We start from the raw sequence: 55321 nt of genomic DNA, 5'->3' as shown, positions 1-55321 counted from the left end.
TTTTCTGTTTTCTACCAACATGGTAAACCTCAACTTTCCCCAAAATAGTGTACTTCCAAATGGTTGCCACTGGCTTAACCTATCTATCTTGTGTTGTCAGCAGATATCCTTGTATCATCTGCAAATTTGGCTATCCAATACTCTAATCTTTCATCTTGGCCATTAATAATAGTAAACAGTTAATGCCTGACACTGGTCCACTGGCACCCTGATAGTTACAGACTGCCAAGATAAAAATGAGCTATTTATTCTGACTCTTCTGCTGAGTATTCCAGGGATTTGGAAAATTAAGTAGTTCGGTGACAGAAACCAAAGTGAAGTCAACAGTACTTGGACTAAACAACCAAAGACTTCAGCCAGAGACTCACTCCAAATTGGGTCCCATTTTTATAAGAGTGCTGCACCTCTAGGCTCCACATTAAAGTAAGTAATTTATTGTTTTTAGTGCACACAACACTTGGTTTCTTAATTAAAAAAGTGTAAGCTCCTTCAAGCATGTAAAAGTAATGAAAATAAACACAGATCTCAAAGGCAGAGGTAGGCAAAATTCAAATTAAGTGAATGGTTGAGAGAGTAAACATTGAATTTATCATTGTAGAAGCCACAATAATATCACAAATAGTGCAAAACCAAATATTTTCTTAACTACAGTATATTAAGGGACTAAGAGTTTACAAATACCCTTGACTGGCTGTCCTACTTTATAGGGATAAAGAGTTGGCTTCAGAAATAGTTGATGCAGTAGAGGTGATCTTCCAAAGCTCAGTTTGTTAGGAGATAGGAAAGGTAACTACTTTTTAAAGAGAAAGGGGAAGAAAATAGGGAAATAAGACTAATTACCCCGACATCAGTGGTTGGGAATCTGCTGAAATAATTTTAAGGACATAGTAACAAGACCATGATGAAATCAGAGAGAAGAGATAAATTGTCTGTACTGACCAAAATGGCTTTAACAGCTGAGGAGACCCTCCCCAGATTCACTAGCTGTTAAATTATTAAATGTGTGTTATATCAAATATTCAAAATCATTCTGCTTCTGTTTAAAATCAAAAGACAAGAAATATTACTTGTTTATATACAAAAGAAATGAAAATTGCAAATGCTGAAATCTGAAACAAATTACTGGAAACACTGAGCAGGTCAGGCTGCTTTTGTGGGAAGAGAAGTCACTGTTTTAGGTTGAAGACTTTTCAGACTTGGTTTTGAAATTGGTTCTAATAAAGGGCCTTTGGCCCAAAACATTGACTCTGGGCATTTTCTGCTTTTATGATCTCTTGCCTTTCTCCTGTTCACTTTAATTGCATTGCTGCACTTGTTCCAGGTTGAACCCGATGCAAGCTTCCCAGCTGCAAAATTTTTAGTTGACAGCGCAGGTGTACTGCAGTTGGTGCTCTAGTGAGCAAAAAGTTGTGTTTCAGCATCTGCTGCTGGCAGATTTAAGTGGATCTCAGTGAGAGACTTGCCCTACTATGCTTTGACCACATTTTTTTTTTGAGGTAAGAGAAAACCAGTGATTGTAGTACTTAAGTTCCTTTTAAAAAGGTCCCACACAAAAGATAATTATACAAAATAACAGCTCACAAGGTTGGCAGTTTGCACATGTGCTGACAGTCATGTGCAGCTATTGCTTTGCCCAGAAGCAAAGCCTATCCTTCAGTGCCAGTGTACGTGCATTGCTTTGATTAGCAACAGGCCAACATGAGCCAGAAACAAGTTGACAAAATTCAGAATTGAAGTCTAAGGAAGAGCAACTTTGCTAAGCTAGAACAGTGAGAATTTACGACCAGTTCCTGGACCTCCCAGCTAAAATGTGAGTGGCAATAATGTTCCAACGCTCACCTTCACTGCCTAGATGATAGACATGATGCAGCAGATTAACATTAGGGACTTAAACAGAGACATCTGGCCTCTCCCTATTGTAGCTTTCATGCCTGGTTAATTACACAATCAACCAGTACATAGTGTTTTACAATTCAAGTAATGCTTATGTCTAGTATGGCACAGACTATGGCGCCTGATGCTATACCACAACCCCTTGTATTACAGTGCAGGTATGGCCATTAATCTGGTAGCCTCTGTATAAATCAAGTCTCTCCTTGAGCTCCTGGCACTGATTGTGACTTTGGAATGACAGGTTAAGAGATGATATTTAACATGGCTGTATGGGGCAAAATATCTTTAGTTAGAAGAGGCACAGATAAATAGACCCAGAGGTGGCTAATTCCCTGAAAATATAGGTAGAAAAAATTCAAAGAATGCATTTGTAAGCTTTATTCATTTTTATTCCACACTGCATTCCCCCAGGTGAAAGCCTGAGCCAATTTACAATGCAATGTTCATTGCCTCACTTGTGCATCAGACAATGCTTGAAATTTCCAAGTTACATTTGTAGCATTGAATACAGTCCACAAATAATCAGCAGTACAGCTAAACTTTTGCTATTGTTCATACCATTGTTGCTATAGATGAGTTGTACATTAATGTTGCGATTAATGTAATATTCTGCATGTTTCAGCACTGGATTCATATTTAAAATGCAGATAACTCTGAAACATCAAGCACTGTGGAGCTGATGAAATCAACTCTTTAGCTTTGTGAAACACTAACTGGGTAATTGTTAAAACAATAAAATCTTAATACAGCGAAGGGTTTCAGTCAGAAAAAGCAAGACCTCAAACATCACTAAAATGGTACAGTAAATATCATCAGGGGTTAGAAATTTGCAACAACCTCACAGCATAGATTCTACAGTGTGCAAACTGGGGGTAGGGTGGAGGGTGGGAATACTCAAAACTCCTACTGCACCATGATTTGTTACACATAAGACACTAACCCTGACAAGTGCAATGTACAGCTTCTCAAATCTTTAATACAAACCAGTGTTCTCTGTACCAAATCAGATAAATAAACTGAATTCAAATTTCTTACGTTAGTATGTGTGATATAATAGATCATGACTGCAGTTAAACACAGTTTCAGTTACTACCAAATGTAGATTTGCAAATTGCACTGCAGTTCCAAGGCTATTTTGTTCTTCCCAACCCTCCCTGCAGACAACATGCCATGAAACACAGTACAGGATACTACTCAGTTTTCTTCTTCAGTCCAGGAACTTTAGCTTGAATCCTAAAATGAGAAAAAAATTGTTTAATTTAAAAATTGAAACATGGGAACATTGTGAAAGAATGAAAATGTTTGTTATAAATGCTGGCCTCTTAAGGCATAGATATGGTGTTTTAACTTGATAATGTAGTAACAGCTACCAAAGCAGCAAAAAAAATTGCCAAAAATCAATTATGATCAATACCAGTTTAGACAGACTAAACTGAATGCACATTATGCATTGTTTTAATTACCAGATTCATAAATAGGAAAATAAAACATTGCTCCATAATACATTCAATTTGTTTCCATGTCTAATATAGGAGCAGCACACTTCTACATTCAATGCATCTTGTAAACAAAAACTTGTAATTCCCACCATTGAATTTACACTTTGTTCAAGCTTAGGTGGTCAGATTGGTGTGTCAATGACTGCCAGAGCAAATTATGTATAATAAATCAACACACAAAATAACACAGCTGAAAGATCACCTACTGCCTGATTTAACAGTGAATTAATCTAATCCAAACATTAGGGTGACTTTTAAACTAATAATAGATACCAAAGGCAGCCCAAATCTTCACAAGGAAACAATATGGAGTGGGAGGAAATAAATGATTGGTCCAGCCACAAGATTCTAATTTGTTTGGGCACATTTGACAAACTATGTTTAAGCTAATTGGCTGTATGATCTTGGACAACAAAGGATAGTTGAATACAGAAAATGAGTGTTTGGTTATATGTAAATGATGTATTTATGCTACAAAGTAAAATTTCTTTCATAATGTATCACAACTAATGTCATTTCTTTTGCAAGGTCTCGTTCAGCTGACTATAAGAAAAAGGAACTTTCCAAATTCACATGGCTAGCTGTTTGACATATCTTAGTCTCTAAATATTATACTGATGTAGACACAAGTCATATAATAAAATGCTTTTCATAATCAACCACAAAGGAACACTGAGAAAGCTTCCAATGAGACAGATGCTCAAAAACCAAATATCCCTTGTGGAGAATTTTGCAAAGTTGTTTGTCAGATGCCAGGAATTTCAAACTAGTTAACTTCATGTTCACATATCTTAAGGTGTTCCAAGTCAAGGAGCAGATGCTCTAAGTGCGCAACTGTTCAACTTTGTAAACAGTTGGTTACATGACTGACATAATTTCTCCAAGTCCAAGGAAAATTTAAATATTAAGGACACTGGTGCTATATTCACATTTAGCATTTCAACTTCAAGTCATGCTCCATGTAAACACCTTGAAAGAAATGATGGGCAGGAAGGAAACAGCATTGTTAGCCACAGAAAAAGCAACACAGTTTCAAGTAATTACTATTTCCAAATTTCCACATACTTACTTAGCAGTGACATCTTTAATTTGTTTGCTTACTATCCCTATGTAATGATCAATTTGAGCCTAAAAAGAAATAAATTCATATTAATATCATTTAAGTGCATCCCTCAGAACTCAACTATATGGTTCCAGTTAATCAGTCTTCCTGTACAGATTACCTTGAGACAGCAGGAAGCTTTATTTTGGTGGGGGGTGGTGATGATATGGAAGAGGAACAAACCACCAGAAAAAGTCATTAATTCTTATTCCATGTAGCCAAGAGTGAATACGAAAACAGATAAAGGCAACAAGTTAAATCAGACTGAATGACATGGCTGCGTGAAAAGCAAATCAACAAATCGAATTATTTCTGAGAACACAAGGACAGGGTAGGACTGTAAAACAGTACATGGGGAATATGTTCAAGAACTACTCAGCTTCCACAGCCATTTTTAAAAATACAAAAACAACCAAATTCAACACCAAAGATGCTATTTCACTTTCTTTTGCTGCAATCCCTGGAATAATAATGATGTAATAATCCTTTCAGAAGTGCAAGTTCTTTTTTGGCAAAAACTCTGTCTTTTAGAAAAAAAACAACCAATCCAGCAGTAGCAGCACGATTGACTTGCAGCCAATTATCTCATCAGTTAACATATCAGACATGATCTGTCTGTCTGAATCTTGCTGCTTACACCTTATGTATGCTGCCTTCTTCTTCCTAACTAGTTTTTCCACCTCTCGTCACCCATGGTTCCTTCACCCTGCCATTCCTTCTCTGCCTCACCGGGACAAATTTATCCCTAACATCCTGCAAGAGATCCCTTGCAGACATGACAGATCAGACAGACAGAGTGGTTTGGGAGGGTTTAAACTAGTTTGTGAGGGGAATGGGAACCGGAGTAGGTCAGAGGAAGAAGGGGATGGGGAAAGGTCAGATCTAACAGGTAGAGAGGCTTTGAGGAAGGAGAAGCAGAGTACAGGCTTTAAAAGTAGTAAGGCGGATGGGCTAAAGTGCGTTTACTTAAATGCAAGCAGCATCAGGAATAAGGGAGACAAACTGAGGACTTGGATAGGTACATGGGACTACAATATTGTGGCTATTACAGAGACATGGCTGACATCAGGGCAGGGATGGATATTGAATATTCCTGGTTTTCAGTGTTTTAAAAAGGATAGGGAGGGGGGCAGAAAAGGAGGAGGGGTGGCGATACTGGTCAGGGACAATATTACAGCTGCAGAAAGGGTGGATAATGTAGAAGGATCCTCTCTAGAGTCAATATGGGTGGAAGTTAGGAACAAGAAAGGAGCAGTTACTCTACTAGGAGTATACTATAGGCTCCCCCAGTAGCAGTAGGGATACAGAGGAGCAGATTGGGAGGCAGATTTTGGAAAGACGCAAAAATAACAGGGTTATTATAGTGGGAGACTTCAACTTCCCAAATATCGATTGGCACCTACTTGGTGCCAAAGGTTTAGACAGGGCAGAGTTTGTTAAGTGTGTCCAGGATGGATTCCTGTCATAGTATGTTGACAGGCCCACTAGAGGAAATGCCATATTAGATCTAGTTTTAGGTAATGAACCAGGTCAGGTGACAGATCAATCGGTGGGTGAGCATTTGGGGGACAGCGACCACTGCTCCATAACCTTTAGCATTGTCATGGACAGGGTAGGAGTAAAGAGGACAGGAAGATATTTAATTGGGGAAAGGTGAATTATGAGGCTATAAGGCAAGAACATGAGAGTGTGAATTGGGATGACATTTTTGAAGGGAAAGGTACTATGGAGATGTGGTCGATGTTCAGGGATCTCTTGCAGGATGTTAGGGATAAATTTGTCCCGGTGAGGCAGAGGAGGAGTGGCAGGGTGAAGGAACTGTGGGTGACAAGAGAGGTGGAAACACTAATTAGAAAGAAGGTGGCAGCATACATAAGGTGTAGGCAGCAAGGATCAGACAGAGCTCGTGAGGAATATAGAGTAGCAAGGAGGAAACTTAAGAAGGGGCTGAGGAGAGCGAGAAGGGGACATGAAAAGGCTTTGGTGAGTAGGGTGAAGGAGAATCCCAAGGCTTTTTACTCATACATGAAGAACAGAAGGATGGCTAGAGTAAAGGTAGGTCCGATTAAAGACAAAGGTGGGAAGCTGTGCAAGTGGGCAAGGTTCTCAATGAATACTTCTCTTCAGTATTCACCAAGGAGAGGGGGTCTTGATGATGTGGAGGACAGTGCTGTTAAGGGTAATGTTCTAGAGATGTCAAGAGAGAGGATGTGTTGGAGCTGTTAGAAAATATTAGGACAGGTAAGTCCCCAGGGCCTGACGGAATATTCCCCAGGCTGCTTCGTGAGGCTAGGGAGGAGACTGCTGAACCATTGGCTAGGATCTTTGAGTCCTCGTTGTCCACGGGGATAGTACTGGAGGATTGGAGGGTGGCGAATGTTGTCCCCTTATTCAAAAAAGGTAGTAGGGATAGTCCAGGGAATTACAGACCACTGAGCCTTACGTCTGTGGTGGGTAAGCTACTAGAAAGGATTCTAAGAGATAGGATCTATAAGCATTTAGAGAATCATGGACTGATTAGGGACAGCCAGCATGGCTTTGTGAAGGGAAGATCTTGCCTCTCAAGCCTGATAGGGTTTTTTTTTGAGGAGGTGACCAGGAAGATTGATGAGGGTAGTGCAGTGGATGTGGTCAACGTGGATTTTAGTAAGGCATTTGACAAGGTTCTGCAATGGTAGGCTCCTTCAGAAGGTCAGAGGCCAAGGGATTCAGGGAGGCTAGGCCAAGGGATTCAGGGAGGCTTGGCCATGTGGATTCAGAATTGGCTTGCCTGTAGAAAGCAAAGGGTTGTGGTGGAGGGAGTGCACTCGGATTGGAGGGCTGTGACTAGTGGTGTCCCACAAGGATCGGTTCTGGGACCTCTACTTTTTGTGATATTTATTAATGACTTAGATAAGGGGGTGGAAGGGTGGGTTAGCAAGTTTGCAGATGACACAAGGTCAGTGGTGTTGTGGATAGTGTGGAGGGCTGTCGAAGCTTACAGAGGGATATTGATAGGATGCAGAGCTGGGCTGACAAGTGGCAGATGGAGTTCAATCCGGAGAAGTGTGAAGTGGTACACTTTGGAAGAACAAACTCCAAGGTGCAATACAAGGTAAATGGCAGGATTCTGGGCAGTGTAGATGAGCAGAGGAATCTGGGGGTTCATATCCACAGATCACAAAGTTGCCTCACAGGTGGATAGGGTAGTTAAGAAAGCTTATGAGATGTTAGCTTTCATAAGTCATGGGATCGAGTTTAAGAGCCGCGAAGTAATGACGCAGCTTTACAAAACTCTGGTTAGACCACACTTAGAGTGCTGTGTCCAGTTCTGGTCGCCTCATTATAGGAAGAATGTGGAGACGTCGGAGAGGGTGCAGAGGAGATTTACCAGGATGCTGCCTGGATTAGGGAGTATGGATTATGAGGACAGACTAAAGGAGCTAGGGCTTTACTCATTGGAGAGGAGGAGGAGGAGGATGAGGTATACATGATAGAGGTATATAAAATATTAAGAGGAACAGATAGAGTGGACAGCCAGCACCTCTTTCCCAGGGCACCAATGCTCAATACAAGGCGGCATGGCTTTAAGGTAATATTGGGGGGGAGTTCAAGGGAGATGTCAGAGGGAGGTTTTTCACCCAGAGAGTGGTTGGTGCATAGAATGCACTGCCTGGGGTGGTGGTGGAGGCTGATACGTTGGTCAAGTTCAAGAGATTGTTAGATAAGCATATGGAGGAATTTAAGATGGAGGGATATGTGGGAGGAAGGGGTTAAATAGTCTTAGGAATGGTTTGAAGGTTGGCACAACATGGTGGGCCGAAGGGCCTGTATTGTGCTATGGTTCTATGATTAACTTTCAAGCTCTTCGATTTCAATTCAGTGTAATCACTGTGCAAAAACTGAACAACTCAGGTCAGGCTGTTAGCTGTAAAATATTAAACACTGACATTTTCATAAACAAACCATTTGAAATGAATACTCCATAAAGCAACAGCTATTTTTCCCCACTACCTTAACTTAATTGTGTCCTGGATTACTCCTGCAGTGAACAATTTATTTTCTGTATTCTAATTGTCTTAACATTTAATACTGACTACTGCAAGATTCTAAGAGATTCATCGTAATACCTCCTGAAAGAAATATCCAAATCCAGAGTTACCACAAATAACACCTCTGATTAAGCATCAGAGCTTAATTCAGTAACAATGTTCTGATTCTGCAGGTACGTTTAAAAAAAATCAGACTTTTTTTGCAGCATTCTTTTACTTCTTATACTGAAAAGTTTACTTACATGTATTCTAGCTTTGAGGTAAATAAAGCAAAGCCACAGAAGACTATGCTACATGCTTAAATCAATGTTAGGACCATTAAAAACTGAATATACTAATTTTATCCCTTGGGAACTCCCCAAAAAATTGAACCCATATCTTTTTCACTAGGCTGCCCAAATTCAGAAGCAGGGATGTACATCAGGTTTTAACTGATAAATGTGTATCACATCTTGTCTCATATCACAATATTTGAAACAATCTAACTGCTGCTAGTATAAACCAGACAATCATAGCAGTAATTCTATACCACGAACAGTTACTTTGAGATTATTTGCCTTTGGCAATGCTGTGAAGGTGGGGATAGAAACAGCACAAAAATGTTACAAAAGCACCACAAGAACACCCTGCTCTTATCTATATCACTGGAATGGGAATGAGACCACTCCAAAGTGAGATATTATGCAATCTCCTTCAAATAAATCTGCTTGAGATCTAGAAGCAAGAATCCTAACAATTGAGGCAATCCAACACAAGGGAATGAGGCAGATCACTTGAGTATGACTAACAAAAGCCCACAGGGACCGCACAGAGCTTGCTCAGAGACAAGTTTTTAAAAAAATCTTGCCATTTACTGTATCCAGTGATGTATTTTGCAATTAAATTAAACCAAATTTTATATCAGCTGGTTAGCTGAAATCAATAAAACTAACCAGTGGCAGCCATGCCAATAGCAGAGATTAGGTGCAAGACAGCATATCCATAAATTGCTGTACATCAAAGCCAGTTAACACTCAAAATACAAGACCCAATTTATCCTCATCTATGCAACCTTTTCTGAATGCAAATTCTGTCAGTGCCAGGATGACATTATCACATCCATTTTGTAAATGTTAATACCCATTCTGCAGGTGAAAAGCAAATTTTAGACACTTACCTGGTGCCTTTCATAAACAACCGGAATGCTGAAAACTGCTACCAGAGCTAGAGGGATAACAAAAGTTTATTCCTTTAGTATCCAAAACTTTACACAGCATTTTAAAAACCTAAAAGGAGATTTTTCATATTAAAAAGCCTTTATACAAATATATCCAAAGCAGACTTTTTCCTTTAACATAAGGCAATCACTGCTTTAATCCTCAGCAGTTTCTGTACTAATTTTGTATCTTCAGAGTGGATTCAGACACTGCTTTTCTAGCAGATGAAGAAGACATGCTCAAACAATATGAACAAGATCCTTCCCTGCTAAATTGATATGACCTAGAGATTAGATTCAAGTCACAACACAAGCCTCAGATTGTAAGATATTAAGCTGAGCTGGCAAATTTAATGCCAATACTTTTCAACTTAAAGCACAACTGAAAACTCAAAAATGCTTACAGCTAATATTAATAACCATGTCCAGAGGTGGCAAAAACATAGCAAGGCTTGACCAAGTTCCTAAGCAGAGGCAATCTTCGCATGTGTTAAGGGCAACCAAGTAAATGAAAAATTTAGGAATACATTATTTCACAAATGAAATTCACACCTAGAAAACACTAACGTTTTGAGTTTCAAGAAAGATAAAAGGGCAGGGTGTTCAGCTAATGTATTTTAATTGTATGTTTCTAATTAACTGTTCACACTTAAATCTAATACAAAAGTTAATAGAATGCCTCTAGTGAGTGCAAATGGAAGAACAGAAATATATTCAGAGTAAAAGGTAAAGCTTACCTATTATCAGCAGAGTCAACCCATTAAACAAGGCACCAACATACGTAAGCAGCCACATCAGCACTGTAAACTAAAATAAATATATTTATAGCCTTGAAGTTCACAAAGCAATACCAACACCAGACAAAATACAACTGCCCAATTGTCAAAAGGAGGAAATTTCAGGTAAGCCATATATTACAATCAGCAAGCATAGGGAATCAAAGTCCTACTTCATAATACAAAAAGCTACTCTTAATGTAATGTTTTCAATTTAAATACCTAAAGAAAATCATTAATTCAAAATTCAGAAATGTATCACATTTAACACATCTCACATTTACCAAAGAATTGATGGGTGTAGCATGTTGCCCAAGAGGTCCAACATAATTAACCTCCTGATATTAGTCTAAACATCAAAGGAAGCAGTAGTCATTATGAGGTGGTTCAAGCTCTGATAAGGGAGGTAGTTCCAGAGAACAGCCACCTATCTGTCTGTCTTCCAATGTTCAGAAAATCTATGACCTTGAAGTCTGTGCACTCACTGCATCATACAGGTCAAGAACTCACTGAAGGTCAGATGCTCACATCTGACCCTAGGAGCTTTGCTGATGAACAAGCATTTGACTCTTCAGCTTTTCACCAGTTCAGACCTTTATTAAATAGAAAAGTTCAGGCTAAGATTTTTGTTTTTTTTTATATTATGTTTTTAAATTCAAAACAGATGTAGTTTTAACTAAATTTGAAATTTAAAATTTATATCCATTTAAATTGTTTTCAAATATGAGACATTCAGAAACAGTGAAAATGCCTTTGACATCAGGCCTGCATGGGAACATCTCAATGGATAACAAACTTGGCTAATGTAAGACAAAAAAAATTAAGACATGTGGACATCAGAAGCATTGTATACAAAAGCAATCTTTTGAAACATAACCTGGAATATTGAGCACCTGGTCCTGGTCACCTTGCAACCATGTCTCCATAATAGCTATTAGATCATACTCATTTGTTATCTGTGCCGTCACATCATCTGTCTTATTGCAAATGTACATTCATTCAAATAAAAACTAAGTTTTTTTATATACGTTTCTTTTTAACTAACTCTGGATTTGCTCTGTGCTGCATACTTTTGGTTACATTTACTGCCCCAGCCTGTTGCACTGTTTTGTGTCAATTTCCCCTCAATATACTGTGCTCTCATTTACTTGATTTATTAAAAATCTTGTTCATATTTAAAACCCTGTCTATAACCGTATTTGAGAGATTCACCAGGACACTGGTCACAGCACAATTCAGGTGAAGCTGATCCCAATGGAACAACTCTTTCCCTCCCCAGCACTGGTACCAGTGTCCCATGAATTGGTCATTAGTGCTGACATGGACCGCCACAACTGGATCCTCCCACTGCAAATTCTTCTGCAGATCAGAAGTCCTTAACCAAGCAGGCAACCTTCAGGACTGTCAAGTCTTTGCCACAAAGAAGTGTCTGTTCCCCTAACTATACTATCCTTTACGACTACTACATTTCCCTTTTCTTCTCCTACTACCTTTTATGACAGTGCTACGGACAATTTGCACATCCTCCGTGTCCCCACCCTGATCCACACAGAAATCAAGAACCTCATACCCGATGGACAAGGGGAGAGGTTCCTCTGGAACCATCCCCTCGATCCTACCTGCCTCTTCTGCAATCACAGTCCTGTCTCTGACAATTTGCCAATTTAGAGACAGTTGATCTAGGAGATGCGATTGCCTCCTGGAATAACCTGTCCAGGTAATTTTCCCACTCCAGCTCATCAACCCCAAGATGAAGTTCAAATAAGCAACGCTTGCTGCAGCTATGGTCACTGTTTACCAGAATGGGGTGCACCAATTCCCACATATTGCAACTACAACAAATCCCATAAAGAGGAGAGAGTTTTGAAAGGCCATATGAGGACCATGGGCAGTTTTGATCTCCTTACCTGAAGGATATTCTTGCTATGGAGGGAGTTTAGTGAAGATTTACCAAACTGATTCCTGGAATGGCAGGACTGACACAAGAGGATGGTGTGACTCGGTTTATAGTTACAGTGGGTTTATAGTTGCAGTAGTTTCAAAGAACGAAGAGACCTTATTGAAACCTATAATTCTGATATGATCATACACATTATATGCAGGACAAATGTTCCCAATGTCGTGGAAGTGCAGAACCAGGAGTAATGGTGCAAGGATATGGGTTGGCAATTTAGGAATGAAAATGAGAAATTTCTTCACTAAAAGAATAGTGAACTTTTGGAATTTTCTACCACAGAAGGTGCAGGGACCAAATCATCAAATGCATTTCAGAAGGAATTAGATACAGTATAAGTTGCTAAATAGACTAAAGGATAAAGAAGAAAGCAGAGACTTGGTTCTGAATTTGGGTGATCAGCCATGGTCCTATCAAATGGCAGAGTGGTCTTGTAGAGCCAAATCATCTACCCCTGCTCCTAATTTGTGTTTCTAAGTAATAGCAAATAAAAGTCCAGATGAATCTTATAAAACACTGGTTTGACCATATCTACAGTACCATGACCAGTTCTGGGACCAAACTTGAGGAAAGATGTAGCTGCTTTAGAGAGGATACAGAAAAGATTTACTGAAATGATTCCAAGGATGAGGGACAGTTCACTGCGATTGGTATCGTTGGTGCAGAGGAGGTTGCAAGGAGATCTGATAGAGGTGTTTGAAATAGAGAGTACAGAAAGGTTAGATAAAAGAAATTACCACTGGCAGAAAGGTCAATCAGGGGAAGTGGAATGGAGATGACAGACAAAAGAACCAAATTAGACATAAGGAAAGAACAGAAGTTTGTCTTGAATGCACTGTGGGGGTAATAGTGGGGCATGTACCTGAAAGGAAAGATTTGTAAGGGTGGAGCATGTTGGATTAATATTATATACCCAGTATAGAGTGGAAAGGGCCAAGTGACTGCATCCTTTTCTATAGCCAACGTGATTTTGTCAACTGTCGAAGGTTAAAACAGTTCAGAGTAACCTGAAGCCAGATTTTCTCATGGTATACAAACCTTTGAAAACTCACATTGTTAACCCACAAGCCAATAAGTCAGATACTAAATTGGGAGTTGGCAGTTTGACTCAAACTGTATTCCCAAGGTTATAAGAAAGATTGGGCTTGACATGATCCAACTCACTCAAATGGAAATTCTAACCTCCTGCTTTAACACCAAATTTCATATTGTACCATCAGCATGAAGCTGCTACCCTACTTAGATTTTGAATCCATATTGGTGTCCAATGACAATCACTTCAATAAATCTACAACTTGCATTTATATAGCATCTTGATACAAAACATGGCTTCTGTCAATATATTCCTATCCCATTCTGCCAAACAAAATGCTATACTCCCACCAGTGTGCCAGGAGGAGAACTTTGGCCCTTAATTCCTACTATTTGTAAAATACCACCCTAATTCACAAATTCAAAAGGGCAAATGCAAGAAAAACAGGAGTAGGCCATTTTAACCTACATGTCTGCTTCACCATTCAGTAAGATCCTGGATGATCTTTTGCCTCCATGCCACCTTCCTATGTTAAACCCATATACCTCAATTCTCTTCATATCCAGGTTGTCAAATCTCTACTTTAATGTACTCAATAGCTTGGCGTCCAGTGCCCACTTGTGTTGAGAATTCTACAGGTCTGGGTGAAGAAATTTCTCACCCTGGTCCCGAATGTTCAATCCATTATTTTGAATCTGTGATCTTAGTTCCGGATGCCTCAGTCAAGGGAAGCATCATCCCTAAATTTACTGTCAAATGCCATCAGAAATTTGTGTGTCAACGAAATCACCTTTTCCTAAAATTCACAGTGGGACTAATCCAGTTTTCAAAGAAAGTAGACTTTTACCAGCCATGAATTGAATGCATACCAAGGCATCTCTACCAATGAAACAGAAATGATTCCAATTAAATCTAACAAGGGCCAATTTCAGATGCAGCAAAAAACTTGCTTAAAATTTTAGATATTCACTTCATAAAACAAGTTCACAATTTATTTTTAAAATAGTTTTTTTTTATATATTCTGAGGAAAACAAAAGAGAAAATGAGCTTTTAAAATATATTTTAACTCCCATTTACTCCGGAGGTACACAAGATAAGATTTTGTTGGAGATCCGTTGATGCCATAAATGGCAACCTTCAAAGTATTTAAGGTCAGTTATTTCAAAATCTTAGCTGCCACCCTATAAAAAGTTTGTATAACATCAGTAAGACAGGACTTTGCACAAATCAATGTTTAATATCTAATGGAACTTAACCTCTCATCATGCAGTCAATTAGTGCCATCTTCAACTATTTCAAAATACTATTTCCCCCATTCTCCAAATTGGTCTAATTGACCATGTTTTAGTTTTAATAACATTCAGAATTTCTGGATCAAGATATTCAAAGTACTGTAAAAACTACTGCAAGTTGGAGACAGTAATTCAAATGAGTCATTGAAGCTACAGAATCCTATCCCAAGAAAGTCAGCTCGAAAGAGTGACATATTTGGTAGGGCTATAAAAAAATATTGTTGTAGTTTTCTCACTTATGTGCCAATGATCCCAGACAGTTTCTCCATTTACTGACACTGATTCCTCTGTGTTGCTGATTAAAGTCAAAGAAAACTCAAGGGGGAAATCATATTTCCATGGATTGGTGCAAGAGATGAGAGTTTCAATTCGTAGGACATTGGCACCTGCACTGGGGCTAAGAGGGAGCTGCACCATTGCAATGGACTTCGTTTGAATCAAGCAGGTAATAATGTCCTGATAAATTGAAGGACTGCACATAAGGCCATGTTCTAGCAAGGTGAAATTTAGAAAATTAAAGGACAAGGTGACAGTGCAGAACAGTGAAGTCAGTAATGATAACAGGAATCTGGAAGAATGGGAAAAGTACTTCATACTCATGTTTGAATGCTATCTCCTGTTAGAGCAAGAACCAGGAAGATCTAGTATTGAACAAATGAGAAAGCTGATTATCAATTGGGTAATTAAGGATTCTTTAGGAAAAAGTGTTAGAAAAATAATTCCTTATATCAACATTAATCTTCTGCACTGAACATTCAACTGGTGCGTACCCCCATATATTTTTTAAAAAAGACATCAAGATGAGCTGCACACTGCTATGTCAGAAACCCGACATGAACATTACCCTGATATCCCACATTGTGGAGGATGCCTGCGAGGTGGGTGGGCTAGGTCTGTTGCTCAGCTCTGAGATGTGGAGCTCAGTGCTGTACCCTGGCCAGTACAGCGAATGCAAGACATTGCTGGGCACCAACTTGGATACAATGGAAGCATTGTCTCCCCATCTTTGTTTAGTGACGTGGTCCTGCCCAGACTACAGAATTTTCTAAGGGAACAAGCTCAATTAGGGTCACTGCACCCTGGTGTATATGACAAGTAACTAATCAACTAATTATTCAGAAAGTAAAAGGAATGCACACAATTAGATATAAATGGCAGGTATCAAGTTAGAGGTGCCAGGCAATGACCAACTCCAAGAGGAAATTTAGCCAGCTCTCCCTAACATTCAATTATATTGCTGCCCCCAAGTTCCTCACTATTGTCATTCTTTTGAGGAGGAGGGGTATACAGAAAAGAGTACCGCAATTGACCAGAAACTTAACTGGACCAGCCACTACAACTGGACATCAAAAACTGGGTATCTAAAATCTTTCTATCATCTACAAGGCATGGATGAGGAGTACAGTGGAATACTCTCCATTTGGCTGGATGAACAAAATTTTAAACACTCCAAGCAGCTCAACACCATCCAGAAGAGATATTATCCCATTCACCAACCTAACCTTTCACTCCCTGCACCATCTTCAAAATATACTAGCACCAATGCTTCTTTGACAGCACCTTTCCAACCTGCAGATTCTTACTACTTGATGGAAGAGCAGAGGTGTAGGAATACACCCAGCTGCAGGTTTTCCTCCAAATTTCTATCACAAGTTGGAAGTGTATCCACTTCATCATTGCAAAGTCCAGGAACTTCACTTCCACTCACAGCAGTACGGGAGGACCTTCAGCACAAGCTCGTTGCAGTTGATTAGGGATAAGCAATAAATGCCAGCCTATCCAACAACAAAAACAACATCCCGCTGTAAGGAAAACCTTGAGTACTGATTGCCCTGCCAATAAGTGAAGCAAGGTGCAACTTTCTATTTTTATTTTATTAATCTGCCAAGCAATGTAAAATTGTCAACCACATACATACTAAGTCATACTGACAGCAAAAAAAAACTGGAAGTCTTCTTGCAAAATGTCAAAATGACTAGAAGGTCAATTTTCCAGACATGAACATTTCTTAAAGGACAGAAAAATCTGAACCTTAAATGTAAATCACTATTCTAGTCATGGCTTAATACAAAATATTAAGTGGCTAATATCTATATTCCTAAACAGAAAAAAGTTCACACAAAATCTATGGCCACCATTTTGCCCTATATTACAGGAATTTATTAAGAGTTTGTGTACATTTTAGAAGCTTTCAATGTACAGATATGATACGTTGGTATGCCAGCGTAAGACTGGAAAATAAATCAGTCTTAAATTTTAAGCTGTTGAAACAGCATTGCCTTTGAAAGATGACCTTGTGGCATAACTCCAATTTTTCTACTGTAATGTCTGCTTGATAAACATTTGCAAGTACTTACAGAATGCAAATAGAACATTAATCATTTTTTAATGAAGGATTATAAAATATTCCTCGAGAAAACAGAGGCATGTGTTCCACAGCTTGAAGGCCTTAATGAATAACATATATAGAAATAGACTTAACACTACAATATCTACTTAACTGTAGAGTGAAAGGTGAAATGTTTTTACACCACGAGCTACATTGGCAGGCAGAAAAACAAAGATAGTGTTATTCAGCCACAAATTTACTTTGAGTCAACTATTTCACAGCCAATGAAAATGATCCTTTAGAAGTATGCATACAACGAAAGGGTCACAACCAATGCAGAACCAAGTTTTTCTGGATGTCAGTGTTTCATTTCCCTCGAGGTGATCCAGGAAAAATTTTGGATATGGGGCTTACCCATCCACATTTGCTCAGGAATGAATTGATTTCCTTGTTTTGCTGAAGCATCATGTGGTCAGTTTATAGGTTCCAATTCCCCAGTCTTGCACAACTAAAAATCTTCAATGTACTTGAGGAAATAGCTCACTCAATGAACAATGGGAAGACTATACCCTGCATATGATACTGACAAAAGGAAATCAATTGCACTACCAATAGCACAGAACTTAAAATTATACCATTTTGATTATATAGTGGAGGAAAACAGTATCACCTCCTTTAACTTCCTTAAAAGCCCATCATAATCAATCTTTGTCATGCCTCTTCATCTCAAATCAGCATCCAATTTTATTTTTACATTAATTTTTGATGAAACACTAACACTTTCTTTACACAAGGTGTTTATGATGAGGCCTATTATTACTTCATCCACAACTGAATTATAATTCATAACCTGAACAATGAACTCATTTAACTTTTAGATGCTGCCTGACCAGCAGGATTGGTCCAATCATTTACTTAAGTTATATTTACTTGGATGAGCATCCATCATTAGACTCTGGCACTGCTTGCAGAATACTTCTGTACATCCTGAAACTAATGATAACTGAAAGCAATGCCAGGCCAAGGTACACAATTTACAGCATGTTCTATCTTTAGATTTTCAACATCTGCAGTAATTTGCTTTTGAACCATTATGGGCAATTTGAAATCCTGGACCAAAGAAAAATAAATGGGAAATGATTACATACAAAATAGTTAACTACTTGCCTTCAGAGAATCCACCAAGTCTTGAACAAGAAACAGCCGTCTTAATTCAGTAATCACATGGTTGATGTGGCCTAGTCCAATATCACTATACTTGTGTACCAGTTCATCAGAAACAGCAACATCTTTCTCCAAGTAGGTCCTGATATGGGAGGAGGGGTGGGGGTTGCATGGAAAAAGGATAAAAATTAAACACTGCTTTGCCTACAAATTGTAATTTTATTTCTATTCCAAATTTTAGTACATTAAAAATCATCTGCATATGTTTAATGCTCAATTTACTAATTATGATATTCACAAAGCAGCCTAGCAGTGGGCCTTAAATAGTTTTATTTTTCCTTGTGGTATTAAATGTGATACATTTTTATTCAAATTACAGTATATGAAAAGCTAAAGAAACAGAAATTTGAAGTGTCTGTTTTTAAACAGTAGGATAAACTACACCATCCTGAAGAGAGAAAACAAAGAAAATCATACTGCACATACTAATAGTCACTATTACAAAGTATTGAGTCACATGCATACATCTTAAAAACATTTAGACATAACTACCACATTGAAGATGCACTCACAATGTTCCCAATAATATTGCACAAATCCAAATCTACAGTTCTTACTTAATGTGCTAATACAACTTACAGGATGGGTAATCCATTTATTTACTTGAATTTACTTACTTGAAAGGGTGTCCATCATCAGACTTCTGCACTGCCTGCAGAATACCTCTGTATATCCTGAAACTAATAGTAACTGAAAGCACTGCCAGGCCAAGGTACGCAATTACACTGACAATGCTGAAAATTGTCATTGACAGCAATAAGAACAGGCTCGCACCAAACACTAGTCCAGTCTTCTTAATATCACGCCAATAGATTAAGTCCACAACTGCCAGAATAAAAAAAAGCGAAAAATAATTAGCACAATGCAGAACTGCTTCCACAGCATAAGTAGCAACATGAACTGATACAAAATGTCACGCAACTATCAAGCTATTGGTTAGATCAGGAACCACACTGAAACCGGTTGCAAGAGGGGCCTTCTAAATTTCCAATGCTTTCCATCATTTCAGATTGTAATGGATGGGTGTCCAAGAAACCCACTCACCAACCTTTTGATCCTTTCAACAGTAAACAGCTTTGGATTGCTCTGCCAGTTAGTTGGATCATAGCTGATCTGACTATAACCTCAACTCCAAATCCCTGTCTACTATGGCAAACTTTCATTCTTAGCTCACCAAGTATCTACCTATAAACTGGCAGGCTATGACAGTGGGGTGTGGCAGGGATCAAGGATTCTGCCCAGTTCACAATGCAGATGGAAGATTTAGCAGAGCAGAACCAATGTTGTATTGGTTCTGTGGGGTGGGAAGAGGGGGAAGAGAGAGAATGGGGAACATTGGATTGGGGGGGGGGGGGGGGAGAGGAAGGCAAGAATGGCAGATGAGGTGTGGTGTGAAATTGTCCACTTTGGTGCACAAAAGGAGGGCAGGAGAGATGTTGATATTCCTGGACGATTGAGAGCGTGTTGGCTTTTATTGCAAGGGGAATTTGAGTACAGTAACAGAGTGGCCTTCCTGCAATTGTGTGGAGTCTTGGTGTGGTCACACCTGCGGTATTTTAACGTTTTGGGCTCGAGTTCAAAAATAATGTATTTTTTCCACATGAATGATAGAAAATAGGGGGCTATGTGGGAGGGAAGGGTTAGATAGATCTTAGAGCAGGATAAAATGTCAGCACAGCACTGTGGGCCAAAGGGCCTGTACTGCGCTGTAGTGTTCTATGTATTTGCCAAGGTAGCGGGGGCAGTCTGCAGTGGTGGCTAGCTTATGGAGTGAGAAGATACTTTAATGAGCATTTGAAATGCTGTCAGCTGGATGTGGGGAGGATTTTTCCTTGCCTTTGTAGGTGGTGTCTGTGGGTGGGGGGCATCTGGGACTGAGACGGAAGAGATTTCTTTACAGCCCACTGGCATACCCCATGTGGAAGCATAGTCATTGAAATAATTCAAAGCAAAAATAAATAGATTTTTGGGAATCAGTGGAATCAAAGGGTATGTGGCAATGCAGGAAAGTGACACTGATGAAGATTAGCCATTAACTGACGAATAGTGGAACCAGACCCAATTTCTTAAATTGTTATACACACACACAATTTGCAGACTTGTTTTTTTCCACCCAGAGACAAAGTGAGAGAAATGGTCAAGGTCGAAGACTACACACTTATTTACTGTTGCTATTTCATTACAAATAGTTTGTCCAAATACCCGATTCAAATTATAGAAATTTCCGTAATTTTCTAAAAAAAACACTGCACCCTTGCAATTCTTTGTAATTTCTTATCCTATTCTATATCCCATTTAAGTTTCCAATACACATCTTGTCCAGAACAAAAGACACCGCAACATCAACATATCTGGAATGTCTTGCTGAGAGAAATGCAAGTTATTCCAGCTGATATTAATTGCTACATAGAATTACAGCACAATTTCAAATGCTAAAGATCCCTCTGCCTCAAACTCTGGAAAAAAAAGTTCCCAATTATGAAAGTATATTACATGTTCCTGCCACATTAATAATTATCTAATTTTAAACAGGCTAATGTCACACTGAAGACCTTCAGAATAGCCAATATGCCATTACAAAGGATTCACACGAAACAAAGCCAAAATAAACCCAAGTATGAGCAAAGTATTTCATCGTTGGATAGGAATATCCTGTTGGCTTGGATATATCCAGGAATTTTAAATTATTCCAAGACTGACATAGTAACTGCAATTAGAAATATTTTGCTGTCAAAGTGCTCAAAAAAAACACTAGGTTATCGGTTGATGAACTAATGTAACAAAGTGCAAATCAGAGTCTTTAATTTTGTTTTATAAAAAATTTAAGCTATACATCAACTACATCTGTATAACATCAAGTCTGAGAGAAACAGGCAGTCCCCGTGTCATGCAAGGGTTCCATTCGTGAGAACTGCCTTAAGCCGATTTCTCCACAAGCCAGAAATGCCTATTTCCTTTAAACTACCTTGTATTTTGCTATAATCCTTTCATTTGATTCAATAATCACCCTTACACTACCCATAATTAAACTAATGGAATACATACCTGTAAAGCAGCCATTAATAAATACTATGAAACATTATTACTAGCTTGAAAAATGCATTAAAGCATGTATGGGAGAATTTGCATAAATTTTCCTAAATCAAGTCATTCATAATCTGGGGAGCCCATAGTAGATTCAATCCCACAAGTTCTTTGCCCAGTATGGAATGTTCAGTAAATTAGCAATAAATTTTAAACTAATTAGAATGCTGAAGACTGTTATCTTAAATACATTATAAATTACTTGCTAATTTCGCCATATTGTAGGTTTCCAATTTCACAGTGTAAAGACAAAACCTTCCACAAAAGCTAATAATACCAGGGCCATTATATACAATATAACTACAGAAAGCAAAACATAGCTGTTGAAACCAAAGGTTATACTAATAGCTATGAATGCTTAACTAGTGTCCGGAGGAGGAAAAAAAAATCAGAAAATCTTGAGCAATTTTAAACCTTTAACATACTTGGTAGGCAGTTTATACTACTTGTTTTAACACGTGTGGATGTCTGACCAGTACTATCCATTAAGATTGACATTATGTAACATTGCACAATTGAAATGACTTCCTAAAAACGGCTGCATACTTGCAGCCAGGAAATCAAACCATTCTCAGCATTACTTTTGTTAATGAGTTATGTGAGAATCTGTATGGCAAGGCTCAACAATTAACTGCAGGGTGTTACAAAATAAAATGTCACATCTAGACAATACCTTTAGCATTGGACGACTGAGACCTTAAATATTATTCCTTTTCAGCTCAGAAGCAGAGGACAGTTATAAAACTCCCATCTCAGAGATCAACTTCCTCAGTAAAACCTTACCCTGGGGGTCTTCCTAGCTTGCACACACCAATGTATTTGCCCTCTAACCTATCAGCACTCACCAAAATGGAATGCAGATTTTCAATTATTAGTTCCTTTCCTTTAAGTGATGTTGCCACTTGCATTTGACTAGTTGTTTAATGCTCCCGTTACTGTTCAAATGAAAAGACCAGCTGTTGGTCTCTATTCATTTAATCAAAAGATCAGATTCTAGAATTTTAACCAGAGCTTTTCATTTCTTGCTCCAAATGACAAGAATTTCTCAGAGGTTAAATATTAAGTTTTTGAAATGTAGAAAATATAGTTATTTATACAAGATCTACAGTAGGCTTTTTGGGAAATCACCAGCTGATAACAACCTTTTAAAAGACCGCTTTAAGACATTAATTAAGCCAGTTATTAACTAGTTCTTGGTGTTACCTACTTGCAAATAAAGCTACAATCATTAATCCCACAGGTTAGAATGGGTGAGTTTTGGGGCCAAAGGCAAAAAACCTTCAACTGATATGCAATTTTAGTTCTGCTCAGAAGCAGATTAAGATCTTATCATATTGCCAAATGACTCATTTTCACCACTTCGTTGTCAGTAACTTAATCACAATACAAAATAAAATTTGATAATATTTGCAAATAAAATCAGTTCAAAACAGTGCAAATCATGACCCGACACCATACAAAATACTGCAGGCAATATTTGGTATGCATTTGCTGGCATCTGCTCCACCTAAAAATAGCATCAATACAAGCTGCAATGAGCATGCTGATCTCATCCAATTACCAGCTCTCTTTTAACCAATCTCAAACTTCACTGCCATTTTTAACAAATAAAGCATGCCTAATACTGCAGTTCCCCTGTAGGGTAAAGCACTAATTTCCTTTTACATCAACCTTTCTGTATTTACAATCTGATCTCAGCATATCTTCTGTCTAAAGCAATGATCTTCAATTAAGACAGCCATTTTTAAACACGAAAACCAAACTGGGATGAGACATATTGCCGAGAATCAAACAAGGGCAAGATTTTAAACTCAATCTGAAATTAATTAAAAAGACAAACCCATTTTGGCATCCATCTTGAGGCTGCTCACATGCACTGAGCTCCTGTACAGCTGCTTACACCCTTCTACTTCCTGCTAGGTCACTTAGAGGTTAACATATATACGTAGCTGTATGCTGTGTCACTGCACAAATAGCAGCTTCAGTTTGTATGCAGTATCCAACTGCGCAACTCTAACCCAATGACAACTGTTCAAAGCTAGCTGAAACCTAACAAGAAAAATAACTGCTTAATCTATAAATCTTAAACCATTTAGAATCGCCTTCACAAATCAATTGCTCTCATTAATACTTGGAGATTTTTTTAAAAAATAAAGACTTGCTAGCAACCACAGTAGAATATTTCAGCCTTCCTCCATCACAAATTACAAAAGAACCAAATGTTTGAGAAGTCTGTAGATTTTAAAAACAGTTGATTGAAGTATCATTACAGAAGATTCAAAATCATACATTTGTGTGATTATACTTCAGGGTTATTTTATTCATACATTCAAGCAAAAGGGTCAGCTTCCATTTTAAGTATCATCTAAATTCCATTCAACTGAACAGCTGAAAATACATACCAAACCACTTAACGGATTTTTCTCAAGAACAAGATCAACAATTCTTTGATAATGCCATTGCTAGACCCTAAGCAGCATTACCAAGCTTGAATAAATGTTGCATCATAAATAACTTCAAAAACAAAAATTAAATGAATGACAACTACCAAGCAGAATTCCACACAAAAAAAAAGCTATTCACTTCAAACTGATATAATGCTGTATCAGAAATAGTGCGTGGAGAAAACTCCAATTAATAAGTCATTTATGAAAATCATTGTTGGGACAACTTGAGAAAGGGGAAAAAAGTCACCAGCAGTCAAACAGAAGCTCAAGTGAAAAGGACGCAAATTTTAAACTGCCAGTTGCTCCTCCAGCACACCATCTCATCACAAAAGCAATTCAAACCACAGCTGCAGTTATCAATTACAAAACTGGAATTGGAGATCTTTAAAATACACAGTCACTTGGAGATTTAAAGGTCTGAAATACAACAGATTCTCGAAATCAAACAAGTTAACTCTAACCATGATCCACAGTAAATCTTTGCAGCATTAAAATTGTGAGTAACCAAATTTCCTCTCATACAAATTTTAAACACTGTAAAAATAATGCATGATATCTTTAAAAAAAATTCAATTAATCCAAAAGAAACAAATCATGCCTGAAACACTTCCATATCCCAGTTCCAATTAAGTTCATATTTGTATAATATTTACGTCTCCAAAACAAAAAGGGTACTTTCAAAATCACAAAAGAAATTGGCCAATCAGCCCAACTAATGTCTGCTGGTATTTATGCTCCACACCAGTGGCCACCATTCTTTTCCTGATGTTCACATCTAGTCAAGTTTTGGGAATATCCAGGCTGAGAGAGTCAGTTTCTCAGAATGGTCTCATTTCATCTTCCAATCACCAAGTTATATTGGTACTATCTTGTTATATTTCTGGGTGAATCTAATTCTATAGGCCATAAGAATAAAAATTCTATACAACCCATTACATAATTACTCAGATCTCTATTATATATCCTCAAAGTTTGCTCGGTACTGAAAAATAGCTCAGTTTTTTTTTTACATCCTCAAATTTTCTGCCATTTGTTTAGAGCTTCTGCCTTTTTAATACAATTAAGACCAAAACTGTGCCGAGTACTCAAATGCCGCCAGACCAGCCGTATACAAGTTTACCATTAACATTTGAGCTTTGTACTTCTGGAAATAAATCAGAGCTCAGAAGCATTTATAATTGATTGGCTGGTCTGCAATATTACTTTTCATAATTGCTTTACCAGGGACCCCTATCCCTTTTTTGCTAAAGGTGTTGATGATATTTCTACATTGTGAATCAGCTCAGTTACCTGAAGACCATTTACCACTGCCTAGTCTGCCACTTTTCCAACTTGTTCATGTAGTGTTACCTTTTTCCCCATGTTAGCTGTACTCTTTGATTCGGTAACATCTTCAAATTGTTATAACACGGGTGATCCCCATGTCATAGAGGGGCTGCGTTCCTAGAAAGCCATCTGTATCACAATTTCCTGCAATGCAAAACCCCATTTCCCAATGAATCCCATGTTATAAGTGGAGATGTACTCCTACAAAAATCTCTCTCAATGGTGATGATAGTACTGCAGCTGCCAGTTAACAGCGAGTGGTCACTTAAGAGATTGCCCTGTCAGTTTCCTAAGCAAATCTCTGAAATGGCCAGCAGCTGCATTTGCAGACAATCTACTATAGATGCTGTAATCTCAAGCAATAAACAAACTGAAGGCTGGGAGATGATAGTGATAGATGGGGGGGGGGGGGGGAAAGAGTTATAAAGGCAAAGGGATATGGGTTCCTGATAAACCAATTATGAAAAGAAATATTGCAGTTGTCGTCTCGCAAAAACAGGAGTACAAAGCTCAAAAAGGACAGAGGGAGCCAGGTGGGTGGGCAGGGTGGAGATTAAGGAGCAACCTCTTGTGTCTCCACTTATCACCTTCTAGCCTTCAGTTTGAATGGAGACATACACCTTTAATTGCATACCAAATGGAAGATAATTATTGTGAATTATATCAATTAAACTAAGTTTTCTCCAGCATCAAACCTTTGTAAAATATCAAGTTTTACATCCAGTGAAATGCCTTTACATCATTGTTTAGGTTTTCACTTTGCATTGTTTCAGACATCCTGAGGGTAAATAATACGGAAACTCCATGACATGGGGGGGGGGGGGGGGGGGGGGGTGGGAAGAAACTGCTTGATGGCAAAATGAACCTACCATGCTATAAAATTACCTGTCATATTATCTACATGTGTCAAGAAATGAGTTGAAAAAAGACAAAATTTGTTCTTTCACATTGTGTTTAATTCCACCCCCTCCATTCCCCACAAATTCCGTGTCTCTTTTTTATTCCGTGTCTCATATTTTTGGATAGTGATGTGAATTCCGTAAGGGCCAATTTTTTGTAATCTAAACAGCTGTAATGTAGGGTTTGACTTACAAGGTTACCCTTCTCGTAAGTACAAACCATTATGAACAACGTTGTGGAATGCACTTTATCTGACCCATTTTTAAATACTTACCACTTACCTCCATTTTGTTATCCCTTCACTATTTGCCTCATGGTTTTACATCTCCTAGCTTTCATATATTTGGTGCAGTATCCTTAAGAATTTTTTTGAAAAATATAGGACTACCTTTACTGCAGGTGCCCTTAACAAAATATTTCGGCCTCTTCATGTTCTGATCACTTTTTAGGATTGACAGCAGAATCTACACTATATTTGAACAGTCAGTCATTAGACAAGTTTGCAGAAAATAAAATGCTTAACTAATGGACTATTCAGACTTGTGTCACAATTCAATAAATAATTGACAAAGTAACAAGGAAAATTGTTTATTTGGAGCCCAATAATAGTCTTTCATCTCGAATCTTCCAAATAAGGTACAAGGAATTAAACAAAGTTGCATGTGGTATAAGGGTATTAATAGCTTGAAAATGACATAACTGTCAGAAAACAGGAAAGACAAATGGATAATTTTCAGATTGTGACCAATTGGGTTCGACGAGGGTCCAGCTGTTCAATCTATACTAATGATTTGAATATACTACAGTTGATTTCCTCACCCAAATTCTCTAATTATACAAAGACAGTGGCAATATGGGCTACAATGAGGATATTGGGGGGGGGGGGGGGGGGGGGGTGCTTCGGGTTAAAGAAATGGGCAAGGAAATGACAGATGAAATATAATAGGAGAAAAAATTCAGATCCTCCAATTTGATAGAAATAATAGAAAGGCAGAGCATTTACTAAATAGTGACAGACTGAAAGCTATTAGTGTTCAGAAGTGCCTGTACACAAGTTAATGCAAATGCAACATGCAATTAGAAGGCAAACAAACTGTACAGTGGACTACTGTAAAAGGACCTGCATATCAACAGAGCCATCTTGCTCCCTGGTGAAACCACATCTGGAATATTCTGTACAATCATCCTTTCTTAGTAAGACATTTGCAATATTGGGAGAGCAAAGGTTCATCTGATTCATTCATGGGATTGTGGATTGTCATGAGGGAATAACAAACAGACTGGGCTGATACTGGAGTTTGGATGAATGAGAACAGAGGTCAAAAGGGAAGCAGGCACAAGTCACATGGCCAGCTCCTATTTCTTATGGGGTCCATCAACTTTAACAGTTAAAATCTGGGGGTAAACTTTTAATTTGTTCAATGAGTTTTAAGTCAGTCTCAGTCTGTATATGTTCTTTCAAGTCCCTCTAGATGCAGGTCAAGCTTACTTTAAGTATAAATAGTTTTTTTAAAAAGTGATCTCAATTAGTGATACTGAAATCCATGTCATATTTTAACTCATTTCCTAAATTTTATGATACCTACTTGCTATTTTCTTAGAGTTTACTAAACCTCTGACTTGGGATGATCTCCAAATTTCAACTCCTTCCTCTCGGCCCATTGTTCCCAGCCTTATTCACACCCAACGTGACATATTATAATACCCATCATGTACATCTTCATCATTCTGGGAATCATCTAAAACTTTCACTGTTTAAAATGGAGTAATGCTGAACAAAGTTCAAAGCCACTGCTCTTGACCAAATTACAGATACCCAGCAAACCAAAATAGCATCAGAATTGAATGAAGGACATTACACACCACTTCTCACCACAAATCCTAACATCTACTCACCATTTGAGATTTTTAAATTGCATTTTGCTATACTTCACCTTACACCCACCAGAGTCAAATCCCAATTTTAAGCTATTAAACAGCTTTCTATAAAAACACACAATTTTGCCTCTGCATTTGCTAGCCTGGAAATTTAATTGTTTAGTATTTACTCACATATCCTAATCACTATATTTATATAGGATGATTAAATCTTGTGGTGCAATGTGTTATTCTTACTCATCTGTAATCTGATTGCAGACTTCCTCCCTCAAACTAGGATCTGTAATGCATAAAAGTAGAGTCTCTCTTTTAAAAAAGAGAAATCTCTAAGTCCAGCCATATTGATTGTCTACATAAACTGTCTCCGGCTGATATATTCCTTCTAACCAATGTTGCCATCCCACCTCAATTCTGCTCTTTGTTCAAATAAATCCTCCTAAATATATCTCAATGTTTACTTTACATTGTTCTGCTGTTCATACCTTGGATCTTCTTTCTAAACAAAACCAAATTTACTGTTACAACTTTTCCTGTCCATTTCTCACTCTGCTTTACAATATATATTTCATAATCAAGTATTGTGGATTCTGATAAAAGATAATTAACTAGAAATTACAACTACTTCTCTCTCAACAGCTCCTGCCTGACACAAGAGTGTTTCCAGCATTTGTTTCCATTACAATATAGTCAAACTCAGTGATGTGGCTCCTTGGGTAATGCAAATTTGCCCTTACAGAACTCACAAATCACTATCCAAAAATATGATCTATGAAATAAAAATTCACTTACAGAATTTATGGAGGAGGGAAATAATAAACAAAATGACAAAAAAAAAATCACTTTTTATTTTCAGTCACTAGTGGGGCAACAAGATTTGTATTTGACATCACTGCATCGATTGGGATGGCAGTCATAGCCAAGTCCCTCCTTCACCACTCCCTCTCCAATCAGAGGACACATGAACAGTCATCTCAGAATTGAGCATTACCACTCTTCATCTGCAGGCATTTCCTCCAACATGCTGCATTGTGGTGAGCTGCAGCAGCCATGGCCAGCTCCTTGTGTAATCATTCTGCCTTTACTCCACTTCCACCAAGTCACCTGAAGTTTAACCTATTACCCCTGTAAACTCTTTCGACATGACCTTTCTCCCACAAACTTCATTCCCTTTCCTTATCGATAAGCCTTGCACATGAGAGAAAATGCCTCAAATGAAGAGTGCAGCCAAGACATCTGTTCACGTGTCCCTCGGACTGGAGAGGGAGTGACAAAGGAGGGACTTGGCTGTAACTGCCAACATAATTGACACGGTGATGTCACATCTAAGTCTTATTACCCCACCATATTGAGTGACTAAAAATAAAAATTGACAAATTGTGTTGTTTCTTTCGCATGAGCCTTGTCCATCCCAAATCAAATGCTCGCCTTGGCTGTTAAACAACAATGGTGGATCATTTTGTCATAGGACCACAGTTCTCCTTATAACATGGGATTCAGTGGTTGCGGGGGGGGGGTGCGCGTAGTGTTACAAGAAATCACGATATAGACAGTTTTCCAGGAACACAACCCCTCCGTAACATGGGGACTGCTTATTTTCTAACCTCTCCCCTGCTGTATCTAATTTGATTTTTAACCCCTACTTTACATCCTTACCCATAATTATCTGCATTGGCCCACTATGATGATCAAACCCACCATGATGATCAAGGACATTTGATATATTTTCCAGCACCAGTACCCAAATTTAAAAGCATTTTTCAAGTTCATTTATTCCCTTATCCATTTAGTAGATATCAATCTTGCCAAATACATCCCAGTGTTTAAAGTGGAATTGAATTGATTTGAATATTCAGGTACTGAATTCCAGGTCCAGGTAACAAACACACTATTACTTCAGCTCAAATCTACATCAAGACATTAACACATGACTAATTGAAAGAAATGTTATCTTTTAAATGCTTAATCACACTTCCAATAAACAAGGTGGGTACTCAAATGCAACAGTTCTCCCACTCCTCAATCCAGGTATTCCTTCGATCAACAGCTTCTACTTCCAAAAAAACAGATTAACAGGACATTTATCCCATTATCTATTTGATAATCTAGTTTGTATAATCTGTTGTTTTAGCAAAAAAAAATGCTCCTTGAAGTTGAGAAGGGCAGGGGAGGTGGAATACAAAACAAAAAATATGGAATTCACACTCCAACAACTCAATATTTGAACTTAAGCAATCGGAGACCACGGTGGTAGAATCTCAATTGGGGTACTGGCAAGTGTGCCATATTTGGCTTAAAGAAATCACGGACATATGGAGAGAGGATAAATGGTATTTAAAGGGTTGTAAAACTGAAGGCCAACAGCACAGATTATGCCTACCATAGCATATGTTAGTCCCACAAATATCCTTTCTCCCAGCTGAACAGTTTTTTCCTTAAAGTATACAATCGTCTTTTGAAAGTTACTACTGAAATATGGTTATACCCCTTGCTAGTAAAAAAAAACTGCATTTTTAATCAAGTCATTTAAATTCATGTCCTATTACTAACTCCTGCATCTGGAAACATTTTATTTACTCCATTAAAAACCTGCAATCCTTTACTGTCAGTTCTATACCCAAGGAGATATCTGGAGCATGCACTTATTCAATCCTCAACCAACAGAGAATAGGCCCATCTGGACCACTTGTCTTTTGCAATCTGATTGCTGCCAATCCAAACTCCTCAATTTTTATCTGATCCAATGTCTCTACCCTATCTTTTGCTTTGATACTGCCAACTTCTTTTTGGAAAGTGCTCATTCATGCCTATTGCAAGGATTTGTTTTTCTTTAGAAAGGTGAAAGTGCTTATTTATTATTTCCCTTTTATTTTACAACTAATTATTTCAATGCTTTTTGCCCTGGACTGACTTGTTCTAGGATCATTTGTACACTACATATCTGCTCAATTCTTCACACTATCTGGAACCCAACATTCGTCATACAATCACTTCAATTTTAGTCAACCGAGGGGGTCTTCCTGGGATGTCCTTTCTTTTCGCTCTCCCCACTCCCACCACCTTCACCCCCTCCTGACCCACCTCCACTCCCACTACAAGATTTAGTTTTGTCTACGTCAACTTCCTCTTCCAGATGAGGATCTTTAACCTTTGACTGGTATTTACTCTTCAAGGACTCAACATTCTGATTTCCCAAATGGCACCATTTCCCAAATGCATTTCTATACTGTGGTAACAAGTGATTTTGGAAGCAAACAAAAAAGACACCAAAACTGAAGATTCTCTTGCTACAAATAGACAACCAAGAAAACAAGCAGGAGGCTGCCCCATCAAGTGCACTGAACAATGATATGGCAATCTTGTCAAAGTTAACAGACAGAGCAAGAATGATACCCCAGTCAGATGTAATTTATGAAATTTAATAAGCCCTAAAATTAATTCTTTGAGAAATGGAATGGGAGGTGCAACATCAATGCTGAAGCTAGCAAATTAATAGGTATAATTTTCATTTTAAGTGCCAGCAGGATTAAAACTTAATCCTTGAGATACAAAGGTAGTTGTCTGCGACATCCCAATTCCAAATAGGGCTTCCAAGGCCATAATGTTTAGGATGTTTACAAGTCAGTGTATTCTGGACAGCTTAATTTAAAAAGCAATATAATTGAAAAGGTTTTTCCACTATGTGGAATGACCAAAATGTGATAAAAATTGAGAAAGATGAAATTAGAAGCTAACAAATTCAAGAAAATAAATTCTGTACAAATCAAAGATAACTGCAATAAGTTTCTGAGGACTAACAGAACAGTGTAAATTAGTTCAGAAATCTGAAGGTTTGTTTTTAAATGCAAAAAGCCAGGTTTGATGATTGGTCAATTAAATGGCTTTCCTCCACTCTCCTTCAAAGCATTATTTGTTAAAATTACACCTACAACATTATTCCATGTGTTGTATTAAAATATACTAATAATTTTTGCAAAGGTAATATGGTAAATTAATGTAGCATCTAGGAATGGTACATTCACGCAACCTGGGAAAGTTAACTTAAAATGATTCGCTAGATTAAAATTTCACTTATGTCATTTGAAAATACATTTAAACAATTAAAAACTGCATAATCAAGCATTCATTATTTATGAGATGTACACTGAACCACAAACGTTAGATTCAAAAACAAGACGCCTATAAAAGGACGGACAGTGACATTTCACAAAACCATGCAATTAAGGGACAACCAAAAACTAACAGAAAAGGGTGAGCACTTCTTCCACTTCATGTAAATGTGAAACTATCTACAGGTGAAAATGCATTTGAGGCTGGGCAATCAATGTGCATATATTGTTACCTGAATTTTTGTCCAGCTTTACTGGAGTATCTGCAATAACAGCAACAGTAGAATCTTTAGATGTTTCAGTACTTTCAGCAACTGTCAATTCTGGTACCAGAGATTCAACAGGAATATTTTTCTTCCTCACGTCATCCTCTCCGACATTAGAGGTGATATCTGCTTCCTGCTGAGACATACATGTTGCTCTTGTTCCTTCCTTCTCTCCCAACACTTCAGCTAGTGCGACACTGGTTTCTAAAATCTTTGTGACCACCTCCTTCGAAGCCTTTGTTACTTCCTCATTCAAGGGAAATGAAGCTCCAGTTTGCAATACTGGAGGTACGATCTGTACCTGTGTATGCTCCAATATTTCTGAATGGCCATCAGATTTACTTCTCACTTCACTAAGATTTTCCCAATGTTCTGGAAATTTATCTTGTGAAGGAGTGACAGGCGAAGTAACTGGCTGGGAAATATTCAAACAAGTCTCTTCAGCAGAAGTTTGTAAAGGAAGTCCTCTATCCACAGTAGAAAGATCCTCACTTAACACTGACAGTGGAGTTGATGTACCAATATTGTCAATCAAAGAATGAAGAGATTCATCGACAGCACACTTTTCACTCATGCTTGAACTGGGCAGCAATTCTCCAGAAGCTTCCTGATAGCTTAACATAACTTCTACCGTGGTTTTGTCTGTAACCTTTACTGGGCCAGCCAGATCATCTTCAGTTACATTTTTGATCAGCAAGGGAGCTTCAATGTGATCTTGGAGTGATGACATTCTGAGTGAACATTGATCAACATGTCTGTAATCAGTCAAAATCTTTTCAGAAGGTTTCATTCCAACTGTTGCATCTCCCAGAGCTCCCACTATTGGCTCAGATTTACTACTGATAATTTCATTGCACAAAGCCATATCCCAGCTTTTCACCATTACAGAAGTGTCAGTTGATGCTTCTTGTTTTGGAATAAGTGAAGTAGGATGGTATTTCTCTTCCACAATCTCATTTGACATTAACTCTTGTTTACTGGATTCATCAACTAATTGATTTACATTTCGAGATCCATCAGATTCTTTGTATCCAGACTGTTTATAGAGATCCTCATCTTTAATTACTGGCTTGTTACTGGAACCAACCAATATGCTTGCTGTTAAATTTGATTCTTGAAAACTTGGAATTTGCTCTGAACTGACTATAGGATCTTCATTAACTTTATTTGGCAGAGTCTTCTGTTCCACAAACAAACACTGTATTTTTGTTACCTCTAGAGTGCCATTGGCAGCACTATGTATAGAAGCATGCACAGCTTGCTCTTTACTCTCATTCTGAGCAATTGACTGTACTTTGGCATACCTAGGCTCCGTGATAGTTTCAAGACCTTCTGTATCTGTGCGACTAGGTGCCTTCACAGTCACATCAGTTAAACCTTGTTCTTCCTCAGATGTGTCCAGAGCAGACTGTTCTAAGGTGGACAATAGTGGTTCAGAAGGATTGAGTAGCTCAGGTGTAGATTTCCTCATTTCTATGCCAAAGGAATCTTCAGCTGTTTCAACACCTACTGCCACCTCACATGGCTCAATTTGAGAGATTCTTTGTGATTGGTCTACAGCAACATTTTGAGCAGTTTGTTTTGAGGTCATGCCTTCAGCCAAAATGTTAGCTGTTATAAGCTGGTCTGGTACAACTGCAATGTCACCAAATAGCTGCAAATTATTTTCAGAAGCAGATGTTGCATCTACTTTAGATTCTGGAAACAAACAAGATTCTATCAGTGGAACAGGTTTTGCTTCTTCATCTTCGACCTTTTTGGTCACTTCTGACTCAAGGACAGTCAAAGGTAATGGCAATTTTGAAGTTCCTTTCAATTCAGTTTTTCCTCCTTCAGCTGCATCGTATGCAGAAATCATTTCATTACTGAAGTGGTCAGACTGTAGAGACACTAACATACTGGATGAATCAAACGTTGCATAAGTCATACACGTTTGAGGCTCACTTGTGGGAACCTGTGAAAAAGCAAAATATGCTTCAGTTGGAGACTGCTTTCCACCTTGTTCGACAATGGCTTCCATATCTGATGATTGTTTCATGAAGGCTTCCACATCTGCATGATCTAGTTTCCCATTTCCCTCAGCCATAATTTGCTTTTCAGTATCTTGTGGCATCTTCAAAACCTCTTGGCCTTGATACACAACACTCTCTGACTTCATTACTTTATTGGCATTATCAGTAACAGCTACCTGATTGGTAGTTGTACCAGAATTAAGTTCATTTCTTTCTTTTATTTCTAAAGTGTCGCCATAACAAAAGTTGAGACCACCATCTGTTAATTTTATTGTTTGTTCCTCAAAATTCAACACATCCTGCATGGATTCATTTTCCTGAACAAGTCTGTTTAAGGGTGATGCATCCATTTTTGACTCAGCAACGTACTCATTTGTTAAGCCTAAACGAGGTCCCAACTCAACTTCCCTTTCATTTGATAAGTGAACTTTGTCTATGCTTGCGTCCTTCACAAGTCCTTCCTTATCTGCTGCGTCTTGATCTGGCATGGTTTCTTCCGTCAGAGATGATGTAGTCCCTTTAAGTTCACTTTTATTTGACTCTACACACTGAAATGAGTATTCGTCAACAGAAATTAATGTGTCTAACTCTGATGATTTTCTTATTGCTGGCTCTACTTGTGCCTTTTCAACATGAGCATGAACCTTTTCTAAATGGTCTGCTACTTGTTTATCCACTGTATTTTCCACAAAATCAGAAATTGAAGGTAAAATTGTATTTACAGGAACTTCAGTCTGCATAAGATCATCAGCGTAGACTGCTTTTGCGGACATTGTTAATTCAGTTATAGAATCAGAAGTAAAGGAGGACATAGAGAAGACAGGAACAGGTTCAACATGCACAGGTGCAGCATCCTGTGGGCCCACAGGTTCACCGCTAGATGGCTGATCTTTCAAGTTGACAGAAAAGTCTGTGATTGTGGATGGAAAGGAAATGAGAAAAGTATTGGTTTTAATTGAATGTTATGTATTTTCATACAAACTTTATTTCATATATTTTCATATAAACTTTAACAGCAGTTTTCAATTCTTTAACAAGGACCACTGCAACCTACCCAAATGAGTCACATTTATTTTACTTTCAAGTGTTTAAACTGCATAATTGCTAATGCATTTAATCTTCATTTAAAATCATCAGAACTGACTCCTTCCAACCCTCTTCCTACTGAACAGTACTTGGTCTTGATGTCCCCATATTCACTTGCAAACTATCTCGTTTTGTCCAACCTGACCATTTTTGATGTGCTATCTATACTCTGCATTAATCTCAAGATCAACTTTTGCAATGTTAGATAATAAATCTCATTAAAATTCTACATGCTTGATTTCAGTAGGAACTTCAACTCAGTGGACAAGTTAAAACCTGTTAACTCAGCAAATCATTACCATTGAATTCATAACCAATAAAACATCAATTTAGTACTCCTACCCACTTCAGTGGATGTTTAGCAAGGACTAGGAAAGCAGCAGAATCTTTCCCTGGAACAATCCAAATAAATTTCAAATAATATCAATGTTTATGATGAACACGCTATATTTTTTATTGTATTACTGTATTTGTTCAATATAATTTCATTTCCACTAATGAATATGCCATGTTCAAATGGTGTACCCAAGAGACATTGCATTTCTCAGCTCGCATGTCTAAAAGCCCTCATGAGCCATACTTTATTCTTCAACAGGAAACCATTTAGTAAATGAGCTGATCCTCCGGACCAGAGGGGCACCTGCAAGGTCAAATAAGCTTTGAGCAGTGCATAGACCTCCAATGGCTGCTGTCAAAGAATTTTTAAAAAATGCTCCAGTCTCATTCTTAAACAAGGAGGAATGAATCTGGTCATTCAATCTTCACATGCACAGTTTAAAAAAAGATAATGGGCAGAAAAATGCTTACCTGCAGCTGGTGGTTCTACAGGAAACTGCAGATTAATAGTAGCTGGATGCCCAACGTCTCGGACTTCCATAACGAAATATGGAAGTCCAAGACAAGCCAAGGTCCAATATCAAAGCATCAGAGATCAGAAACAAAGACAAATTCAAATCCAGCCTCAGATTTACACAAGAAGTGGCATATAAACCACAACCAAATGCATATGAATGGGGTGATGCCCGTGAAGAAAAAGGCACCTTCTCACTTATGATAGTAGAGGCCTGCTGAGTCCCTCCAGCACTTTTTGTGTATTCCTCTCAGAGGAAGGTGGCTTTGGCTGTCAGACAGCATGCTAGCCCAGGATATTACTGAAGGACTTCCCCAGGGCAGTACTTTTTGCCAAAAATCTTCCATTGCTTCAATGACTTCCTTCCATCTTAAGCTCAGAAGTGAGATGATCACTGATGATCATGCAATGTTCACTTTCTTCAGCAATTCCTCAGCAAATGAAGCAGCCTGTACAGGCATGAGGTGATAAGTGGTAGTAACATTCATGCCACAAAAGTACCGAGCAATGACCATCTCCAACAAGAGAATCTAAGCACCTAACCTCAACATTCAATATTACCATTGCTACCAATGTCATCCATACTAGGCAAGCACTAGAAAACCAGTCATGGAATTACAAGTAGTAGATGATTTTAATATGTTACAAATTTTTAGTCATGAAAATGTATTAAGAGACCATACACTAGTCTGCCCCCAATCATCAACTGTACCAGTACTAGAAAATCCTCTTCCATTACATTTTAAAAATCAACATCAATCACAGATAACTAGAGCTGATATTTCAATACCAGGTTATCAAGGTGAGGACAAAATCTTAATAGGACACACTCAATGTCTCAACCTTCAAAGCTTCTTGAACATCTACTAGGTTGAAGTCAGAAGTACGACGAAACACCAATAGGTGCAATTAAAACACTAGAAGTTTATTCCCATTCTTGATAAAGCACTTGCTACTACTTTTAATTTGACTTTGGCAATTTCAATACAGGATACAGTACCACAATTAATCTAGTTTTAAAAAGGACTTTTCAACTTTCCCTTCAAGTCTCACATCTTCCCAACTTGAATATGTACAGCCAATTCCTTACTTCCTGGTTAAAATTCTGGAAGTTGAAATCATTTACTAAATTCAACACCACCCTTGCTTTGGTGATGAAGGACATTTGAGGATGAAAAGTCTCCAGTAAAGATGGAAAGGCTGCTGTGATAACTGAACCGACAACAGCTAGTTCCCATTCCTATCCCTTTAAACAATACGAACACAGCAAATCATTTATTTTTAATGGGAACACCAACACAACTAAATACCTAATAAAATAAAACTAAGAAAATTGCTATAGGTGATTGAAGGTTAAGTTTGAAGTCCTCTTTTGATTTTTTATTCTTTAAGGGCATCAAATTTGAAAGAGGGGAAAAAAAAACAAGATTTATGCTCAAAATAGCACCCTAATGCTCACTGCCAAAAATCTACTTAATAGGACACATTCATATTAATTTCCTGCTTCCACTCTCCTTGCCTGCCATTGTCACATGGTTAGCCAATATTTGTTATTCAGGCTCAATAGCAACTGACTCAAACAACAAACAAAGAAAAATTAAGTAGATCAAGGCCAAAAAAACAAAAGTAGCACCAAATTCTGAACACCCACTGACAAATGTTTATCAACATAAAGGTAACTTCCAATTTAATGAGAGTGCATATTAAAAATAAAATTAATTTTTAAATGAGAAATCTTAGTTGAGATGCTAGAAAAATAGTTGGTTAAGGAGGGTATAGAACAGAATGGGAAACAACTCTTCTCAGGCTGAGGGAGCTCAGAATAGGAAGCAATGGTGCATTCCCACGATTGGGAAGAAACCATATTTTGATAAAGTTTTTGAATGCAGACAACAGATTACCAAAAGATGATATCCTATGCCACTCAATTTCAGCAATCATACAACTTCAGAATAAGAAAATCTCAGAAGTAGAACCTCAAGTTGATAACTTGCTTCAATTTAAATCACAAAGCAGATTTTACCCTATTGGATATAGTTAATTCCATTCTTTAGCACATTGTTAAGTTTGGCATTCAGGCTCATGATGCAATGTACTCCACATTTAAGGAAAAAAGGAATCAACTAGTTTCTTCTGAATACTGACCCAGCAGTAATACAAACTATTGACTTTAGTTTGCAAGTCACTAAACCATATGCTTTTCTCCAGCCAATTTCACATTACATATGCTTGTACGTGTTAATCATTACCTTAACTTGCTAAAATCATACATACAGCTCACAAAGGACAAGCCAAGTCATGCCATTTACATCACTTAGATATTCTCCAATCTTTCCATGCTCATGACAAAAAGTTATCCTCTGACTTTAAACTACTTGATTTTCTGCCTTAATTTGTCCTTTATCTTCCCCAAAACAATTTTGAGCAGGTAGGACACAAACTTCAAATCACACTGCAACGTGTCTGAAGATATACACATACCACTGTTCCCTCTCCATTGGGTAAATCCAAGATAGCATCAGAATTCAAATGCAAGATGAAAAGCAGCATCCATCACAGGCACCTGATTATTTACTATTTAAATTACCTTACAAATGTGATATTTTTTTAAACTTTAAGTGCAGCACTTTGGACAGTGAGGCTGCATCCAAATATAAAAATTATTAAAGATGTGACCGAGTGGGCCAGGAATACCAACAGCATCTCAAATATGTGATATATTAATTTCTCTGGATCTCAAGAACTGTAGGTAGTGATGATTGTAACCACAGAATTTAGCTTAAAGAAAAGCTGCAAGAGATTAAAAATGGGTAAAATCTAAAATAGAAAGGTTGAGTAACAGATATAGGCAACCCAATACAAAAAAGGTATGAATTGCAGCCAAATACAGGGTATGACAGATTTACAAGTTCAGTTATCCCCTCTATTCACCACCTGCTGAGAATACTAACTTTCAGCCATCCTCCAGTATCATGTCCATTCAGTGTAGCGAGGCATCCAGTTTATGGACGCCATCAAATCTGCTCAATTTTTATTTTTCAAGTAATTGCGGTACAGCAATCAACAGCTCAAAAAAATGCTTCCATTGGCGTTAGGACCGACAATACTTTGACATCAGTAACGTCAACATAGACCAGGAAGCAAATTTAGGATTTAAGGCTACGTGGCTGAACACAAGCTTTACTACAGAACTGAAATGCTTCATACTTTGTTTTGGAAGTCATAATCAGCAGTGAATAAAGCCTTTAAAAAGTGACTACTAGTGCAAGTCAAAGGGTAAAATTTATAGGAATGTGGCTAGAATATGATGCAGTTAAGAACAAAGGAAAGCTGAGGGACTTGCCTGCAGACTGCATCACATATTCAGGTGCAACAGAAGGAGAAAAAAAGGATTCGTCTGAAAAACAAATGACAGCAACTCAGCAGGGGAAAGCAATAAAACCAGTGATCACAGATGGCCCAAATGTAGAAATCTTAAATCTAAACTTATCTAGTTACCTTGAAAGGATTCAAGCAATAATTTGTTCTTACATCTTAGAGCTAACCAAGTTCAGTTGATTTAAAACATTAGTAGTTTTGTTGCGAGTGCAAAAGACAATTCCCATGCTCAAAATTGCTAGAAAAGGACAAATTCCACAAATGATTGGTCCAATTTAAAATTTTAACTGTACAAGATTTTAAAAATATATATACACACATGACAGTTAGATTTCATGCAGTGGTATAAAAAAAGGGCATGTTTACAGCTCCATTTCTGTACAATGAAGCTTCCATTGCGCATCAGGCATAACTATGATCCCTCAGCAGAGATGATAATGGGGTAATGGAGGATTAAAGTGCATGCAGTTTGAGAATTTACAATGTTGTTTCAACATCTTCCCTACAATGTTTGCCAATATTATCCATTTAACTTCTGCCATGAAACCAATAAACAGCTTCAGACAAAAATTTGTATGTGGGAATCAGATTAAGCAGGAATAGTATTTTGTAAATTTCAAAAAGACAAAATGCAAACTTTACAGTACAAGAATAATTCAAAGTTCACTATAAAATTCTGTAATTTTTAAAAGCGAAAACCATTAAGAAAATTTATAAACTCAGAAGGAAACAAAAATAAGTTGCACTTTGGAAGAAAAGTTTGTCAGAATTTTCAAAGTTCAAATGACATCTTTAATTTTGCCCCAAAAATTGAATTTACACTTCAGAAATAAATGATACCCAATCCACAAAATTTCAGCTTTTAAAACATTTCCTTTTTATCAAAAATTTGATTCCAATTACCAAGATCCTACAAAATGCATCAGGCAGACAAGAAAGTACAAATGGGAAAGATTTCTTTGTTCTTTCTCCAGGATATTCATTTGATGAGTTATTCTACATATTTCTACTCTAATTCTATGTGTGGCATTAAGCCTTGACCAGAAACTTTGTGTGAACTTTTAAAATCAGAATGCTTACTTCATTTCTGTTAATTTAGGCACATCCAAGTTCAAGATCTCAATTTCACCAAATACAAGCCTTTGATCAAAATCAAGCAATTCCAAAATGAGGCCTTTTTGAAAGTACTTCACAGATTGACACTCACTCACTGTAAGCCATAAACAATAACATTCTGTAAGCTTTCCTCACCTGCTATATCCACATACTGGCTTTCTGCAAATCATGTAATTAAGACCCAGATCCATTTACAACTCAGAGCTTTGTAAATCGCTCACTATTTAGTGAGTGCTTTTTTTAAAAAAAACTTTTCCTGCCAAAATGGACAATTTCAATTTTTCCTACATTATACACCATTTAGCAGATCTATGCCGATTTACTTATATATTACCATCTGTGTCATCAGCAAATTTATCAACTAAAATGCTTTCATCCATGTCATTTATATGCATTTGAAAACAGCGATGGCCAAACAACATTTTAACTGTAGGACTAGCCACTCATCCTCCAAAACTAGCAGCACCAAGCTAAGCCAAACCAAACCATTCTAGTATAGACACAACATTGCTGGGACGATGTAAATGTGGAAACTTGCCCAGCTTAAATGTTCACAAATTCCTGGATGAATTCACTCTGGCTAATTACCACGCAGTCTATACTGAATCACAAAGTGATCACAGTTCCATCAAACAGCACTTACAAATCACAACCTGCTTATCGGTAGTCAATAATCATCAGTTTGGTTTAATAAGGACCACTAGTCTTCGGGCCTTGATCAAACAGGAACCAAAGACCTGAATTTCAGAGACAAGGTGAGATTGACTGCTCTTGGTATCAAGATTGTATTCAATCAAGTGTGCTGTCAAGGAGTCACAGCAAAACCCAAGTCAATGGACATTGAGACAATACACTCCAAAACTGCAATCATACCTTGCACAAAGGAAGATAGCTGTGCTTATCAATGGTCAATAATTTTACACTCAGCTCAACCATCTTCCACTGCAATTACCTTTCTTCTACTTCTTTTTCTTTCAAAGACCGACAGAGGTCATTCAGCTATTTGCATCCATCTGTGATGTGCAATGAAATTCTACAAGTCCATCAGCAGCCAGCTCAAAGCAGTTTGCTTCTTTCCTCCTTCCTCCCAAACAAAAATCCAATATTCCTCTACCATACCAAGTTCTCATTTCCAATGAAAAATCAAAATTATTTTCTAAGTGAAAAATCTGAACTTAAAGAAAATGCTGGAATCACTCAGGTCAGACAGCATCTTTGGAAACAAAGGGATAGTCAACATTTCAAGTCTAGACCCAGCATCGACCCAAAACACTCAGTCCTGATGCAGCATCAACTATCCCTTTGTCACTACAGATGCTGCCTGACACACCAAGTTCCTCCAGCAATTTGTTTTTTGCTTCAGTTTCCAGCATCTGCAGTCTCATGTCAAAGTTCCTTGCCTGGTTTTGCCACATTCTCCTTTGGTAACCTCCTAAATTGGTATTAGTTTATTATTGTTACTTGTACTCAGGTACAGTGAAAAACTTGTCATGCATACTGATCGTACAGGTCAATTCATTACACAGTGCAGTTGCATTGAGTTAGTACAGATAAAAACAATAACAGTACAGAGTGAAGTGTTACAGCTACAGAGGAAGTGCAGTGCAGATAGACAATAAGGTGCAAGGTCACAACAAGGTAGATTGTGAGGTCAGAGTCCATCTCATTGTATAAGGGAACCATTCAATAGTCTTATCACAGTGGGATAGAAGCTGTCCTTGAATTGCAAATTTCTTTAGCCTCTGAGGAAGTAGAGGCACTGGTGAGCTTTCTTGGCAGTGGCATCTACATGATTTGACCAGGACAGGCTATTGGTGATGTTCACTCCCAGGAACTTGAAGCTCTCAACCCTCTCGACCACAACACTGTTGACGTAGACAGGTGCATGTACACCGCCCCCCTTTCCTGAAGTCAGTGACCAGCTCTCGTTTTGTTGACATTGAGGGCAAGGTTGTTGTCATGACACCATTCCACTAAGGTCTTTATCTCCTTCCTGTACCCTGACTCATCACTATTTGAGATACAGCCTACTACGGTGGTCTCATCTGCAAACTTGTAGATAGAGTTAGAGCAGAATCTGGCCACAGTCATGAGTGTACAAGTAGAGGGCTGAGGATGCAGCCTTATGGGGCACCAGTGCTGAGAATAATTGTGCTGGAGGTATTGCTGCCTACCCTCACTGATTGCAGTCTGTTGGTCAGAAAGTCAAGGATCCAGTTACAGAGCGAGGTGTTGAGTCCGGTGACAAGTTTGCTTGGAATTATAGTATTGAAGACAGAGCTGTAGTCAATAAACAATAGTCTAACGTAGGTGTCTTTACTGTCCAGATGCTCCAGAGCTGAGTGTAGAACCAGGGAGATGGCATCCGCTGTAGACCTGTTTCAACAACAGGCGCATTGCAGTGGGTCAAGGTTGTCTGGGAGGCTGGAGTTGATGCGTGCCATGACCAGCCTCTCAAAGCATTTCATGATGGTGATGTCAGAGCCACTGGCCAGTAGTCATTGAGGCATGTTACCTTGCTTTTCTTTGGTACCGGGACGATAGTGGTCTTCTTAAAACAGGAGGGAACCTGAGATTGAAGCAGGGAGAGGTTAAATATGTCTGCAAATACTCCCACCAGCTGATCAGCACAAGACCTGAGCACATGGCCAGGGACACCATCTGGGCCAGATGCTTTCCTCGTGTTTACTCTCTAGAAGACTGATCTTACGTCCTCGACGGTGACCACAGGTTCAGTTGCATTGGAGGCTGTCAGGGTGGGTGGTGACAATCCACTTCCTTTCTGTTCAAAACGTGCATAGAATGCATTAAGCTCATCAGGAAGGGATGTGCTGTTATTAGCTATGCAGCCCGTCTTAGTCTTGTAGCCTGTTATAGCATGTAAGCCCTGCCATAACTGACGGCTAGTCTGGGATTCTAGTTTGAGTCAGTATTGTCTCTTGGCATTCCTGATAGCTTTCCGAAGGTCATATCTGGATTTCTTGTACAGGTCAGGATCACCAGATTGAGTGCAGCAGCCCCCGACTTCAGTAGGGAGTGGATCTCCCGGTTCATCCGTGGTTTCTGGTTTGGGAAGACCCATATTGTCCTCTTTGGTACACAGTCCTCAACACTTGCTGATAAAGTCTGTGAAGGTGGTGCATACTCAAGGATGGCAGCTGAGTCTTTGGACATGGACCAGTCCACTGTCTCAAAGCAGTCACATAGAAGCTCTTCTGTTTCCTCAGACAAGCCCTGCACGACTCTGTACTGGATCCTCCAGTTTCTGTTTGTATGCAGTGAAGGAGCACAGCCTGGTGGTCCGATTTCCCAAAGTGAGGGCGAGGGGTAGCTCGGAAGGCATCTTTGATGGTTGTATAGCAGTGGTCAAGCGTGTTAGGGCCCCTGGTGGAGCAGGAGACATGCTGGTAGTATTTTGGTAACACACTCTTGAGGTTGGCCTGGTTGAAGTCACCTGCAATAATGAAGAGGGCCTCAGGGCATCCTATCTCAAGGTTGTTGACCACAGAGCATTGTCACTACTTTTTCCATTACTAGATTAGTCCATTTCCACCACCCTTCATTGTTCAGCCACATGAATATTTTCTCTGAAACCTATTCATCAATTCCTTCATTTCTTCCACTACTCAGATGGCATGGTCAATCTTTAACTGTTACTCTCTTCCCAAATTTCTATTCAACTCCTGCTTGATACCCACTAATTTTCTTCCTAAAGTACCAAGAACTCCAGGGAAACGTGCATATAAAACTCTACAATATACTGTTACAGCAACATTCTGATATTCATTCCATAAAACAAATGCAATAATAGCTTTTCATAGCTGCATGTGAACACAAGTTACAGTGTTGCAATTAACTGTTAATCTATGCTCAAACAGCAGATACATCGATTTGAACATGGGAACAGGAAACTGCATATATTCCCCAACATTCGCATTGCAAACGCCACTAAAACATTCTGCATCAGTTCGAGCCTGGCACTGGGAATACTTCAGTCATCTCCAATAGAAGGGACCGATAACTATCCTGAAATTAATTATGGTCATGGAAAAAGATAGGATGGTCCACTAGTTCGTCCTAAATTGGGGCAAGGTTAATTTTGACACGAAAACATGCAAAGATCGATTGGGAGAGGCTGTTAGCAAGCAAAGGTTCATCTGGCAAATGGGAGGTGTTTTAAAAGCGAGATAGGAAGAATTCAGGGCCAGCATGTTCCTGCTAGAGTGAAGGGCAAGGTTGGCAGGATTAGGGAACCCTGGTTGACAAGGGATATCAAGGCTCTGGTCAGGAAAAAGGCATGATGATTAAAAATACAAGACTTAACACTTCACTGATTAATATGAAATACAGATAACTTGGATTTGATTAAGTAGAGCAAGAAGCAGTTGCAATGAAGTTTAAACAGAGCAAATCAAAGGACAAGTATTATGCACCAGAAACCACTCCCCTCTCCACCTCATCACTACCCTTCATTCCAAACATGATTTATCACCAGCAAAACAACAAATAAAGACATCATAGGTTGGGATCTAGGGACAAAAGATGCACAAAGTCAGCAGATACAAGTTCACCATGTTTGTCTGCCAGCTCTCATTTGACAAATGCACAGATGACATGCAAACCCTCAAGGAGAAGCAGCAGAAGAGTAACTGAGCAAAATTGATATATATTTGCTCTTAATATCAGATTCACCTGGTTTCTTTCTTCAGGTGGGACATCTGAATTATCCACTGTTTTGTTATCTGTAGATCCATGCATCACAAAATCAGCCCCAAACCCCTTCAAATATTTTTGGTAAAATGTACAGGCTACCCCCACATTACAGGCACGAGGTTGTTTTTATGGAAAAGTGTCCGTATCGCCATTTTCTGAAACATGAAGTCACATCATCTGTGCATTTCTCATAAAAGTGAATTTTTATTCCTTATCCCAAATTTTTTGGCAGTGATTTGTGAATTCTGTAAGGGCAAATTTTCAATATTCAAATTGACTTAACACAGGGGTCACCTGTATACATTGGGATTGGAATTAGTTTATTATTGTCACATGTACCGACATATCATGAAAACTTTGTTCTGCAAGCTATCCATACAGATCATTTCAAAACAAGTACATTGAGGTAGTACAAGGAAAAAGCAATAACAGAATGAAGAATATTGCATTACAGTTACAGAAAAAGTACAGTCCAAGTGGACAGTAAGGTGCAGGGGCCCTGACAAGGTAGATTGTGAGGTCAAGAGTTCATCGTTAACATACAAGAGGTCCGTTCATTGACAAACTAATCACTGTCTGTATAAATATAGTGATTAGTCTCTAGACTTCTTGTATTAAGTGGATTTATGCTGTACAGATAGAGAACAGAAAATGCCAAAAATTAGTCTCTAGACTTCTTGTATTAAGTGGATTTATGCTGTACAGATAGAGAACAGAAAATGCCAAAAATAAGGCTGAGAATAAGGTTTGTGACCTCCAGTCCTGTTAATAATGGGCCTAAATCAAGCTGGAGGAACAGCATCTCATTTTCCATCTGGGCACAGTGCGGCCCACTGGACTCATTTTTGAATTCGATAATTTAATGTCACTTGGATGACAGATTCAGATGGAAATCATCTGTGATATTAGCTCAGCTTGTTGATTCATTTCTTTCCTAAAAAAATTTTCCCCTTCTGGGACTGGAGGACATGCCCCAACCTGTCCTGCTGGACATGTCTTCCTGCTCTGCATCTCGTACTCCTACATTCTTATGTTCCCACTATCTAACTGTTCCCATTCACTCACTGACCGGATAACCTTGTTTACAGCTTATCCCATGGTCACCACAGTTTTACCTTAACAGCAACATCCTTCCCTCTCCCACCCTCCCTGCAGATTAAGAAGCTTTTATCTCCTTCCCAGTTCTGATGAAGGGTTTCAACCTGAAAAGTTAACTGTTTCTCTTTCCACAAATGTGGCCTTGCATGCTGAGCATTTCTAGCATTTTGTCTTTGTTTTAGATTTTCAACATATGCAGTTTTTTTTTCATTTTTCCAAATAAAAATCAAACTTTGCTTACACAGCTGCAGAAGTGATTTCGAAACCAATTACTGCTGATAAGTTTCAATCGAAGTACAGGGCCTCCACAGCTTATGAACACCCAATTTATGTACAGACCACACATACGAATTAGCATTTGGGAGATCAGCGGAATGGCTGCTGCTGTGGGGGAAACTCTGTTCGTGGCCACATTTCTGACTTGTGAACTGTTTGGATTACAAACAGTTCACAAGAACTGTTCGCTACCGTAACCTGGTGAGGACCTTCAGTATGTTAGCTAATGCCACTAACTTTTAGGTGACTAAAAGTTTGTGTGTGTTTGTTAATGTGTTAAAGCTTTTAGAACATTATAAAGCACATTGGTTTGGTGGGTGCATTTGGGTAGAAAGAAGGGAGCCTTAAGGGTTTCCAAGTATTTTTCTTTTGGGAATTCCATGTTCCTATCCTTCACAAATAATGAGGATTTAGTGTACCAAAATAAATAAAGAGTACTTCCAGCTCCTTGTTACCTGCTTATGAAAAGGGGTTATTCAAGGTATCACCCAGCTTACTTCAAACAACTTAGAGGTCTACACTTTGGATGTCTTATCAGATTAGATAGGGTATCAAGGACTAAAATATTGGGCAACATCAGCACCAGGAAGCCACTGCTCCTTGATAATCAACATCATCACCAAATCATCCTGTACCACACCTTAGAGTCAACATTGATTGAAAACTTGATTGCATTAAAAACCACCATCTGAAAGGGAAGTCAGAATCTGGGTATCTTGTGGCAAGCGAAATGACTCCCAAAAGCCTTTTTTCCCCCACAAGCTAGAAGTCCCACAAGTGTGATGGGATACTATACTTTTGCCCAGATAAGCTTCAACAATATACAAATTGTTTCACACCACCCAGAACAAAGCAGCCCAGTTAAGTTGCACCACATTCACACTACCACCCTCAACACCAACAGAATGTGACTGCAGCACCTGTCATCTGCAAGATGCGCAACAGCTACTTATCATATTTCCCACACCCGCAACTTCTAAGTGCTTTCACGACAAGGAAAAGCAGCTACAAGGAGTCACAAACACTTTCAAGTTACACAAACACAGCACTGATTCTGAAGGGCACTTAGTGCATTGACAACCACACTCAATTCCATTGGCAGAACTGTAACCAGGCAAAATCTGCAGATGGTGGTTAATTCCAAAATGCTTCTCAGAATACTACCAAAGCACTAATCCTCAAACTTCACGTCTACATTTCTATCAGAGTGTCAAACACATGACAAAACAAAAATATTCTGTTTCACTACATCTGTTGTTAAAATTTATACAAAAGGCAAGCAATGACAGCATGCAATCTTATACACAATACTATATGATCAGTAAGTTTAGGAATGAGATGAAATAAGCAATTAATCTTTTTATTCCAATCGAAATTTGTTTAAAGCTATTCTTGTAACGTTTATTGCTTTTTAAGTGAAGGAAAGATCAATGATGATAAATTAGAAAAGGTATGTAAAAGAACTGAGACATAATGAAATAAATTATTAGTGAAGCAATAAAAAAAAACTGAGTAAGCCACTAATGGTTGCAAGAGATAACTCACAATGTTACCTTTTTGGTCTAGTTTCTGCTCCAAGAAAGTGCAACCTGTAAGCAGAGTGGTAGTCAATTTCAAACCATGCCAAAAGCAGAATAATGAAAAATAGTGATTTATCATGAAGTCAACATACCCTTTCACATCAATACAGAGATGCAACCTATTACAGCACAAAAACAGTCCATTCATCCCAGCATTTCTGTTGACTACTCCATTTAACTCCCATCAACATATTATTTAATCTCTTTTGTTTAGCTTAACTTTGAATATTAACCACATCTGTCCATTGCAACAATGGATCATGTATTTTAACCATACTGATTTTTCAAAACATGACCATCTTCTTTACCTCAACCTTTGAGGTATAATCCCCAAGCCATCATAATTCCAATAAATTATTGCCTGTCCTCAATACCACTATGTTTTTATTTATAAAAGAATACTAGAACAGTTTCTAGTAATCAAGATATGATCTAATCACAGTTTTATGGAAGTTCAGTATTGTTATTCAACTTTTCAATTCTAATCATTCATGAAATGATGACTTAATAGCCTTATAACCAGTCTTGTTACTTTCAATAATTTGCACGTGTACTCCACCGCTCCACACACAAAACTATCAGTTTGCTCCTCTAGGCCACAAACAGTTTAAGTATTGAACCTCTTCTTCCAACCAAATTTAGAAGTTCAATCTCTTTCTGCATCCTGATGAAGGGTCTTGGCCCAAAACATCGACTGTCCATTTCCCTCCAACAGATGCTGCTGAGTTCCTTCAGCATTGTGTGGGTTGCTCCAAATTTCCAGCATTTGCAGTCTCATGTCTCCAATCTCTTTTTGTATTTTCTTCCAGTCCTCCTTGTATAAACTACAACCAAATTGTTTCCTGCAAGTCTTAAAATAATCAATGGATACTGTACGAGGCTAAAATAAGTGGTGCCATGGACAGTGAAGATTGTTATCAAGAGCTACAGAGAGATCTTGATCAGCTGGGTAAGTGAGCTGAGGAATGGTAAATGGAGTTTAATTCTGATAAGTGTGAGGTGTCGCATTTCGGGAAAACAAATCTGGTCAGGACTTTCACATGACCCTGGGGAGTGTTGTAGAATAGAGGGACCTACATGGTTCCCTGAAAGTGGCATCACAGGTAGACAGGGTGGTGAAGGGACATTTTGACACACTGGCCTGCACCAGTCTGGGCATTGAGTATGGAAGTTGGGATGTAATGTTGCAGTTGCACAAGCAGTTGTTTTCAGTTTGTCAACATGCTATACGAAAGATGCATTAAGGTGGAAAGAGTGCAGAAAAGATACAACAGGCTAGAACTTTATTGGTATCACATGTACTAAAGTACAGTGAAAAACTTTATTTTGCATGCCATCCATATAGATCCTTTCATTACATCAGTACATTGAAGTAGTACAAGGTAAAACAATAACAGAATGCAAAATAAAGTGTTACAGTTACAGAGAAAATGCAATGCAGTGCAGGTAGACAATAAGGTGCAGGCCATAACGAAGTAGGTTGTGAGGTCAAGTCCATCTTATCATATTAGGGGACTATTCAATAGTCTTATAACCTCAGAACAGAAGCTGTCTTTGAGCCTGGTGGTATGTGTTTTCAGGCTTTTGTATATTCTGCCCAATGGGAGGGGGAAGACGACAGAATGTCCAGGGTGGGTGGGGACTTTGATTATGTTGGCCACTTTACCAAGGCAGCGAGAAGTGTAGACAGAGTCCCAAGAGCGGAAGCTGGTTTCTGTGATGTGCTGAGCTGTATTCACAACTCTGCAATTTCTTGCAGTCTCAGGCAAAGCAGTTGCTATATCAAGCTGTGATGCATCTAGATAGGATGCTTTCCAATGGTGCATAGATAAAAATCAGCAAAGGTCAAAGGGGACATGCCAGATTTCTTTAGCCTACTGAGGAAGTAGAGGCACTGGTGTGCTTTCTTAGCTGTGGTGTCTATGTGGTTGGACCAGGACAGGCTATTGATGTTCACTCCTAGGAATGAAACTCTCAACCCTCTCATCCTCAGCACCACCGATGTAAACAGGAGCATGTGCACCACCCCCTTCCTGAAGTCAATGACCAGCTCTTTTGTTTTGCTGACAGGGAAAAGTTGTTATCATTACACTATGCCACGAGGCTCTTTCTCCTTCCTGTACCAATTCATTGTTATTTGAGATTCAGCCCACTACAGTAGTGTCATCATTGTATATTCATTGAAACATAGGGGAATGAAGGGTGATCTTATAGAGGTGTATAAGATTGAGGTACATAGATAGGATGAATGCACAGTCTTTTCCCCCCCAGTGTTGGGGAATCAAGAACTAGTGGGCATAGGTTTAAGGTGAGAGGAGAGAAATTTAATAGGAACCCAAGGGGCAACTTTTCCCACCGAAATGGTGGTCCATACATAAAATGAGCTGCCAGAGGACGTGGTTGAGGCAAGTACATCAACAACATTTAAAAGACACTTGGACAAGTTCACGAATTGGAAAGGTTTGAGGGATAGGGGCCAAATGCAAGCAAATGGGACTAGCTTAGATGGGCATCTGGATTGGCATGGACCAGTTGGGCCAAAGGGCCTGTCTGTGCTGTAGGTCTATAACTGTACACAGATACAAGTCAGTCACCCATTTCACTTCAACTACAATATTTTACCCAAACTTGAAATTTTAACCATGAGTAATTGCCTCTGCTAAATCATTTGCCAGACTAACTGTAGTTCCCTAACAGAGGCAGGAGACCAGACAGTAATAAGTAATACTGTACAGGCTCCCCCCCACCCCCCCCAACCCCAAGTGCAATAACTTGGTGGGGGGAGGGGTGGGTGTGGTCTTGGTGGAGCCAAGCAGAGCAAGAAGCACTTCCCATTCACTGAGTCAGTGAGGCCATCTGGCAGCCACTCTTCCTATTCCTGCTTGTCCTCCCATCATCACCATTTCTGTGATCTTCTCCCACATATTGTACTTGTTCATTTCCGCCTTACGAACAGTTTGGGTTACCAACAATTGTTAGGAATGAAACCCTGGGGACTTCCTGGAACGCAGTTGTAAATATGTCTTCTGCATTCAATGGTTTACCAAAATCAAAGTGCTAATGCAGACTCTTATTACAAAATGGCATTGCTATAGCCCTTCTAACATTAGAAAATATGGAATTTCACAGAGAAGTATTAAATAAAATTTGACACTTAAAAGGAGATATTAGGTCAGATGAACAAAATCTTGGTAAGATGGGCACATTTCAAAGAGCAATTTAAGATGGAGGTAGAGGGGCAAATAGGTTTGTGAATTTCAGAGCTTCGGGTTTTGACAGCTGAATGCATGATCATCAGCAAGGAGTAATTAAATTTAGGGCTAAACAAGGAGCTTCGAAATGTATACACTTGAGAGTGAATTACAAAGAAAGGACATGGGCATCAATGGCAATGTCAGTATTCAGTGCCCAACTCTTAATTGGCCAAGCAGGTGAGGAATCTTCAGGAATTTTATCAGCAGAACATGGATTTGCCCATTTAGGATGACTCAAGCAGTATCTTTGAAAAAGATGTCAGGATTGCACCTAAATATCACAACCAAAATCCAGACACCTATGAGCAACACCAATAATTGATTAGTGCTAAACATTAGTCAGAACAGCTCTGAAATCTGCTCAATCTGCTACTGCACAATAAAAAAGTCTGCTTTTTCCATCCCAGGCTTATTTCGACTAGTTAAAGTTTTTAAATCTGTAAGGCAAAGTGATTTTTAAATCTGTGTTGATATTGAAGTGGTCAGAAATGATCATTCAAAATTTCTACTATTCTGTTCTCAAAGCTGGATCAACCACTTGCTTCAAAACAAAAACCCAAAATAGTCATTAGATCATATTGAATGTTCTAAAGTACTAGAAAATTTAGTTTAATCTATTTAATAGATTTCCCAATCAGGTTCCCAAATGCTAATTAAAAAAAACACATGCCAAATGAAAATAAACAACCATATTTACAAAGCCAAAGTCCTCATTTTTCAATTGACAAATAATTTCACGTGAAAAACATTGTGCAAATAAAATCAGTTCAAAAAAATGAAAGGCATGAAAAAGTGGGACCCTAGAACAGTACAGCACAATACAGGCCCTTCAGCCCATGTTGTGCCAATCTTTAAACCACACCCAAGACTATCTAACCCCTTCCTCCCACATATCCCCCTATTTTAAATTCCTCCATATGCTTATCTAACAATCTCTTGAATTTGCCAACGTACCTGCCTCCACCACTACCCCAGGCAGCGCATTCAATGCACCAACCACTCTCTGGGTAAAAACCTCCCTCTGATATCTCCCTTTAACTTCCCACCCATTACTTTAAAGCCATGCCCTCTTGTATTGAGCATTGGTGCCCTGGGAAAGAGACGCTGGCTGTCTACACTATCTATTCCTCTTAATATTTTGCATACCTCTATCATGTCTCCCCTCATCCTCCTCCTCTCCAAAGAGTAAAGCCCTAGCTCTTAGTCTCTCCTCATAATCCATACTCTCCAAACCAGGCAGCATCCTGGTAAATCTCCTCTGCACCCTTTCCAATGCTTCCACATCCTACTGTACATCGAATTTGAAATTTGTTAAATGAACTCGAATTTAACACAAGAGATCATGCTCTGCATGGACTGCCAGCATTTTAAACTTTCTCTACGCATTCACTTTTGCATTTTAATTTTGCTCATAATTTTCATCCAGCACTGGAAAAAGTGTCAAGCGGCACTACGTTTTGTCATCAGCTGGAGTCGCTGCTTCATGCAGTTTTGAAAGAGTCAAATAGATCGGAAGGTGAAAAAGCGCAGTGTTTTCATTCCAGATTTTCAGCATGCGCAGTATCTTCCTTTTGAGGATTGAGGTAACTTTTGCTAAATGAAGCAGTGCCAGCCAGATGAAACTGTAGTGATCAATTCGGAATTAAGAGTCGACAAACGACTTCTGTCCCACGTTTTATTTACTCGGAAAAAACATTTCGAAATCATTAATTAAAAATTGAAACTGCTCCTCATTAACGTGACTGCAAACAAAGATATCTCAAAGGATGAACCTTCAACCTAGACCGAAGGCCCACCCAACACAGCGGATAGTATACATGGTCATGGGTTCCAGTCTCCGAATGGCCAGAACACTGTCAATCATCTGCCGAGACGAGACGCATGCAGACTGGAGTGTCCCTTGTGCAGTCAATGGAGACGGGAATAAATCTGCCTCAGCCGACCACTGACTTCCTCATTTCACGTCCCCCGGTTTACAACACGAAACGAGTAAAAACACAAACGGTTACGTCAAACTTAAATTTTCAAACACACTTTACTGCCCATAGTCCTCCACATCAGCTGCGACGACTTATCCCGTTTTTAAGTCATCCAATTAGTCATACTCCAACAATTTCCCAGCATTACACAAATTCGTTCCCCTCCTTAAGTATTTATCCAGATCCCTTTTGGAAGTTTACAGTATCTACTTCCGTCATCCAACAGTAAACCATTTTTATTTTGCTAAGTTTGCAAATAAAGGCAAATTCAATACTTGTTGGCAAATTCAATACTTGTTATCAAATTCGTCCACCCAGAGGATAATGAATCTTCAGAATTATCTACCCAATAGAGCTATACAGGTCAGTCTCCCAGTAGTTCAAGACTGATGGATAGATTTTTAAATCAATGAAGTCAAAGAATATGGGGTTAGTGTAAAAAAAAAGGTGGGTTTAAGATAAAAATTCAACCCTACTAAATGGCGGAAAACAGGCGAGGAGCCGAATGGCCTACTGCTGCTTTAATTTCTGAAAAATCAGAACGTGCAACTTCAAATTTAATGATAAGATTTATTCCTCCTCACAGCTCTTAATTAAATAGTTTTTGTTGTACACCCTCCATCCCACCCCACCCTGCCCGGGTGTTGCCAATAATAACTCACCCACTGACTCCGGGCGCGTCTTTGCCAGCTCGGTGGCTGCACCAGTCTGCGAGGTGGAGTCCGGTTCGGGCCGGCTTCTGGCGGGTAGAGGCGGGGGCAAGTCATCTTGCGATGTACCGCCGGCGACATCGTTGCTTTCTGCAGACTCAAAGGTCCGAGGCGCCGGGACCGGCGGTGCCGTAGGGACAACGGGGGGGACCACGGGCGCGTCGCCGGCCCCGGGTTTGAGAGGTTGCAAGTCGTCGGGGGCCTTCTCCGCACCTTCACGTGTGGAGTCTCCTAAAATGTCGTCTAGACGCACGGAGGACGAGACGGAGGGAGACTGAAATTCCTCCGACATGGTTCCGTCTCGCTTCTTCTCTTTGACTGAAAACAAAAGGTTTCGATCTTATTCTTATGAGAAACTTTTAACTCTTCACCTTCAGCCCCGTCCACCTACAACATGCGTTTCCAAGGTTGAGAAGTGCGCCACCAGACTGGGGCGGGCGTTACTCAGCACAGGCGCCGCGCTGATGATAACATCAGACACGGCCTCGCACCGATTCATAGAAAACCACACCGAAAATCTCAATCTGGCCACTGATTGACACCTGGTCTGACCAATAGACAAAGAGAGCGGCCGCCAACCCCGGCGCCGTTGGCCGAGGTTTGACCAATGAAAATCCAAGAAGTTTGAATTTACCATTTGGTTGGTCGGGTTGAACAACCGTTGACCGCTTCGTGTAATCCTGCGCCATAATTGGGGAGGATTATTTTTCGTTGCTTGAAGCTTGCCAAAATGTCAAATCATCTGAATCACCGTGTATCACTCAGAAGGGCAGATAGTACAGAGGGAATTCAGATAGTAGAATTATTACGACTGTCTGCAAGTATAGAAAGAAATGTGCATTTGTTTCTTAATTGTGTACTTTCTAATGTTTTTAATGCATTTATTTTTGGGCTCTGGGTGTCACTGCCAGGGCCAGCATTTATTGTACGTCC

General features: G+C 38.8%; 1 protein-coding gene across 9 annotated transcripts; it reads right to left on the bottom strand.

Annotated features, from left to right (window-relative positions):
* Positions 1-2260: 2260 nt before the first annotated feature.
* On the bottom strand, positions 2261-54893 carry LOC127568146 (reticulon-4-like). Of its 9 annotated transcripts, XM_052011525.1 has the most exons (10): positions 54341-54893; positions 48419-48454; positions 39628-39681; positions 32304-35258; positions 18947-19154; positions 18273-18411; positions 10458-10527; positions 9682-9728; positions 4462-4520; positions 2261-3126 (listed from the first exon to the last, which is right to left on the bottom strand). In XM_052011525.1, the coding sequence occupies exons 1-10, from the start codon at positions 54678-54680 to the stop codon at positions 3084-3086; spliced, it is 3951 nt and encodes a 1316-aa protein (XP_051867485.1). In that variant the 5' UTR covers positions 54681-54893; the 3' UTR covers positions 2261-3083. The 9 variants fall into 9 exon arrangements, with proteins under 9 accessions (XP_051867485.1, XP_051867487.1, XP_051867488.1 ...); XM_052011527.1 differs by lacking the exon at positions 48419-48454; XM_052011528.1 differs by lacking the exon at positions 39628-39681 and having other exon boundaries at positions 54341-54892.
* Positions 54894-55321: the final 428 nt, after the last annotated feature.

This window comes from Pristis pectinata, chromosome 3 (assembly GCF_009764475.1).
Source record: "Pristis pectinata isolate sPriPec2 chromosome 3, sPriPec2.1.pri, whole genome shotgun sequence".
Taxonomy (NCBI): domain Eukaryota; kingdom Metazoa; phylum Chordata; class Chondrichthyes; order Rhinopristiformes; family Pristidae; genus Pristis; species Pristis pectinata.
The sequence above is the reverse complement of the archived record's forward strand: the minus strand, read 5'-3'. Positions and strand labels throughout refer to the sequence as shown.

What these genes read in the sequence shown, in the direction of transcription:
- LOC127568146 (XM_052011525.1), bottom strand. Translation starts at nt 54,680, where the DNA reads ATGTCGGAGGAATTTCAGTCTCCCTCCGTCTCGTCCTCCGTGCGTCTA. An exon ending in GATGATGGACACCCTTTCAA is followed by an intron (nt 18,412 to 18,946) that starts GTAAGTAAATTC and finishes CTCCCATATCAG; the next exon opens with GACCTACTTGGAGAAAGATG. An exon ending in GTTGACTCTGCTGATAATAG is followed by an intron (nt 9,729 to 10,457) that starts GTAAGCTTTACC and finishes TTATCCCTCTAG; the next exon opens with CTCTGGTAGCAGTTTTCAGC.